Source organism: Miniopterus natalensis, chromosome 1 (genome assembly GCF_054644295.1).
Source record: "Miniopterus natalensis isolate mMinNat1 chromosome 1, mMinNat1.hap1, whole genome shotgun sequence".
In the NCBI taxonomy this organism is placed as follows: Eukaryota; Metazoa; Chordata; class Mammalia; order Chiroptera; family Miniopteridae; genus Miniopterus; species Miniopterus natalensis.
The window spans coordinates 101,894,470-101,965,404 of record NC_142081.1 but is presented as its reverse complement, the minus strand read 5'-3'; the positions used below and the strand labels follow the sequence as shown (position 1 = coordinate 101,965,404).

At 49.9% G+C, this 70,935-nt stretch overlaps 1 protein-coding gene across 9 annotated transcripts; it reads right to left on the bottom strand.

The window, feature by feature from the left end:
- Nucleotides 1-19,803: 19,803 nt before the first annotated feature.
- Nucleotides 19,804-63,947, bottom strand: TLE3 (TLE family member 3, transcriptional corepressor). Of its 9 annotated transcripts, none has more exons than XM_087824741.1 (20): nucleotides 63,337-63,947; nucleotides 62,678-62,778; nucleotides 62,116-62,179; nucleotides 61,111-61,155; nucleotides 45,576-45,638; nucleotides 43,918-44,022; nucleotides 35,445-35,649; nucleotides 33,928-33,944; nucleotides 30,336-30,455; nucleotides 29,463-29,513; nucleotides 28,705-28,857; nucleotides 28,177-28,318; nucleotides 27,454-27,653; nucleotides 26,610-26,686; nucleotides 25,596-25,845; nucleotides 24,970-25,217; nucleotides 24,368-24,515; nucleotides 23,431-23,581; nucleotides 22,490-22,566; nucleotides 19,804-21,783 (listed from the first exon to the last, which is right to left on the bottom strand). In XM_087824741.1, exons 1-20 carry the CDS (start codon nucleotides 63,358-63,360, stop codon nucleotides 21,676-21,678), a joined length of 2,349 nt encoding a protein of 782 aa, XP_087680867.1. In that variant the 5' UTR covers nucleotides 63,361-63,947; the 3' UTR covers nucleotides 19,804-21,675. The 9 variants fall into 9 exon arrangements, with proteins under 9 accessions (XP_087680867.1, XP_087680875.1, XP_087680869.1 ...); XM_087824749.1 differs by having other exon boundaries at nucleotides 27,469-27,653; XM_087824743.1 differs by having other exon boundaries at nucleotides 28,186-28,318.
- Nucleotides 63,948-70,935: the final 6,988 nt, after the last annotated feature.

The following is a 70,935-nucleotide window of genomic DNA, read 5'->3' as shown; positions in this document are numbered from 1 at the left end:
GATGTTTCACCAGAGTTATGAGGACCAAATGAGCACCAGAATCAAGAGCATTATAAAATGTAAGAATACTGCACATCTGCAAGTTTTTACTTAAAGTCATTTCTCCCCTGTTGGGGGAAGGAGAAGGCTTCTCTAGAAGGGGACTGTGCTTCTGCCCTGCCCCCACCTCCCTTCTCCCCACTGTCTAGCCAGGTCTCCTCCAGGGCCCTTCCTCCTGAACAACTAAGGTGCTTCACCTAGACTTTGAGGCCCAGCCCACTGGTGCCCAATTTCTCAACCAAGATTTCTGCTCATGTTCAGGTACAAGAGCCGCAGCCTAAAGAGCGAACCAGCTGTGCTCTACAAGTAACACCAGTAAGGGAAACTCAGGATCCTAGGCCCTGCCCCTGGCCAAGATTCAGAAATGGAGGGTCTGCTGAGGCTGACAAGACCCATGGGGATCTTTCTATTCCCCTTGAGCTTTGGTGAGTCTCCCTCTCTGTGTTCACTAATGACTTCCTATAAAGACAAATGGTTTTATTAAAATTGATATTGCACCCAGTCTGGTTTAGCTTAGTGGATAGAGCATCTGCCCATGGGCTGAAAGGTCCCAGGTTTGATTCTGGCCAATGGCACCTACCTCGATTGCAGGCTTGATCCCTGGCCCCGGTCCAGGCATGTGTGAGAGGCAACCCATCTATGAGTCTCTTTCACATCGTTGTTTCTCTCTCTCTCTCTCTCTCTCTCTCTTCCACTCTCTGAAAAGCAATGGAAAAAATATCCTTGGGTGAGAATTTAAAAATAATAATAATAAATTGATGTTAATAACTCATTTCATTTTTAGATCTTAAGAATGCACATCTATGGGTAAAATATGAGAAAATATGAAGGGAATGGTTGATGGAATAGCTAACCTGGGTCATCAAGGAATTCTAAGGTCCTAAAATTTATTACCCTCCAATAAGACAAAAGACTGCTGGTGAGTGAGCTAGGGTGTGGGACGGTCACACCTGGGGATGCAGGACTGGGCCCACAGAGCAGGCCTCTGTTTCCAGAGGAGAGCTCTAGGGGTAAGGCAGGGGCATGCCAGGCTCTGGGGGTCTCTATCTGATACCTGGCAGTCTCCTGCCTCCACCTGGCCCTGCCTAAGCTCCAGCTGGTGCGTTCTCACTGCATCGCAGCTTGACCAGCCTTTCCTGGAAGCACTGGCTGCCGCTAATAGGTGGCAGAATCAGAACGGACATGGGCAGTCAGGTCCAGGGCCTGAACTCAGCCACCACAGTAATGGCTTTGCTGTGTGTTCAGCACAGGTCATCACAATTAATTGTGAGCGTTGGGAACCCTCCTAACAAGCTTATTGCCCTATTTCACATGTGAGAAGTTAAGCCACTAAAGAAGTAATAACTAACATTTATTGATTAGTAGTAGCCAGGAACTGTTCTAAGTACTTTTCTGGTTTTAATTAACTTGGTCCTCACACTATTATGATCCCTATTTTACAAAGGAGCAAACTGAGGCACCAAGAAGCTAAGAACTTTTCCCAAGGTCCCCCAAGTGATAACTGGCAAAGGTGCCATTTGAACCTGGGCAGTGTGACTGTAGAGGCTGTGTTCATAACCACTCCACTCCACTGCCCACAAGTGTGGGAAGCTCACAGATAAAGGGCTGAGGCTCAAGGCCAGATCTGTCGTCACCTGTGCCTGAGCATGGCTACTCCCGGCTCTGCCCTGTCTAAGGGGCCTTTTGAGAGTCTAAGCAGAACCCTAGCCTCTGGCTCACCAGCTGCCCTCCTTTCTGGTCAACTCTTTCTTCCAAACAGGCTAGAGTGAAGCCCCCTGTCCTCCAGGGCTTCTCCATCTGCCTTGCTTATCTCCCCTCCAAGCCTTCCGGTCAGATGCGAACCTCTGTTAGGTGCCTGATTAGCCAAGCCTCTGGCCACCTACCCTTCATTTTGGGGAACCTCTGGGTCCTTTTCATGCATGCTCATGGTAGAGTTAGGCCTCTCTTTCTTGGGCTGGATTTGCACTCTGCCTTCTATAATCAGGGGCCCTTGTCCATCGGGGCCCAGTTCTTCTCTTCTGAAGCTTCTGGGCCACTTTTCATGGACCCATGCCCAATTCCCTTCACCTTCCAGTTTCTCCTCAAGGGTCACCATCATGGTGTCCTGGGCTCCCCGCCCCATTGAGTGAGACTGTCAGTGGCACCAGCCTGGCTGGGAGAGGCTATGTGGGATGGCAGCTATCTCAGCTGTCTGCTGGGCCTGGGCCTGCACAGCTGGGCCCAGGTGGGACCCACCCAGAGTGGCACAGCAGCTCAGCTGAGTGCTGCCGGCCCAGGGTGTCTGGCAGGTCCAAGCGAGACGAGCTTCCCAGCATCCTCCAGAGGCTGCACAAAGGGCTGGACAAGCCACACACTTGGGATCACACTCAGGCCCCTGGGAGCTGTGCACTGCCTCTCTATGCAATTCTTTTTAAGAGAAAAGGTTTCTAGCTGAGTGTCCACTCTTATAAAAGGCAGCTCCGCAGCATCATGGCCCTAGGTGGGAAGGAAGCACAGGGCTGAGAGCCAGGGTGAGGCATAGAAGAAGGGCCGAGTTCAGGCCTGGAAGACAGACCTCGGTTCACCAACAACATGAGTGACTGGGGGCCAGTTTGGGGTGGCCACACACCTTGGCAAAGTAACAGTTCCTCATCCTCACACGGTCAGCACTTGGCTATTCAAAAAGCACATTTTTACATAAGCTTTTTTCAAACCTCATAACCCAGGGAAGTAGGTCTATTTAGATCCATTTCACAAATGAAAATACTAAGGACCAGAGAGACTGAGTCCTCCAATGTCACCAGCATATTAGGGGCAGAGCCAGGGGTAGAGCCAGTTAGGCCAAGCCCAGCGCTCTGCCCACTGCGCTGCCGCCTGTACCACCAGGGAGAAGGCGTGGTCAGCAGCCCAACCCATATGGGAAAAACGCTTCAGGCCAGGACCATGTGGCTAAGTCACAAGTGGTTAGGATTCTCCTGGGCCAGTTAAAAGCCTTCATCCCTAGAGGAAGTTCCTGGTGCCAAAAGGGAGATAAGTCCCCTGGGGGTGGGAACTAAGGGAGGACAGGTAGGTTTCCAAAGAGCAACCAATGCCCCAGCCCTGGAGAAAGCAGTGGAGCCCCCGGAGGGCAGGCCCAGGCTGGGATGGAAGCGGTGACTGCCAGCACTTCGCAGGGATCTGTGCAGGCCCCACTTAGAAGCAGCTGCAGAGCATTTTCTGGGTGGTCACCAGTGGCTCATTAGCTGCCTGCACATTGTGGGAGTGACTTAGTCTCCCAGAGCCCCACAGCCAGGAAACCCCTCCCCTTCAACTCAAAGGGATTGCCAGTGTGGCCTAGGTGGACAAGCCCAGCAGCGGGCAGCGTGCTTGCGTGGGGGTGCTTGTGAGTGATTCACTGGGAGAGTACAGCTGTCATGGGAGCCCTGAGGTGTGTCTAGGATCCGGGCCTGCGGATGTTTCTAGAGGACAGGGGCTGCATGTGTCTTGCTCACCCCTGCACCATCGCCTAGCTGCATGGCCCGGGGCAAGTTACTTACTTCTCTGTGCTTTGGATTCCTCTCTGTAAAATGAAGCTAGTACTGGGGTTGTGGGAAGGGTCTGAGGAGACAGTGAAAGGACCATCTATGCTGGTGTCCCTTGTGCCCCCAGAGCATCTGGAAACATGAGGGCTGGCACCTGGGCTTCTCCTGTCTTACCAGCCATCAGGAGAAGGGACTTTTGATCCTAGAAACCAGAACCATCATCAAAGGAGGTTAAAGGAGCAGGAAAACATGAAACCTGGGGAATGTTGTTTACTGAGAACACTTCACGAAAGTAATCATTGTTTTCTCCTAGAAGCAGTTCTTCAAAGGGCACTTGAAATACCTTACCAAGAAATGCTCCGAGAAAAACAATCACTGCGACTTGCTTAAGGGCCGCCTCAGACAAGGAGACTCACAGACCTTCTCCATTCAGATCCAGAGAGGTGAGGGTGGGTCCAAGGCCAAGGGCTGGGCCAACTCCTCCTGCAGAGCTTGGCTTAAAACCCAGCATGTGAGGCCTGAAGCACGGATTTGTGAATGGATCTTAGTATGCTGGTGTAGAAAAGGACCATAATCTGTCAAAAAGAAAAGAAACAGCATAGAAGCATAGTGCTTAGCATGCACTAAGTCTCTATAGATGTCAGCTATAATAATTATTTATATGTTATAAATATTATTTCTTTATAAATATATAATAATGTTACCACTCTAAAAAATGAAAGACACTACCTGGAAGAGTGGAAGAAGCAATCGGGTGCCACCCAAAGTCATCATTTTGAACAAGCTCAGAGGAAATCTGTCAAGATGAGACTTGCCAAAGTTATACAGAAAGTCAGGGATGGAGCTGGGAAAAGCTCCCAGCTCCTGGCTTCCAAGGTCCTGTCATCAAACTCCAGCCCTCCCCCCTCATGGCCCTGACAGAGCCATGGCCCAGTAGAGGGACCAGCAGCCCCCAGCCTGGCCTATGCTGTCCCTGGGCAGGGGTGGCTCCTGTCAGTTGCACCAGCCCTTTCCTCTGCTCTCACTCAGGGAGGTCCACCCACATCAGCTCAGTGATAAGAGCCAGGAGAGACCAGAACCACACCAGCTGCCCACCTGCCCTGCTGAGAAGGACCCTGAGATGGCCAGAACCAGCAGAGCACTCCTGGGAAGTCTTCCTTCACCCTTCACACATTGGTGGGGGGCAGCAACTTACCTAGGGCTCCCAGTTCCGAAGGGGCAGCAGCTGGCAGGACCATGTTAATCAGGGAGGTTCCCTGGTCCCAAGAGTCCCCACGGGGTCTCAGAGGCTGCTCTACCTGAAGAGCCCTGCCCAGCACTCACACTCTCTGGATGAACACTAGCATTTTGGAATGAGAAAGAATTTTAAAGTTCTGGAGCCAATTTTGCTTACTCTTGTGCACCAGGGGGCTGGGGACAGTGTGTAGAGGGGTGGGGGGAGGGGAGGGGTTAGAATCCATTCATTTTATTTACACACTTAGCAGAGGCACACAGACTCAGACACTAGGTTTGAAACAGGGCAGCCCCTTTACTAGCTGCTTGAGCTTGGGAGGTCCTTTCAGCTTTCTGAGCCTCAGTTGCCTCCTCTGTACAATGGGGACCATTGGATGCTACCTCCTGGAGTTGCTGGTAGGGGGAAGTGGGGCTCAGCTGATGACACTACACTTAGCACAGACGTCAGCCACAGGGATGGGGGGGGTAGAGGGTGTGGCAGTAGCTGTAAATATTCACCTGGTGAAAAAGTCTGAAAATATTCACCAAAATGTTAGTAGGCAGGGGAGGTTATCACTAAGGGGCAGGATTTCAGCCCCTCCAATTTAATTTCTTCTTTCCTTTTCTTCCCATGTTCCTGAATTCATTGTCGTTTCAAAATGATGAAGTGAAGAGGAAACCAGGGCCGCTGGGGTGGGTGGCGGCCTCAGTGCTGGAGACCAAAGCCCAGGGCAAGGTGTGTGTGTGGGGGGGGGGGGGCGATGCACCCCCCAGGGGGTGAAGACCCCCCTAAGCCCAGAGAGGCGGCTGCACCTTGCTTGCTCTGGTTGCGCCTGGCGCAGACAATGCGAGCACACAATCATTCATTATAACTCAATTACAGTGATTAAAGCTGGTGGCACGCAGAGGCAGGAGGGAGTGTTGCCAACAAAATTTACACTCCGTGTCATCAACGAGAGATAACAGCAGCTGACGCTGCTGCGTGCCTCCCCTGCCATCTGCTCAGCACGAGGCCACCTGAGGGGTCGGCTAATGGAGGACCAGGCAGCAGAGAGCTGCTGCAACAGGGCCCCCGGGCTGGGGCTGCAAAGAGCCCAGCGCGGGCTGGGGAGATGCGCCTGCGCCCCTCTCTACAGACAAGGCTGCCCAGAAACCCAACATCTGGGAGGGGGGTGGGGAAGCCACAGCACCACTGTTCTCAGGCTGTGCCAATGAAGGCAGAGGATGGGACTCTAAGATCTGGTTTTCACCTCCATGTTCCAGATGGGGAAACTGAGGCACAGACACCAGAGGATCACACACAGGAAGCCTGGGGCAGAGCCTAACCTCACACCTGCTCTAGTTCCACTGAGGGCATGTAGAGAGGGAGGCTGGGGAGTCAGGGACCACTGAACCGCCTGGAGATGGAGGGGCGGGGCCGAGGCCTGAGATTCTAGGGGCACAGAATGAGTCAAGGGCGGTTACAGGAGGGCCTTGGGGGCAATGTGGGGAATACTAGGCACAGGGCAGGGTTACTGGGGGAGTGAGGGTTCAGGAGATGGTCATTGATCCACAGGCATCAGATCTAGACATGGTGGGTTTTGGGCAGGGTGGCCAAGAGGGACTAGGGGGAAGAGACTGAGGCAGAGTCCGTGGCTGGGGTCTGCACCACTGTGAGGCAGAGGGATGGGGCAGATGGAGCTGCCTTTCAAAGGGCAGTAATGACTCCAGTCTCCCCAGAACACCAGGCCCCCATCTTTGTCAGCCACAGGATATGGGACACCTGTGCATAGGACCAGCTGATGTGTTTGTCCCCCATCTTGAAGAGCTTCCCTTGTGAGCCCTTTTTGATTGGTAGTGGGGGGGGGGGGAGAAGGGGCTTAGGTTCACCCGGCACATTTTTCAGTCTTTGCCAAGCTCTGAAGCCAGTCACCATGGCAGTGTTCATACTGCTTGCTGCCCCCCCTTAAAGCTCTGCCCAAGGCCACAGTTAGAGCTCGCTTCCTAATGCCCAAATTCTACTACAAGCCTCTTTTGCAAAACCGTCAGTGGCTCCTTGGTTCCCCTAGGATACATCTGACCCCCAGGTGCTCTCACGTGAGCCTTATGTCTTACCTTGCCACCAGGGCCTTTGCACATGCTGACTGGGCACATGCAGACTGAAGCACTAGCCCTCCTCCTTTATCTTCCTCATCCCACGTTGCCTTCAGAGCCCAGCTTAAGCATTCTTCCTCAAAGAAGCCATCCCAACCTCCAGGCCAGGTGGGCACCTGTTCTCTGGGCTCCCATCTTAGTTCCCTGGGCGCACTGGCCAAGGGATATTAGGGTCATCTGGAGCAGGTCTGTCCCCCACCTCCAATCCTGGCCACAATATAAGGACAAGGGCTAGGCCCTCTTCATCTCTGAAGTCTCAGGGTTAACTGGTAGATGCTGAATGTGGGTGGCTGGCCCAGACAGGAGCTGACAAAATGACTGCTCAAGAGCACCTGCCTAGGAGAGCACAGAACCAAGCCCACAGGTGGGGGCAGAGATCAGGGTCCTCAGTGAAAAGTAAGGGAGGGAAGGTGAAGGGACAAGGGCCACCCTCCCAGCTGGGCCTCTCCCACATCCATCAGGGCCCCTCAGTCCATGCCCAGCCGGCCCACTGCGCACTCCTCCCCTCCTGCTCCCAGACAGGCCAGATGGGGCAGGTTTGATGACCCAGAGTGGGCCTTGGAGCTCTGACTGCTGAGGCCGGAGTGTGGGAACACGGGGCTGCTGCCTTCTCTCTACTGCGCATCACACCTCAGGCCATCCACAGATCGGCTGTAACCACTGGGGACACCTGGATACAGGTACCAGAGCGAGGCCCAGGCAGGACCACACTGCCTTGCCCAAGAAGCACAGTCCCTGGAATTCCCCAAGAAGAACTGAAAGAGGAAGCTGAGGAGAGGTGCTGGGGGCCTGGGGCAGGGTGGGGGAGTCTGCGATGCAAAAGAAACTGGGTTTTAGTTTCAATCTTGACTCATAGTTGTATGAACTTATTCACTCTTTCACTCTGGCAATGTAGCTAGGGACACAGGGGACCAAGGCTGACAGCGTGCCTACTCCATAGAACTCCATTGCAAGTCACCTGTGCTCTCTGGGCCTCAGTTCACCCATCTGTAATGGGGGTGTTGGACTGGATCTGGACAGAGTAGGAAAGTTATTCCTGTTACACTTCTCAGTCATTGTGATAAGCTCAAGGAGGAATTTCAAGTGGGTGTGATGGGTCCTCAGCTCCTCCCAGACACTGCCACATCTCCCTTTTTTTTTTAAACAAAAAGGGAGTAAGGAAACTAGAGGCACAGCCTGCCAGGTGTTTTCATTGCAGTTATTAGCATAGATATTTTTTAAGGTGTGTAATATTCATTTACACACCTTAATAATACAAAGTTTTCTTTTTAAATACTTGCACTTAGGCTTTAAAAATGATTTTTTAAAGAAAAACTATTATGAACTCAAAGGTGGAAAGGTTTAGAAAACCAGGGGAGCTCGGCCGGGTGTGGCTCAGCAGTTGAGCATCGATCTAGGATCCAGGCGATCTGGGTTCGATTCCCGGTCAGGGCACGTGCCTGGGTTGCGGGCTAGGCAGCCGATCAATGACTCTCTCGTCATTGATGTTTCTCTCTCTCTCTCTCCCTCCTTTCCTCTCTCTGAGATCAATAAAGATATGTTTTAAAAAAAAAGAAAAAGAAAACCAGGGGAAGTATCACTGGATGATAATTTACAAATGACACAATTCTTTGAGCCTTGGCTCCAGGGACTGCTGTGTGGGAAGGGTAGCTCTGCTCATGTTGCGGGCAGGACTCAGAGGCCTGACAGTCATGGCTCCTGCAGGTTATGCAGGGTGCCCCCTCATAAAAAGGTGAGTCAACTGGTAAAGACTGGGGACTCCCCAGGGACTAGGGAGTATGTCCCCAAACAAGCTTGAATGCAAATTACTTTGACTGACAGTCAAACTGACCTATATGGTGCGGGCACAGCAGTTGACAGCAGTGCTCCAGGCAGAGGGGCAGCCTCTCTGTGTTCCCAAAAATGACTCAGGCCTGTGGGGTTCCTCCCCTTCTCTTTCTTCCTCACTCTGCAAGCCTGCCCTCCTGCAGCTCCTTCTGGGGAGATACTAGGGGGCTCCAGGAGTAGCTCCCAGCCCCAGCTCAAGGGATCTGCAAAACCTCCAGCCATCCAGGAGCAGCAAACTAGCTCAACACTACAGAGGGGAAGGCAACTCAGGGACCAGTGTGTCTAAAATGCCTTTCCTGCCCTAGCTGGTTTGACTCAGTGGTTAGAGTGTCTGCCTGAGGACTGAAGGGTCCTGGGTTCAATTCAGGCCAAGGGCATGCACCTTGGTTGCAGGCTCAATCCCCAGCCCTGGTCAGGGCGCGTGCAGGAGGCAATAAATTAATGTCTCTCTCACACTGATGTTTCTATCTCTCTCTCCCTTCCGCTCTCTCTGAAAAGCAGTGGAAAAAATATTCTCGAGTGAGGATTTAAAAAAATAATAAAATAAAATGCTTTTCCTTTTCCCAATCTACAACTGCTATTCATCCTTAAACACCCAGGACAAATGTGATGTCCTCTGCAAGGCCTTCGTGGATACCTTCCCTTCCGACCCTTCTTAAAAGTGCCTGATTTTCCTCCTCAGGACCCACACAGCATGCTGTTCAGACCACTATTTATTTATTTATTTACTTACTTACTTATTGATTTTATTGGTTTTAGAGAGGGAGGGAGAGAGAGAGAAACAGTGATGTGAGAGACACACACTGATCTGTTGCCTCCCGCATGCACCCTGACCAGGGATTTAACCTGAAACCTAGCTATGTGCCCTGACAGGGAATTGACTCTGTGACCTTCCAGTGCATGGGCTGATGCTCCAGCCAGCTGAGCCACACCACCAGGGCCAGACCACTCTTTATTAATAACATTGTTTTACAATTGTTCTAACTCTTCAAGTTTGTTTTCCCTATTAATGAATGCATTGTTTGAGGGCATTGATCATTCATCTCTCTATGCCATGTTCCTGGTCTCCAACACTGGGTAACTTCTGTCTGAATCTACTGAATTAATAGGTGGGTGGGTGAGTGGATGGCTAGCTTTTAGATTCCATTCACTCTACTTCTCTAAGAAGAGGAAACTTTTCATTGAAAACATCATTCTTTCAGGGATTCAATAACTATTTACTAAGCACCTATCAAGTGTCAGGTACTCTGTTAGGAATCTGGAATACAGAGTGAACCAAACTTGATCTCTGCCTTCATGAAGTTCAGTTAAGCTGGAGAACGAGGCAAGCAGTAATGGATAACAACTAGGGAAGGATTTTAACTTCACCATCGCGTAGATGTAAACCACTCAGAATTTAATTTCCTTCGGAAAAAAAATTAAAATAGAAGATCAATGAGGTTAAGTAGAAACCTGCAACCCTGAATTTGAACTAGAAATGTCAATAGATCTCATTATGTGTTTTATCTTTAACAAACATATAAACATACAGACACACACACACACACACACACACACATTTCTTAGCTCTGCTACTAAAAGGATCTAAAAACATTGACCAGTCCATTAGCATCAAGCACCCCTAGCCTCCATCCAGAGTGTGGTCTCTAAATACCACTTTCCACTAAAAGGAACTAAGACTCCTTAGAGAAGTGACTGATTCCAGATCTAGGATAGAAAATGTACAAGGTGAGCCAGAACATTGTCTTATATCACAAGGCAACGACGCTATAAAAGGCTACCAGAGTCGTGTGAAAAAGACTCAGGAGGCAGCTTCAAGAGGTCTCCTAAAGTAGGACGACTTGAAAAGTAATAACAATAACTTCTCTTGACTGAAACATAGCACATAGTTTAAATCCACATGTTCAAAATAATACTTAAAAATTAGTCAGCCCTGCTGGTGTGACTCAGCGGTTGAGCATCAGTCTGATTCAGGAGGTCATGGCTCGGTTCCCGGTCAGGGCACATGCCCGGGTTTCGGGCTCAGTCCCCAGCCGGGGGCGTGCAGGAGGCAGCTGGTCAATGACTTTCATCATTAGTGTTTCTAGTTCTCTCTCCCCCTCCCTTCCTCTCTCTGAAAATCAATAAAAACATATAAAAATTTTAAAAAAAAAAATTAGTCAGCCTTTGAGGGTACTAAGAAACTAACTTATTACTCTGAAAGCTAGCAAAAGAAGCAAATGAATAACGCATTTATTCTGCATTTAAACTAAACTTCAAGGTAACCAAATGGTTGATGAGGGGCAGTTTCTCTTTATAGCAGTATTCAAGCAAATAGATGAAGGAGTAATTGATTAAAATATCACCATTTTGTAGCCCCTGATCAATTTATGAATCTAGACAGTAATCATCAGTGCTGCTAACATACATGAGGAGAAACATCTGGGTAGTATGTGTTTTCTGATGGGTCAGTGAAGGATTCTTGCCTCCTCTCTTCCCACAACTAATCAAGCTCTAGGATCTAACCACAATTTAGCAATTAGCAAAATTCAGACTGTGAGAAGCTCTAAGGACAAATAATTTTGTTTCTTCAAGAATTAAATGTGTGTGTGTGTGTGTGTGTGAGAGAGAGAGAGAGAGAGGGAGAGAAGGAGGAAGAAAAGGAGGAATCTAAAAGATAGATCAGTTATAGTTGATTTGTGTGAACCTTATTTGGATTCTAATTTAAATAAACACATTTTAAAAAATACTATGAGACAATTAAGGAAGTCGAAATACAGATTGGTTATTTGATGACATTGGAGATTGTTGTTAATTTTTTAGGTGGGTTAGTAGTATTATGGTTATATTTTTTAATTTATTTTTTTAATTACAGTTGACATACAATATTATATTGGTTTCAGGTGTACAACATAGTGATTAGACATTTATATCCCTTACAAAGTGATCACCCCATAAGTCTCATATCCATCTGACACTATACATAGTTATTACAATATTATTGGCTATATTTTCTTTGCTGTATATTTTTGAAATAGATTTTACCTGTTGGAGATATTGAAATACTTACTAATTAAATGATGAGATGTCTGGGATTTGCTGCATACTACTCCATTGATGGTGGCTGGGTAGAAATAGGCCAGTGAAAGTAAAACAAGATTAGCCGAGTTGCTAACTGTTGAAGCTGGCTGATAGGCACATGGAGATTCATTATGATGTTCTCTCTGCTTGGTATCTATTTAGCATGTTTTATAATGAAAAGCTAAACAAATTTAATCCTTGTTGTCTCTGACTGAAAGTGGCCCCTGCACACCTACGAAATCTTTAGAATCACAAAATATCTAGGCTGGAGACTACACAAAAATTGCTCATCCAGCCTTCAAGCATCACTCCACAGATGAGAAGATAGAGGACTAGACAGGTCCAGTGACTTAGTTAAGATGACGCAGTGAGCTGGGGGCTTTGCTCCTGTGCCATTGCACATGTGTACCACCCCCCAACCCCAGCCCTGTCCCCTGCCATGCCCCAAACTCTCCTTTAAATCACCAGAAACTCTGGTAGGGATGATTTCTTATCAAGTCCTGATTTTTGTGACTTTTTCTCTATTTAATCTTCAATTATGAAATATATCAAACATGCAGAAAAGAACAGACAATAATATGACACTACTAAAGCCACCACACAGGTTTTTAAAACTGTGAACATTTTAATATTATCTTTAAATATAAAGGTAATACAATGTGATGGGTACACCTGAACTCTCACCCGAGCCTTGTTTCCAGTCCTTCCCTCCCCACAGATAGCCATTATCCTAGTCAAGTGCTGTGTCTTTCCATTCATGTTTATATATATACATACATACATACACATACACATATCCTCAAATTTATAACTTTAATGTGAATTTGGATTTACATTTTACATAAATAGTGTCGTATCATGTATTTCCTTTTGCAACTTGCTCTTTTCATATAACATTGTGTTTCTGAGATGTATCCAAGTTGATAAGTTAAGATCTAGCTCATGCATTTTAATGCCTATATGCAATTTCATTATATGAAAATGCATAGATTTTTCTTTACCCATTCCCCCATAATAGGCTATTTCCAGTTATTTTTGCTACTTCAAACAATGGGGCAATGAGAATCTCCATGTACATCTCTGTGTGCTTGTGTAAGAGTTTCTCTAGTGTATGTACCTGGAAGTAGTCATCAGGCCATAGGGATGTGTTGCTTCCACTTGACTATCAGCAAATGCTCCACAAAGTGGGTGACTCAGTTATGCCCCCACAAAGCAGTGTTTGACATACTAGTCATGCCCAGCCCTCATGGAAGCTTCATTTTCTTAAACTAAAAAATTTGCCAATCCAATGGGAACAAGTTGTACTATCTCACTTGGTTTTTAATTTGCATTTCCCTGGTAACTAGTGAGGTGTGGCATTTTTTACATGTTTACTGGCCATTCTTCTCCTGTGAGTCACCTGCTTCTGTCCTCTACCCATTTTTCCTGGGTTGTTTGCTTTCACATACTGATTTGGAAGAATTCATCACATAATCCAGATACCACTGTTTGTCAGTAGCAGGTACTGCATTCATAGGTTCCACGTTGTGTAGCTTTATGGCATCTCTAGCTGTACAGGTGTTTCCAATTTTAATGTAGTCCAGTTGATCTCTTTTAATTTTTTAATTAAAGCTTTTGTTTTCTGTGTTGCATTCAATAACTGTTTCCCTCCTCAGACTACTAAGGTTATTCTCTCCAATATTTTATTCTGAAAGTTTAAAGACTTTAATTCTACTAGAATTTATTTTTGTGTAATGTGTGAGGTAGAGATTTATTCCCTGCGCCGCCCCACCCCTCTCCTAAAGATGGCCCATTGTCCAAAATTATTTGCTGAACAATGCTTTTCTTCACTGACACAAGATGCCATCTAGCTCACAGTCAGGTTCTCCTCTCTCTAGAGGTCTGTGTATGGATTCCATTCTGTCCCATTGGTCTTTCTGTCTGTACATGTACCAAGAGCACTTTCCTGGTGACTGTGGCTTTGCACTACATCTTGGTAACTAGAGGAAAGTCCTCCTTTCTTATTCTTCTTCAAAGTTATATTTGCTCTTCTTGGTCCTTTACTCTTCAGATGAATTTAGGTACTAGCTTATCAAATTACATAGAAAACATCCTATTTGGATTTTGCTTAACATTATAATTTAGACTGGTGGAAAAGACAGTTTTTAAAATGAAATTGAATTTTCTTATCAATGAATATAGTATAGCTTATGATCTATATAGGTCTTCTAAAAATTATTTCCTTCAATAAAATTTTATCTTTTTCTCCACAAAGTTCTTGTGTAGGTTTACTTAGATTTATTCGTAGGTAATTTTTGTTGCTATTGTAAATGCATTTTATCTCTTTATATTACATTTTCTTTATTGCTCATGAATAGGAGTGCTTTTGATTAATAAATGTTGATCTTAAATCCAGCAACTAAACTTTTGTTTACAACTTTCTTTCATTTTATTTGTTTATTTTCAAGGATACTTTTTCCATTGATTTTTTTTTTTTTTTTTTTTAGAAGAGTGGAACAGAGAGACACGGAGAGAGAGAGAGAGAGGAACATTGATGTGAGAGAGACACATCAATTAGTTGTCTCCCGCATGCTGCACAACTGGGGCCAGGGATTAAACCTGCAACCCAGGTACGTGCCCATGACTGGGAATTGAACCCATGACATTTTGGTGCATGGGCCTATGCTCTGACCACTGAGAAACACTGGCCAGAGCTCAACTTTCTTTCATTTTAATCATTGTACATTGTTTATTCTTTTACTTTGTTCTATTGCGCTGGCTAGAGCCTCTAGCACTATGTTAAACAGAAGCAGTAATAAGTATTCTTGTTTTTTTGCTGACTTTAAAACAGTGCTTCTAAAATTTAACCTTGATCTATTACTAGGCCCATAGTCTGGTTTAGCTACCCATTGTCGGACAGTTTTCTTTTATTCCTAGTTTGGTACTTTAAGAAAAGTCGCGAATGAGTATTAAATTTTGTAAAGTGCCATACCTGCTTCATTTGATTTGTATAAACTAAGTGGTCCAGGTTTGCTGGAAAATAATTTGTGCTCTTCAATAGTTGGTTGTAGGATTCTATGTCTTCTACATCCTTTTAAATTTCTTTTAGTTCAATCTATCAATTTCTGTTAGTGGTATGTTAAAACCTCCCATCCCTCCTTGTAATTCTGTCAAGCTTTGCTTTATGTAGTTTTCAATATTGTTCTGAGCTTGGGAGTTCCTCACTCTGCCTTTAAAGTCTTTTATTTATGACATTAGATTCTCTTTATTTCAGGGTAGACTAGGAAAATTGTTTGTTTTGTTCAACATGTCTGTCTGTCCACATGGTTAAAGGGAATTGGAGATTCCAGACCTGTTTTTTTCAAGTTTTGTAACCTATTGTCAGCAAACACTTGCACAGGGCAGCTCTCATTGGTGATATTCAGGAGATAGGCCACATTCCCATCCCACTCTTTCATCCGGCCTCAGCAGTCCAGGATGTCCCAAGGGCCCACTCCTGAGCCATCATCAGCTGTGCCCTGCAATCTGCCTAGGAGGTTCACTCAGGGTCAGGGTGGGTACACGGTGGAGTTGTCTGGGCAATGACAGAGGTTCCCTAATGGACATGAGGAAAGCCTGAGCTGATCAGGGTGCACTCCTGTCCCTTGACTTTCCCTCCTATGCTCTTCATCTCAAGATCACTGATCTCCTCCACCTGTGGAATCAGTTCTTTCCAAACTTCTGAGCCAGTCCTAATGATCATCCAGTCCACCATTCATTTAGCCAGCCAGCCAACATGCCAGCAGCAATGTCATACAAATGCTATAAACTGTATGACCTTGGGCTAGTTGAGCTTCAGTTCCCTCATCTATAAAATGAGCACAATAGCATTGACCTCATAGGACAGTTGAGTATGGAATTAGACAATGTTTATGAAGCACTGACATATACTAAGCACTCTATTAATATTACCTATTATCTTCATCACACACTCACTGATCCATTCAACTAACACCACCTACTGTGTGCTAAGTCCTGGAGATATAAGACACAGTCCCTGTTCTCGGAGCTCCCTATCTGGTGGGAGAGTTAAGTGGGCATCAGATGAAAGGATGATGTAATTAAATAGTCACAATTCACCATGTTTAGTTTGTGCTGTAGAGAGCTGGCCAAGGAGAGCTGTGCTCTGTGAGCACAAAGGACACACACCCAACTCAGACTAGAGGAGCTGGGGACTGGGGCAGAGACAGCTTCCCGGAAGCGGCGACACTGAAGGTGAATCCTTAAGTATGAGCAGGGGTTCAAAGAAGGATGCAGGGCATTCCTGGCTGAAACCTAAAAGAGAGGTGTTTTTTTTAGGGCATTGGTGTGTGGACTGGTGTGCGCAGTGAAGCAAGAAGAGGTGAGGACCTACTCTAGAGGTGCAGGGCTCGGGCCTGGGGAAAAGCTAAGGAGTGTAGATACTGCTGTGCAGAGGGCCAATGAGGAGCTCCAAGCAGTGATGAGGGCAGGTGTGCAGTGTATGAAGGTGCTGCTTGAGTGGACTGGAGCTTGGATGGGTGTACCACCAAGATGGGACTGACCGTGTACAACAAACCAGTGCATAGATCCCCAGGTTTTTGAACATAATAGTGCCGGGGACTTAGAGGCCTGAGAGGTCATCACAAGCATTCTCTTGGCCCCTGAATTGCAGCCCACCCCCTCCATCTCCTCCCATCTTCATGCCTCTCCTGGCTCTGGCTAGAGCCCTGGTCTCTGCCCAGGTCCCCCCTCCTGAGTTTCACTATCCTGTTCAGTGCAGAATCCTAGCCTGGCTCCTGCACTGGAGGAGACTGGCCAGGGAAAGGCACCAGGAACTGGGACTTGAGCAAGCTGGACTGGAGCTAGAACAGGGAAGGAGTAAGAACCACACAGGGGAGGGGCAGGAGAGTAGTACAGGGAGGGTTCTTTTTTCTTACCAAGGTGTAAGCACATGCTTTTCCTTCTGCCCAGAACACTTTCCCCCATCTCCCTTTGGCTCAGCAGCTCTTCCTTCTTCAGATCTGTTTAGCTCACACCTTCCAGAAACCCTCGCTCACTCTCCCTGCCCCAGCTAATGTCTCAGCTATGTGCTGGGACATCATGTGGTTTATGCCATTACATGCCTTATGGAGTGGTAACTGCCAGTTGGTGTGACTGTCCCTCCCTGCTGGTGAGAGCTCTGTGAGGGCAGGCATTGTGTCTCATCGATCTTTGCCTTCCAGCAGCCAGGCCCAAGGCAGGCACATTAGATTTTCACTTCTTAGATGTCAGGTGGGTAGGACGGCTAGATAGATGGGTAGTCGCACAGATGGGTGATGGATGTGTGGATGGATGGATGGATGGATGCATGGGCAAGATGGGTGGGTGAGTTCTAGGATATTCTGGAAGCATGAGGCTGGTTTCCATGACTTTTTTGGCATCTCCCTTCCATGAAGAACTTCACCAGTGCTGTTGGAGAAGGGGCAGGCGGCCTCATCCCCTGGATTCTAATCCTCCAAACACCATGCAGTCCTGTCCACTGGGCAGCTCCCTCCTACCCTGCCCCACTCCAGAGTATGATTTGTAATCTCAGCTCAGGCTATGTGACTTATGGTAAGTCACCTGCTCTTTCTGGGCCTAATCATCCCATTATAAAGTTAGGGGCTCAATATAGATATCTCTTCAAATCTAAAAGGCCCAATTTTGGTGTAATGTTTAAAAATACTTCATGGGTACCAGAATAGAGTACATTTTATATTACACACACACACACACACACACACACACACACACACACACACACAAATCAAATGGTGTCTAACCATGCAAATAAAAAGTTGATTGCATTTGTTTGCTGTGCTTTATATTAAATAATAGTGCAGTTTCAAATATACCCTTGAAAAAAATTTACACTCCATCATCATGGGATATTGGATGGCCAGTCCCTAACATTTAGCATTCTCACTAAAGACCGTTCTACCAGCACCCGCAGCTCTGTACCTCCATACTTTCCCATAGACCCTATAAGTTAGGAGAGTCACTGCCTGTGCTGGGGTTGGGGCTGACTAGGGAGGGCAACCAGGATGGATGGGCAATGACAAGTCAGCAGAGATGGCCTGGTCAGCTGTTGCGAGGACTGACCTGGACATTTATACACATATTCTGACATGAACTAAAACCATGAAAGCTGCCTTCTGACACCTATACCCTCTACATTTGTTTCATCGGATCTCCTTGCTTGGAGGAAAGGCAGCACAAAGAGCTGCAGTCATTTCCTTTCTCTGGGCTTCAGTTATGAGCATCTGGATGCCCCACTCACCTAAGAACTAGAAGGATCTCTCAGACTAGTAGAAACTCATGGTTCACTAGGACTGCCCAGAGCCCATAAAGTCCTGGGTGCTGCCCTCCAGGGAAACTAGCCTAGCGAGACAGACAGACAAGCAAACAGGTGTGGTGCAAATACTGATTATATGAGCCTGGGTTTTGCATGAAAGAGAAAGAATTGTTAGGGGGTAACTTAAAAAGGCTAGACAAACGGAACCAAGGCCTTTGGCCATATGGGATGGGGGGACCTAGGGGTAGGAGGATTAAGGATTGCACTGGATAGTTTACCATGAGTGGGCCCCTCCCCATAGGCTTAGTGTGGAGGAATCAAGGATCCTTAAAATGCAGATCTGATTCTGCAGGACTGAGATTCTGGGTCTCTAACAAGCTGAATGGAAAGCACAGGAGGGAGTGGTGCGTGGAACAAGGCAGCCAGGAGGCAGCCTGAGAATCAGGGTGAAGGCCTGGGGAGCTCCTATGACAATGGCAGTGAGAACAGGCCCGAGGCGAGGCACCAGCAGGAAGCTGAAGGATGTCCCCAACACCACTTGCACAAGTCAAATACAGGGGCTGTGGTCTCTCTCCCCACCCTCAACTGAGCTTCTTGGCAGAGACTGAATCCCGGTCATCTCCCCGTCCCAGACTGTGCCCAGGAAATCTTGGTAGAAGGGCCTTTCAGAGAACACCTTGTCTTCCAAGAAATGGGAATAAAATTGGCCTTCACTCTCAGTAGGACAAGCATTGGCTGATAGAGGTTTTCCTCTTTCACCCACTGGGGCCCGCAAGCTCCAACCCTATCTTGGCACCAGTGGGCAACTGTCAGGCAAGTCCTGGGTATACACAGAATTTTCTGGCTAGAGCCTGCCATATGGCCCTCTGCTGCGATATGTGGACTTAGACAAACAAGAAGCGTGGCCCAAAGAGGTGCCGTTTTATTAAAATGTCAATCAATAGCGCTGTAAGCTGAGTTGCAGCCGAGCTTCTCCAAAAGCCCGAGGGACATCCTCTCTCCAGCTGAATGACCAAGTGCAGTCCAGCTGTCCTTTCTAGGCTTAGAATTAAGAATTAGAATTTTCACTCCCTTTAAAAAAATTTTCATTCTTGTATGAAATGACAGCAGGCAATTGTTTGTGCTGATGTATGACTGACAGAATAAGCAGTTGAAAACCTTTAGTCCACAGTTCTGGGAACCTTCTCTGATAGGGGCATGAAATCCAAGAGCATGGGAATCACCCAAACCTGCCCTGCATCCCTGGGGACACTGACCAGCACTCCTGTCTTACCACTTCTGCAAAACCCTCCTAAGCCTTCAAAACACACCTTGGTGACCTAGGGATTGAAGGTTCCCCCCACCCTCCCAAAAACATTTAAATTTGTTAAGCCTTAAAAAAAAAGATCCAGGTTTTCAGAGCCAGACGTTGACGGACACTTTGCAATTTCACTTGTAGTTCACATTTTTTCCGCTTTTGCAAGGGGAGCTGTGTAAGACTTGGGTGTAACTCACTGTAGCCTTCCCCCAGGAATTCTGTCCTGCCACCTGCCGGGGGGAATCAGCTCCCACCGCCACTCCCTGGGGCTTAGACTGGCAAGGCGCAGTGATGTAGGATGAAAATACTCCCACTTACCATCCAGTCCAGGACTTTGAAATGAAAAGGGCTCATGTATACGGATGACAAAGGCTCTCTTCTGACAAAATGGAGGTGTTCATGGAGGGGGAGGGGAGCAATTAAAACACAACAATCAAGCCAACCTTTAAATAGTAACTTTTAAAAATATAAAAACAGCTCATTACAATGACTTTTCATTTTTTTTTTTCTTCAGGAATCAACTTCTACCCTCACCCTCCCTTGTGGCTACAGCCTTAACAACAGTGACAGATGAACATCTGAGACTGGGGGGGAGGGGGGGGCAAGACCCTAGCCAGCCTTTGCCCCAGCCTTTCCCCCAACCTCAGAAAGGTACAGGGCACCTGGCCAGTCTCGGTGGCCTGGACATCAAGTCAGGGGTGATGCTGGCCCAGGAGCAAGATCAGTGAAAATGGGTGGTTTTTCACAGGAGCCCCTCCTTCCTTCTCACCAGACAGAATCATACATTATAAAATAAGCCATAAAAATGCAGTATAAAAATTATCTTCCGTATGCTACATCCAAGGAGAGCTTACCACCAGGACTCAAATGGCCTTTAGCTTTTCCTTAAAAGAAGAAAAAAAGAAAGAAAGACCAAAAGGGAAAAAGAATCCCAACTCCTCAGAACATTTTGGCACCAAAAAGTGGTACCTGGGAGACAATATTCTACTTGTAAAGTGTTTGGGCTCAAAAGAAAGCTGCAAGAAGTCACCACAGTGTGCCAGGATATCAGTGCCCCTACCCCCACCTCCTAGTGTCCTCTGCCCCCGCAGCCCTCTTGCGGGGCAGGGATAACCCTTTCAGACTCAATCCTGTAGATTAAATACTTTCCCTTGGGGGCAGGGGGAATCACAGGCTTGAAAGGAGAGAAGACATTTTATAAAAGGACATCACTTCTAATTCTTTCTTAAAAAAAAAAGAAGAAAAAAAAGCACCCTCATCATCACTATTTTTCTCTGGTAGCTCCCTGAGCTGAGTTGCTATGCTTTCCTCTAACTTTCTGTCCTTTTTAGTTTTTGTCCACAGAGTAAGGGCTAGAGAGGGAGTTCCTCCGAACTCCATTTCTCAACATGACTGACTGTGCACCAAAGAAAGATGCACCAAAGACAGACGGAGGCAAGGCGGGGAGAGTGAGTGAGCAAGAGTCAGAGCCCTGAGAGGGTGACAGAGGGCAAGAGGCAGACAGAGCGCAGGAGGCCAGAGAAAAACCTGACCATTGCAGCTGCTCTCAGCCCAGGCTGGCCCCCAACGGAAGCACTGTCTGTCGGCCTGCGTGGTGTCATCTTGACCCTTCTCGGACAATTCCAGGTCCACCTGGAGGCACACTCATTCCAAGGGTACGATTGTTCAGTCTGATTACCAGCTGCAGCTCCCTTTCTCCACCCCAGGATTTCTCTCCCCATTCCTCCCCCTCCCTGACTCCCTTCCAGGCAGGAACTTGTGTTAAAAAAAACAAAAACAAAACACAGAATACCACCACCATGAGTGGATTACAAATACAGCAGGCGAAATACAGGGCTAGCATTTCTGGTGAGCAGGAGCTCCCCCTGACCAGTCCGAGATAGGAGTCTGTTATTTACATTTTTCACAGATCTTGTGCACCGCACAAGCGGGAAAATAAGGTCCCCAGCCCTGGCACAGGTATGTGGTCCACTCCAGTGTCCCCGACCCAGGGCAAGGGACAGGTCAAAAGAAAAGGGAAGACAGATTTATGAGGGTGTCTGTGGGGAACTGGAGCCATGAGCCTCCAAATAAATCTATTAGTAGCATCTGCCAGGCCGGTGAAGGGGCAGAGGAGAGGAATCCATCGGAGTCTGTGAGACACATCAATGAGGGCCCCCGGGGCGGCACACGCCGGCGCCCTCCCAGCCTGCCACAGCACAGCCCGGAACGCTTGGCTGCTCCAGGGCCTCGCCAGCCGGGGCCCTGCACAGGATCTCCCTGTCACAGTTGAGTCTGTTTCTCCCAGAGTTTGACAGCCCTGTTAGAGTCCTTGTTTAGTAGATGACCTCATAAACCGTGGCCTTCTTGTCACCAGAGCCTGTTACAATATATTTGTCATCCGCCGAAATGTCACAACTCAAGACAGACGAGGATTCCTTAGACTAGAGAAGGAGAGACAGAAAGATGCAGGAAGGAAAAAAAGACAGGAGTCACTTTCGCTCCGCATCACTTCAGTGCTCTGAATTAAATATACTCCCTGCCCCCCCCCCCCAGGCTCCACCCTGAAATGCACACAGCATGGCCTTCAAACACAGCCCAGGAGGCGCTTTTAGTTAGAGATGCCCCTTCCACAGGCTTGTCCACAAGAAGCCCACTGCAGGGCCCACAGCACTCTTGGATGTCAGGCCACAGATCTTGAAGAATCAGAAAAAGCCTCCTCCCTCTCCCACCTCTTTCTGGACCTTTTCCTCCTGCCCCACCTCTGAAATGCTGAGATGAAATACGACCTTACTTGAGTATCAGGTAACACTGTTCTGAAAAGAGCTGCCCTGTGTGCTACACTCCTCACTGCCTCTGAGTGCTCCGCATACAGGCCAGAGCCAAGAGCACGTTTTCTCTCCTCTTGGCTCTAGAAATCCTACAAGAGCCCCTGCCTAAAAACCCTCACCCTGAGGGGTCAGATGTCATTAGCAGCAGAGAGTACCATACTGATGGGCCCAAGTCCTTGCTTCTGGAGACCCTGATGGGAAGGAGCTGGAAGAACCAGGGCAGGTACTGCTTTGCCCCCCACCTTCCCCACCCCCATCACCATAGCCCGACCCTGACTCTGGGCAGAACCGAGAGGGGCACTTGGATAACAGGTGGTACCTGGAATATGCTGGCTCCGTACGGTGTCCTCCAAGCATTGAGAAGGTTATCTTTCCCAGTGCTCACAAACCACTTGCCTGCAGGGGAGAGGCAAAGCGGGTCAGGCTGTGACCTGCTGCCCTCTAAAGTAAGACCTACCCCAGATGTGGCGGCTGCCATGGAAACGAGGTGTGGACTGCTAACCAGTGCTTAGCCGACTCTCTGCTTTCAAGGGGCAGACACATAACAGACACATGGACACCCAGAGAATGCCTTTCTCTGCAATCAAGGTGGAGGAGTGGGCAGGGCTGGCGGGAAAAGGTAGGGTTTGCACTTAATCACAGCAATTACACTTCCCCAAAACATTTTTTTTAAAAGCACAAAGGTCAACCGATCCTTCTCATCTGTTGGAAGATAGCAGGAAGTGCTGGAAAAGGCAAAGCCTTGAGTCTGCAGACCCAGCTGAGGACAGAGGTCAGTGGACACCCTTATTCTGCCAGGGAACTGCCAGCATTAACACTCTGTGCTTCCCAAAGCCATGTGGTGGGTGCCATGCCATCCATTCCCAGGCCACAGAGGAAGACCCGTGGGAGAGAGGATGAGATGTGTCCCAGGCTGCACAACTAGTCAGTGGAGCAGCAGACATTCAAATCCAGGGCTCTCAGCCATCAAAGCCTGTAGTTTTAACTGCCCGTAAGAATTGCCTAGAGGAACCTGCCTGCAGGGCTTGGGAGCACTGTTCGTTGGCCCCAGGCCAGCAGCAACTGGCTCTGGCCTGGCATCAAGAAAGCTCAGTACCCTGTGGCAGTATCTGCATCTGAGGGACAAGGATGGGGGGAACACAGGTCGGGGTCAGGAGGCCTGGCTCACATCAGGGCTCTGCTCCTACTGTAAGCTTTGGGCCCCTCATCTGTACATAGAGGGCAGGCCAGGCTGCCGGGGCCCTGCTCCCCTGGGCTCACCGCAGTAGGCGAACTTGAGGGAGAGCACACAGCTCTCGTGCAGGTGCAGCTGGTACTTGTCCGGCTTGGTGTGGTGCAGCACCTCCACATTGCTGCTTTCCATGCCCACGGCCAGCCACTCCCCAGTGGGGCAGTAACCCAGCGAGAAGATCTGCAGAGGAGGGGGCAGATGAGCTCAGTCTCCTCTACCCTCCAGATCCTACCACTCCTTCCCATCACCTCCCCACCTACCCTTTGCAAAGCCAAGCCTTCCTCTCCCTCAGCCCAATAGCTCAGGGGTGCCAGATGTCACTTTTCAATCCCATTCTATAGGTCAGGAAGTTGAGGCTCAGAGAGGTTGCTGACTCTAGACAGCAAGTAGGAGAGCTAGGATTCAAACTCAAGAGGTGGCACAGATTTTTTGCTTTCAAAAAGTTACTCTCTGCGACTTCCGCCTTTCCTTAAGAAAAAAGTGAGCAAATAAAACACTGAAATATTAAATATGTATGACTAAAATATTAAAATGAGTAATAAAAATAACAACAAAAAACCCTAATACCTAGCATTTACAGAATGGCTAAGGTTTTTAGAGGGACCATTTCAGGTGCTCACACCAGACTAGCTACTCTTATTCCCATCCCAGAAATGGGAAAACTGAGGCAAAAGTACTCAACAGTGGGGGAGCTGGGAATTAAATCTAAGCAATTGGGTCAAGTGTGTCCAATTCCAAGGCCTTATGGATTCTATTTCATTGCTGCTTCCTAGATGGCTGAGGTTGGTGTCAAATCCATTTGCAATGACCACCTGTAAGGACCCCTTTGTCCCCTAACCCAGCCCACTGGGCTCTGGGAGGGAATATGCTGCTCGGAGGGGAGGGGAGGGGAGGGGAGGGGAGGGGAGGGGAGGGGAGGGGAGGGGAGGGGAGGGGAGGGGAGGGGAGGGGATCTCAGCTGCTCACCTGGGAGGTAAAGTCATGCTGTTGCAGCTGCCGGCCCTCCCGCAGGTCCCAAGAGCGCACGGTGTTGTCCAGTCCCCCAGTCCACAGCTTGGTGCCATCGTGGGAGATGTCTATGCAGCTGGCCCCATCTGTGTGGCCCTGGAACTGCCTATGAAAGCCAAGCAGGGAGGAGGGGTGAGCCCAGGGCACCACTGAATACCAAGCTGGCAGCCTCTGAGCAGAAGAGGAAACTGAGGCCCAGAAGGGGGTACACAATTGTGTCCATGGTCTCTTAGTGAGCGTGCAGTAGAGCCAGGTCTAGCCCCTCTCCCACTTCCACTCAAGGGTCATGTCCAGGGGCAGGTGCGTAACAAAGGAACCTCCCTAGGTGGACACGCTGTATCTCTTCAATGTGCATTCTTAACCCCTCTCCTTACCCCACACACACATCTGGGGCTGAGGTCATACACAAGCTGTATGGTAATGTGACATACAAGGATGGCCAAGGTATACTGAGAGCCAACTCTGAGCCAGCCCTGCTGCTGCTGCACCATGTCTCACTCTGAGGAGGGTACTGAGACACAGGGCTAGGTGACTTGCAAAGGTCCCTCCCACAGCAGCACCTGACGAGCGTCTGGTTGTGCAGGTCCCACACGGCAATGTTTCCATCGCTGCAGCAGGAAAAGCAGACTTTGGCATCAGGGCTGATGGCCAAGGCATAGCAGGCAGGGGCAGAGGACGTCAGCTCGGCCTTGATGCGAGGTGTGGGTGAGGCCAGGTCCCAGATGGTGAGTGTGCTGGCCTCACCGCCCACGATGAGTGTGCGCCCATCAGGGAGCAGCTTGCAGGAGCGGATATAGTTGTCCCTATTCTGTAGGAAGAAAAGGCATTGTTGAGCATTGCCCACCTGCCTTCCCAGGGGCCAGGAGAGTCACATCCAGCAACTCCAAGCACCCTGCCACCCCCACACACATCTTGCTCTTGCTCCTGGAAGCTGCCAGGTCATCTCCATTGCTCATTCACAACCATTCAATCTTTCACGCATTTTTTTACAGACCCCAGGAGGTCAGTATCATCTCTAATACTTAGACAGTAAAACTGGGAATGAGGGAGGGAGGTTAGCCAGCTTGCCCAAAGACCCAGCCAATACAGGGCTGAGCCAGGCCAAGTTGACAGGGCTCTTCCCCTGGCCCAGGCTACTCTGCTCTCCCATGCCAGCTAGAGGTGCCCACAGCCCTGGAATCCTCACCAGGCAGTCCAGCTGGGAGATAGGGCTCTTGCTGCCTGGCTGGCTGATGTCCCAGATCTTCACACAACCCTTGCCACCTGTATAGACGTGCCGCGTGGGGTTGCTGATGGTCACGGCACATACCACCTCCCCGTGGCTGAGTGTGTTGATCTGCCGGGCGTGCCTTGGGATGCCGGGGCCTGCCAGGGCGTCGTGAGGGAAGGGCACAGGCTGCATCTGCCCATCAGCACTCACATGAAAAGAGTAGGCTCTGAAAGGGGGAGAATTGTCACTTCTGCTATCCTCAGTTATCTCCTAGTTCCCCCACGTCCTGTCCTCTTCCACCAGCACCACCCGACTGGCCTCTCTGCCTCCAGCTGCCCCCTAAATCTTAAGGAACCTGGTAACCCCAACTTTCTTCGCCAGGCTCCACCAGGGTGAGGACTACTTAATATTCCAGCCTTGACTTTTGCTCCTGCTTACACATCCTTGCTCCAAACCAGGTCACTAGCCCCACCTGATCTTGGAACGGTCTCTCCCATCACCTATCTATGACATCCCTAACACACCAATTGCCCCTGGAAAGGACCCAGCAGAGTGCCACCCCAGGTGGGGGGGATCTGTTTACACGCCCAAATAAATTGTAGAGTATACATCAGAGCCAGGAGGTGAGTCGTTGTGGTCTGCCTGGTGCTTCAGGCTACTGGGGGTGTTTCAAACAGGTAGAACCCAAAGGAGCCCCCAGGCCAACAGTGCCATTTGGTCAGGAGGCCCTAACACCTGCCGTATTCCTTTTCCCAGAACCCAGTGACCATACCCTCAAGCCTCTCTCAATTCCCCTTTTAGAGGGAACCCTGGGCTGATCAGGAGTATGGACAGGCAGCCATTTCCTGTGGTTACAGCCTGGCCTATAAGAACCTCCAAAAGGCAGACTGACACCTTCTCAAGGGAGGTCCACCAGCACAGGGGATGGGGGGGGTTGTGCTCTCCCCTGACCTCCCCAAGAAGCATGCAGGAAGTACAGCCAGAGCTTACGGTTTTCCACCAGGAATGGAGGCGAGGCTTGAGGGCAGGCCTGTGGCCCGCATCGGGGGGTGAGGGTCAAAACCAACCTGTAAGGTAAGACAAGGCAAGCCCTTAGTGAGGAAGATACTATATGCCATCCCCCGCCTCCTCCTCTACTTCCTGGGTCCTGCCTGCATAGTTCTGCTTCTTCAGAACCTGGGAGACAGACAAGCAGAGCAGAGCCCACTGTTTCAGAGGAAACACAGGCCCAGGAGGGCCAAGTGCCTTGCCTAGGATAATGCAGGGATGGGGTGACAGTCCAGACCTCTCAACTCTGAACCAGTATCCACCTCCCCCGCTGGCCCTGCTCCACTAAGCAGTGGCTTCCGCCCCACTATCATCCCTCCAGTGTCCCAGCAGGCCTGCCATGTAGAGGACTCCAGGTATAGGAGGTAGACAGAAACTGTCTCCTGAAAAAAGACACTTCTCTCTACCAACCCAATCCAAACTTCTCATAAACACTAACAGATAGCCCCATTCGCCAAACCCCTGCTCCCTAGAAGTCACCTGACTCATTTTGGGATCCCATCCCCATGGAGTCCGGAAAGACAGGGATCTGCCCCACCTTCCAGACAGAAAGGGGCGGCCAGGGAGGTTACATCACGTGAGGTAACATGGCAACTGATGGGCAAGCAGGGGTGGGCCTGGCTCTGCTGATCCCCAAGTGTGTTGTTTTCTTATTTCTAATGAGCACTTTCCTCCAAAGGCAGCTAGCTGCCTTGTTGTGAGACCTTTTCGGTATACAGGAAGTGCCCCCTAACCAGCTCCCCACTCCTTGCCAGTCCCCCAAAAAGGAGCCAAAAAGTCTACGTACAGCTCCAAAGCTCACCATTGGTGATCGGCCATAGGCGGCAGCGGCGGCCGCAGCGGCAGCACTCATCTGGGGAGGGATGTTGTGGAGGCCGGCGTAGGCACTGGGGCTGGTGAGGGACCCATTCATCTCGTGGTGGCTCATCATAGCAAAGGGCGCTGCGTAGGAGCTGGTGATGGAGATGGGCGTGCGCAGGGCCGAAGCTGCAAGGAGGAGGGCATCAGTGGGAAGTGGCAATCAAGGGGAATGGGCTCCACCCCTCCTTCCAGACAGACAGCAGGCCGCCAGGCCACACAGCAGCAATCCTCCCAGCATTCTAAAGCTGCCTGCTGCAGGCAGTCCTCTCAGAAACCCCCCTAACAGGGATCCCCATCTCTGTAGCTTAAGAAGATTAAAGCTGAGAGATGTGCCCACCTTTTTTTATAGAGCAGGTCACAGAAGCCCAGAGAAGGCGGTTCAGAGCCTCAGAACAGAGGCAGGAACAAACCGTGGGTGTCCTGACCTCTCTGAAGCTCCTTGCAAATGCCTAGCCCAGCAGTGGCCCCGGGAAGTCTTAACATCAGTGTTGAAACACCAGTCTGTTTCCTCCTGAAACCTGACTGTGAAGTCCCTCAAAGGCAGACCCTGGGGGGGCCTCAGCTCCGACACACTCCCCAGGGCTCTGGCCCCTCTGTGCAGCTCCAGCCCTCCCCTCGACCACAGGTGTCCCAGCCCTGTCGTGCCTACCCATTATACCTATCGGGTCCATGCCTGGAGGTTTTCCTGGCATTGACCGGAGCCCTGGGGTCGTGCTGGTGCCTGGAGTTGGAGCATCATTCCTCGGGGTTGGTGTGTTGGACTTGAGCCCAGGAGTGGAGGATTTGTCATTCTGAACAGGAAAGACACAGAGACCAAGGGGAACCATGAAGCTCTCTATCCCAAGTGCTGGTCATGACATGAAGCATAGGGGCAGCCCCCCACCAGAGTTTTGAATCTTTTGCCCAACAGCCACTCAATTCTTGCCCAACCTTGTTTAGCAGAGACCATGGTGACAGTTCCCACTCTGTAGATGCAGCAACCAAGGCTTAGAAACATTAACTAGCTAGGACAGGCCAAGAAGTAAAGCCAGCATTTGAACCTGGACCAAACCCCAACCCATGTCCATTTTACTCCACCCCTCTGCCCTCCAGTCAGTACCACTCTAGCTCCAGTCTCTTCCAGAACGTTTTCCCTCCACCCCCATCCTCTGCAGCACCAAGGGCAGACCCCACATACATGACCAAGGTCTTTGGTCTTGGAGGAAGGTGTGCTGCTGGAAGAGGCCACTGAGGCAGGGCTGGTGGGGGCATCCTTTTTCAGGCCACGGGCTTTGTCCAGCCCATTTTCAGGAGGGGAGTGTGCTGGGCTGACCCGGGGTGTTGCTGGGTCCTAAAAACACAAGTGAGGCAGAACTGTACTCAAAGCAACAACCAGCCTAGATTCTTTCTTGCTCTGGAATGTGAAGGGAAAGGGCATGGGTGACAGAGACTGGGGATCCCAAAGTGGGGTAACTAGTTCTAATGATCCAGTCTGACCAACCCAAAATCACACACAGTTCAGGACTCAAATCTGGTGGCTGGGCTTCTTAGCCTTCGGTAGATCTGTTCTAGCTCCACTTTCCCTGCTGAGGCTGACCCAAGGGGCTCACAACCCCTACCTCCAGGCCCCAGGGTGGTGAGCAGAATATAACTGACCTGGAGGAACACGAGGAATGGGTGCTGGCCCCACTCTGGGATCTCTGGGGGTCTCTCTGTGGGAACCTGTCTTAGTAACCCCTCAGTGCCCATGAATGCCCAGCCACCCTACAGCAAAGCCCTGCCCTGCTCCTCCCCACCAGCCTGATGCCCCAACTTCAGAAGCCTCATCACCCTGCTCAGGTTGCCAATACGTTAGCACAGCAGTTGAGACACAAGAGCTCCCACCCACCCAGGGGAGGAACACTCTCAAACCCCCAAGCCGAGAGACACCCTGCAATCTGGACCTGCCCTTCTTACCTCATTGGAAACATCCACCACTAGATCATCACTCTTGTCCCCATCACTGTCCTGCAAGGGAGAGAAAAGCCAATAAGAGGCCACGCCCTCCCCACCAGACCATCCCACCCTGCTTCCACCAGCCAGGATCTGAACCCAGGCCAAACCTCGAGGTCTACCAAAGGCGGCCCTCCTCCTCACTATTTCCTAGCCCAGTCCCCCAACTCTGGGGATCACTCTGCCCTGACACCCATTGGCAGCCTGAAACCTGGCCTATTATATTTCTAAGCCCCTTTAACTTGTCCCTCTGGAACCAGACACTGCTTTCTGGTGGGTTTATATCTGCCATCATTTACAAGGAAGTGAACTAGTCTCACTTCACCATTTCCACACACTGTGTGGGAGGGAAGATGACCCACAATGCCCAGAAATGCAGCTGAGGCTTCGGCTGTGCAACATGTCCAAAATCACAGAGCAGCCAAGTGGCTGAACAGGGCTTGGCACAAGACCCACACGAGGTCCCACAGAGCAGCACCCTTCTATCACAGCTCTCACCTCTGCGCACTGTACAGCCTGCAGAGCAGAAACCATGACCAAGCTGTAGGGTCCAGGGACGGGGCACCAGGGATGCTTCCTATAGCAGACTAGGCGCTCCAGGAGGGCTATGATGGCGGCCGGGGTTGTTGGCCTGCCCGTGGGAGGTGCCCTCTGTTCTCCCGACTCCTCCCTGCTCCACCTCCCTAGGTCACCACCAATCCTTGGTGGGACCCCTTCTCCTGCCCTTGACTCCACCTATGTCTTTCTGACTCACCCACAACTCAGGTCCTGTGGTTTTCCACACCCCAGCCTGCTCAACACAAACCCCAGCGGTGCCCACCACGCTCTCAGACATACGTATCGGCTCAGGCTGTCCTTTTCCTCGGCCTTCCGCTTCTTGGCTTCCATGCTGTAGTCTGCAGAGCCCCGGTGCTTCTCACTGGCTCGCAGGCTTTCTGAGGGTGACACGGAGTTGTTCTGGAAACAGGAAGGAAATTCAGTGTGATCATTTCATGCACACAGTCATAGCTAAGTGTGGTAACTCAGGAAGTCCGTGGAGGTGTCCTTTGTGTCCTACAGGTAGAGGCTGTATCGGTGCCTCTCCAGGAAAGCTTTCATGACTCCACAGACTAGGTTTCCTGAGACAGGCTCTGGGAGCATAATTCTCTTTTGTAGCAAAGTCGCTACTATTAAGTAACCTTGCAATGAGCCCTGTGCCTTCTGGCCTATGGGACTGCACACTCCATAAGGGTAGCAGTCACACCTGCCTCCTTCACCCCATCTCGTGCCCGTCACACGTATTTGTTCCAAGAAGGAATAAGCAAAATTTGCAGAGTCTTAAAAGATGGATCTGAGCCAACAAACTGGGACCACGTACAATACTTCATCTGCTGACCCCGACAGCAATGGCAACTGCCAAGAGGCTTTCTAAGTGGAGGTGCAACTTTAGAGAAATACCAGGATTATAAAGAGACAGAAAATGCAACATCGTCTTCCTCCGAGATGAGAAAAGGAGTAAGGTAGGTGGCAATCCTCCCTGTTCCTCTGTCACAATGAGAAAGAGGTCGGGAAGTGTGCCCAAGGCCCACCAGCAGGAGGTAACATGAAGGAAAGCCAAGTTCCCCAGGCCTGGACCTAATGAGCTCTCCCTTCAAATATAATGCAAGTAAGGATGAGAGCACTTTGGAACTCAGAGCCTGGGGAGAGCGAAGATGGGCTTACACCTGAGGCAGCAGAGCCTCACAGGCAGCCTGGGAACCATTTGTCCCAAAGGTGAAAGACACACCTGCAGAGGAGGACCCGTGGGCTCACCGTGGGCTCACCATGGTGTCAGTGACCAGGAATGGTACTATGTGGCTGTCAGCACCAGGCTGGGAAGTAGGGAGGGGCACCTGACAGCAAACCTCTGTACCCAGAGGATAAAGTCAGAACCAATGCCCCACCCCGCAGGGGGCTGGTGCAGTTTACTCAGGTTTAAGAGCCAATCCCTAACCTTCCCTCACTGTCTCACCACGCACCCATTCTGAGTGCCCACCATGCATTGGGGTGGGGGGAGTGGGGTACTCAGGATGGAGGAAGAAGCAGGCACAGCCCTGCCCTCCAGGAGCTTCCAGTCTAGCCGGAGGGAAGGGAAAGGCCAGGCCATCAACATCTCCATGCAGTGCAGACGTGTGTGACAAGAACACGTGTGGATGCAGAGGGATGTCTGTTCACAAGAGGGTATCAAAAGGCAGGTGGAATGAGCTTGCACCTCTGTCTCCCCACTTTCCTGGGGGGTATTACAGGCTTTTGGGGAAATGGTGAGGGAACCAGCTGCAGAACTTAATTTCCTTTGCTAAGCCGGTTTCTGGGCATCCCTTCCCTGCCAAATTTCTGCCTGAAGCAAATTAAAATGGCAGAGTTATCAAGCCTTGAAGAAAAAAATGGAGGTTATAATGGAACTGCAGTTCAACCTTCCTCACAGCCGTGCGAGAGCGGCGTCGATGTGCACACGGCTGCAATTCAATTAGCTGCTGCAAGCCTGGCAGAAAAATCACCGTCATTTTATTTCTCTTCCTCTGACGGTGGCCACCCTGTGCTAAGCAGAAATGCTTCCAGGCCCAGTCCTCACAGGCGGGCAGGGAGGAGGGGGCGTGTGGCAGCTCGTGTTTCTCCTTGCGACCCAGAGCACAGCTCGGAGAACAGCGAGCTCTTTCTTCTCATGCAGTCAGGCTGAAAACCCTTGCTGCTACCGGAGAGTCATGTCAGGCATTTAGCGGCATCGATCCAGCCCGCCTCTGGCTGGCAGGCGGCCAAAAAACTAAGTATTTTTTATTGCTTCGGCTAGGCAAGGAAATATGAATGAAGCTACCTCTAATTGGACTCCAGACTAACCCCTCTGGGACAGCTTCCAGCCCGTCCAGCCGTCCCCCCTCCTACCCCGACACAGCCCTGTCCTTCCGGCAATGGGCCACATCTGTTGACAACCTGGTTTCCAAAGGGCTGATTACTTCAGTCTACACCCCCTCTGACACCATCCTCATATGCACACAGCCCAGGATGGCATCCTGACTCATTCCTACTGGACTATCCAGGGGCCCAAGCCTGCCCCCCTGCTCTGTGAGTCTGATGTGCATGGATATGGGCGAGCGACACAGAGTGAAGAGTTTAGCTCCTGGGGGTTCCCCATAGGTATATTTTAGCAGAAAGCTTTCATAAACTGGGGCACAGAGCCAAGAGAAAATAGCAATGAGGATGAGGACCATGTGAAGACAGGAAGGGTGTTGGGCATCAATGACCCGTTTCACTCCACAGCAGGTCCATTAACCAGGTCATGTCTGGGAACTTGGGCTCTGCTGGGGGGGGCGGGGGGGGCGTGTCTTCCTTACTAAGCAGAGAGGCTGTCTGGGCAGGAAGATGCTCCTGTGAGAGATAAAGAAACTGAAGCTGGGAGAGGCCAAGAGAACCATGCAATGTCCCATGAAGCAGGACCAGACCTAAGCCTTGAGACGTCCAGTCTAGGTCTTCTCCTAGAGGCAAGCCACCTCTCCAAAAATGCAACTTTCTGAGGACCAACACTAAAGCCATCAAAATGGATTTTCAGCTTCAGTTATTCCTTTCATATGTACCTAGCCACTCCAGGGCCCCCATGTGAACCTGGATTTATGAGACGCAGGCAAGTCCAAAGGGGACATAAGCATTGTTGCTCAGGGGAGGTTCATAAAGTCAGCCTGGGCAGTGGCTGCAAAGGGGAGGTGAGTCGGGATGGTTAGTTAACTGCCTGACCTTCCAAGTCCTACTTAACACAAGGTAATAACCAAAGCCATCCTAGCAGATTAGATGGCCCCAGATACAAGGACAGCAATGAGGAATAAAATAGCTTTGCTAATCGCTGGAGGATTTTTTTTATCCAGACTCCACTGTGCTTATTCAGAAGGCTTATTCACTTGAAACAGAACCTCTGAGCCTCCGTGTGATCAGAAAGATTTACAACTAATCTCAGATCTGGCAGACACACAGGCAGCCTGGCCTTAATGCTCACTTCCTAGCACTTTCTTAAACCCAGAACAGGGAGAAACCTCAGGTGTTTAGAGGAAATGAGGATGCAGGACCATATGGGGGCAGCCAATCCAGGGGTTGGGGAAGTACCCCCGCCCAGGACATGGGACAACCTGGGTTCAGCCCAGACTCTGCAGACCCCCTGGGAGGACCCAGGGCCAGCCAGCTGACCTCTCTGGTTAATCACCTCTCCTCTAAAGGGAATGAGAGCACATTTAGCTGGAGCTCTTCACTTGACAAATGATGGACCAAAAGTCTGGAGAGATGAAGGCTTCCCCAACTGAAGGTAACACTCAACAGGTGACAAGTCCTATTCCATGACAATACTCCTACCCCTACCACCCAAACCCACGTGGCCCCCTCCTCCCAGTACCCCAAGCACACCCAATAGTTCCAGAGTGTTGACACTTACCGCGCTGGATTCTCTCTCTGGGGACCGAAGGCAAGGACAGGAGGAGGGTTAGCACCCCAAGACAAAAAGACAAAAAAGAAAGAAAAAGGTCAGTCCCAACGTTTTCAAACGAGCAGCAGGCCTGGCTTCACTGTGGGTCAGCCAAGGCAGGACATTAGGGAACCTTTTTCAATTAATTGCCCCAATTCTAACACTTTCCCGGGTCGCCAATCATGGGTGGGGCAGCCTGTGGTCTGGCACTCCCAGACATGCCAAGAAGGACACCAAGACTACTGGTCAGCAATTTTTAAGCCATAAGCTTGGGAAGGATCATGCTATGTAAAATATCCAGAGGATGTGGGATTGAGAACATTGTTAAAAAAAAAAAAAAAAATACAGTGGTGTTTGTTGTTTAATTAACACCATTCTGTTTCTTTGCCAGAAGCTGAAGCCTCTAATTATTTGCCCAGTTGGGCACTAGCACCCAAACTCTCCTGCCTGATGTGCGGAGGCCCTCTTCCTCTGCAGAGAGTACCATCCTACTGTGGGGAGAGAAATGTCAGTCTTTGGTTCCTACGGCCTGGTACCACCCTGGGGTCCCGGCCAGAGCAGAATGATTACACTCCAGGCCCCCAGTGCCCAAGAGTGTGGTGCCCAGGGAGCTGGGAAGGTGTTGGCCATGTGCCCTAGCAAATATCTAAGGGAAAATCAAATCATCAGGCTGAATACTTTAAACATACACAATATTATATGTCAATTATATCTTGATAAAGCTAGGAAAAAACACCTAAGGGCAGCGCACACAAGGTGGTTGTTTTTGGAAAGGCTCTTCCAGGAAGCTAGGCCCTTCCCTTTCCCAATCGAACTGAGTCCTCCTGAGGGCCTACTCTGTGCAGCTTCCTGCATCCTCACAGTAAGGGCCTCATTCCAAGTCTTTTCAAGCACCTCCCTGCAATAGTGTGGTGGCTACCTCTGCTTAAAGACAGTCAACTTACAAGCCTTTATGTGACTGCTATGTGCCTTTTCCAAGGCACCTGTGTTGGTGAGACACACATACTAAATTCAACCCCCAGGAATCTGGCCCCTGTTCTCAGAGGACTAATGGTCTTGGTGAGGACAAAGCACTTTCCAAGAGTAGGATACAAGAAGACAGTAACAAAAGGCTCAGTTTTGGGACTCTATCTCCTAAACTCTTATGGGAATTTGAAAAAGATCCCAGCCCGGCCAGGAAGGCATCCTGGAGAGTGGGCTAGGCATAGTGTCGCTAGGAAGTAGGGTGGGTGCTCTGGGATGAATGGACAACGTGTCTTTCAGGGCAGAGAATCTTGGGTGCACATCAGGGACTAGGGGGATTGGCATGGGGCTCTGGTTTCCATACACTAGAAATTCAAGAGATGGCTTCAAATCTTTTGCTAACTCCTGATCCTAGGGTAACAGCAGTTGCTGTGTCCACTTACAGTGGGGCCAGAGGACCTTTCCCCCAGCCCAGCCCTGCCCTCTGGCCCCAGCACCAGCCTAGCCCCAGCCCCAGGCCGCACCTCTGTGGTCCAGCTCATGGTGGTTCTTCTCGTCCTTCACCGTCATGTGGGCCTGGCTGCCCAGGGCTCCGAGTGCCAGCAGCCCCGAGCTGCTTCCTGTCACTGGGGGGATCCCTGGAGGCTGGAGGCCTGATGGGTGGGGTGGCAACTGGACCGGGGGGCCATGCGTGGCATGGGAGAGGTGCTGCGCCTGGAGCTGCTGTTGCTGCAATGAAGTTGGTGGTGAGCACAGCTGAGCAGAAAAGGGCAGGGGAAGCCAAAGGCCATCCCTCTTGCTCCTTCATGTGGTAGCAAGGGGGAAAAGGCCCCCCCAAACCATTGTCTTTGTCCCCAGCTCAGTCCACACGCTGTATTGCTGAAGGAAGTCTGTTAATGGACTGCAATTTAGATACAAGATTTATGTCTTCAAACATTCCACCTGTCCCCCCACCCAACTCAGGATAGAATTTCTCCACACATGTTTAAAAGTCCAAGATAAATAAAGCATGCATTTAAAGTCACCAGGGCTCCCTCTCAGTGGAGGGAATCCACTTCTAAGCTCCCGGCAGTTCACGTTTGCTCATGCTTACATGCTTTCAACATTAGCAGCCAGCATCCTCCATCCTAAGCCCGTATCCTGGGGAAGGCTCCCTAATGCCAAGAACTCTAGGCCTGCCTTAGAGAGCTAGGCTGGCTACAGCAACCAAGTGCCAAGATCAAGAGGAGGTTGGGGCCGGTGAAATGAGAGCTAATGTCACTGGACATCAGAGTAGTGAATAGGGTAACAATTAGAGCAGAGTCGTCCCTGGCTGGATATCTAAGTGGTTAGAGCATTATACCGCTCCACCAAGGTTTCGGGTTTGATCCCGGGTCAGGGCACATACAAGAATCAACCAATGAATGCATAAATAAGTGGAACAACAAATTGATGTCTCTCTCTTTCTCAAATCAATTAAAAAAAAAAAAAAGGTGGAGTTTTAGAACCAGTGCAGGATTCAAACCCCAGCTCTGGCACTTACTAGCCCTGTAACCTCAGGCAGGTTACTCATTAAGTGATCTCATAACAGTAGCTAACATTTACCAGGGCTTACAATGCCTCCCCTCTGTTCTAAAACCTTGACCTGATTAACTCAGTATTATCAACAATAGCAATGATAACAGTCCCTAATCAAGGATTCTGGCCCCCCCCCCCCCCAACACCATACCCCTGCCAAACTCTAGCCTCAGGGTCCTCTGTTTCTCTAGCCACCCCCCGGCCCAAGGGACTGGCTTGGGCCGCCTTAGGTCTCTCCCCAGCCAGGACAAAATGCCCTTTATCTTAACATTCCTAATACTTCGATCCCTATGGCTGGGGCCTTGGATATGCTGATCTAACTGTGCATACATCTTTCAACTAGCACAGAAATTAATTCACATTAATGAATGCCTGTGCATTTCCAAATATTATCTCTGACCCTTCCAAACACCTGGCAAAGGAGGGGTTGTGCCCATTTTATAGATGGCAAACTGACACTTGGGGGAGATGGAGGGGGTAGCCAATAACTAGCAGTCCCATCTCTAGTATGTGGGATCTGGGCTCAAATCAATCAACCACCAATCTCATCCAAAGAATATCCCTAAGGAGGCCCCCAAAGCAAGAAAAGTTCTTGGGGGTGGGGGGCAAAGAGTAAAAGTCTGACAAGCTTGCCTGTCAATTTTAATTGTGGCTTTTGGACCACTGCTGACCCATGGCAGAACAGAGTAAAGGCCCATAGTTCTGGTTGGAGGTGAGGCTCCAAAAGGCAGTATCTGAGGTTCAGAAGTTACAGACTCTGCTCTCCCACAACTAAGCTGTCAACTGCCAACCTGGCCCACCCCAAAGTTAATGGCAACCATAGCTACCACTGCACTCCTGGCCCAGAAGGCTCGTTTCTCAGCTCGGGGTAAAAGGCGGGGACCTGTGACCAAGGCCTGGGATGTCTGTTGCTGGGCAGTTTATAGAAGCTGCTGGTGGGCACTGGTCCCAGTGCATCCTGACCCCAGATCTGCCCCAAGACGCCCAAGCAGGAACCAAGCCCAGGGACTCAGGACCTGGAGTCATAGAAACCCAGGGCAAAGATCCAACGCACCAGCCAGGACTGTGGTTTTTCTGTGACTGGAGCTTAGAGCCGAGCTCCCCCAACTTTCTTTATCAAGAAAATGTAACTTTTATATCTTATTACAGAAGTAATACATGCTCAGTATCATTAAATATCGCAAATAAGTAGAGATTTAAATTTTTTTCTAAAAATCTTACCCTTCAATCCCACTCCCTAGAAGATCCACTGCACATCTGTCTAGATTTTCCTTCATGGAAATCCACAAATGTTAAATGTATTTCTATACAAATGGGCTCTTGTTAACTTTACTGCTATACAATTGGATTTTAATTTAGAGTGTTATGAACAAATCAACATTTCCTTTTTAATGGCTGCACAGTATTCACTGGTGTGGTTGGACCATTCAAGTTTATCTAGATGCTCAGTTTTAAAATGAATCTCTGCTGGGGGTCCTGTGGTTTTAGACCAATTGCTGGTAGGCCCTCCAATTCTACTAGGGTTAACTATTTAGTAAAATCCCAGAAAGCAAGAATGAAGGTACTTAATCTACTCTTTACCGTGTATGGCCAATAAGATCACTGGAAGGAGACGAGAAAGAGGACGGGAGGATGGCTTCACAGAAGTAGTTTTGCTGGCTGGGAACAAGGCTAACTCCTCCATTAATAATTCTGTTTCTACAGAAACAGCTTATTGAACATTCGTATCCATGGGAAGACTCAGTTGAATAATTCCAAACACCCTGATTCTTACCTTACCAGGTAAGGTCTGCCCTCTGACTCAACTTTCTAGGCTCATCTTTCAAATGCCACCTCCTCTAGAAGCCTCCCATCATCCTGGTTAGTTTCTCCCTTCTAAGAGTTCTAACAGCTCAGACTTGGAGTCAGAAAGGCTAAGGTGGACATCCATCTCTCCTCTACCAGCTGAGACCTTAGATGAATCTGTGGACCTCTCTGGGCCTCAGTTTCCTCATCTGTAAAATGGGAATCATAACGCAGCCCATTTCTTTGGGTTGTGCAAGGATCACATGCTTTACTACACGTAAAGGCAAAATAGGTGCTCAATTAACATTAGCAAAAACTATGACTGGACTGCAAATATAAGCATTTCTTTCATCTTTACATGATGCTTGGTAACCTGTGGGTTCCAGAAAAGCAGAGACCTTGTTTTATCCATCCCAGCAGCTCAAGCATGGTGCTTGGCATGCTTGCTGGGAATAGGTAAACATGGAGAAAGAGGCTGGGAAGTCAGCAGAGTGGCTCTGTCCAAAAGTGACCATCCACCTCCCAGAACCGTGCCTCCCCTCCAAGGCTCACTTAGATGCAGCAAGAACAGTTATTTGGGACAAGGAGCATTAGTGCGGCTTCCTGCTCCCCTGAAACATGAATTGGTAAACCAGCATCAGAAACTTGGAAAACAGTGATTTGCAAAGCTGTTGTGCTTCCAAGACTGAGGGGTAGTTTCAGCCATTAGCGTGTCAAGCGCAAGTGTCTTCTTTACAATGGAGGAAAGGAAACTTCCACGGAGCCATGTACTTTTCATTGTCAAGAACAAGAGCACTCCCTGCCCAGCCAGGTCTCCTCTGAGCAGTGTGAAGGCACAGTCAGGAGTGGCTCAACAGGATCCAGGAAACAGGAACGGAAGAGCCTCCGAGGCTTCCTTCTCAGGGTGGGGGCAGATGCCTGGACAGGCTGGGAGTGGGTCTGCTAACAATGGTCTTTATTACAACAGATAGTGAAACAAAGTTTTCTCCCTAGTGGGGCAGAGGGAGCGAGCTGGCAATCTGAGCATCTCATCACCCTGTGTCATAGCCCAGCCCCTGTGCGTGCAGGCAGGCAGGCAGGCAGGGCACGGCCCTCCCCAGTCTGCATCTCTAGCCCCTGTGACATCTTCCTCTTCAGAGGACAATGTGCTAAAACACAGTAACATCTGAGAGAAAGAGTGGTCGTGTTTTCAACTAGGGAAAAATGGAACTAGTACACAGTCAGAGGAGAGGCCTGAGCTGATCACTTTGCAGCAACCTGCCTCCAGTTTCTACTATTACTTCTAATTCCGGGACTTCTCTATCCATGATGTGAAAGGAAGTCAACCATCCCCCCTCCACCTCCAACCACGGAAGAGGGGCTAGGACACTGGGCCCAAGCCCACCCATGAATGCTCTCTCTTCTCCCCCCTTTAATATCTCACACCAGAACACAAGCATATCCAAGGTGTCCTATTGGGCATTCGTGTGTCCCCATCCTCCACACATGTGCCAAGTGCCTGTGTCCTGGACTCAGGAGGTATGGGCACTTACAGGCAAGGCTACCAGAAAGACGGTTTGTAGAGTATATGTATCTGGATTATGCACATCATGCCCTATGCTTTTGTGAGTTAATTTAATGCTTCACTCCTCAGCTTCACAATTTGAGCTAAACTTACTGAAGTTCTCTAAGCATTTCCAGAGCCAAGACCCACCAAGGATGTCCACCAAAGGAAGCACAGTCCTCACTGTATAAAATGAATACTTCTTGCCCTCCAAGGAGAGGGAGAGCAGCCCAGGCCTCCGCTATTTCCTTGGCTTCTCATGGCTGGTAGGCCCATAGCTGGTGGGGATCACAATAACTCTTCAGATCCCCAGTACAGAGATGGGGTCAGGCTCAGAGAGGCTAAGGGACTCTGACAGGAGCAACCAGAGCCAGGACTCAATCCCAGCATTACTACTCTCCACCATGGCCGCCTGGCTGAAAGAAACGATGCATTCTAAGGCCCACTCTCCACTATCCCTTTCCCTCATGTAAAATTCAATCAACTGAATCCAGCTCATTGACACCATGGAGTGAATGCAAGAACCTCAGGTATGGCTTCACCACTCTAGTTTGTGACAATATAGATACAACCTCCCTTCCTCCTCCTCACCTCCCACTTAAAAAAAAGTCAACACTTCATAACACCTCTTCCACTAATAACTTCCAAGGCAATGCAAATCAAATTGTCAGTGGGCAAGTGGGGTGAGAGCCTCTCCACCTTCCAGATCCAATGGCCTTGGGCCACGTAAAAAAGAGCTTGTCAATGGTAGATAAAACATCAGCTCACAGTCTTTAATGTATCTGAGGACACCTTCTGCAAGTTGCTACCAAGGGACAAAATTTCCCCACTCATGCTCAGGAATCTTGACCCTCCAAGGACCCCGCCTCCCCCCAATAATTTGGATTCAAGAATAAAGGACATGTAATAGTAAAGGGTCTGCAGTAACTGGGTCCTGCCAGGCCAGGACTAGCAGAGACATCTTCAGACCTGTCTTCCCTAGATGAATACTTGAGTTCCCTGTGGCCCCACAGGGGAGTGGGTGGGCTAGGCCAGCAAGCCTGAGCTCCCTTGACCTGCCTCCATTTCCTCTCCTCTCACACCAATCTGACGCTGGACCCTGGCCCTTCTCACCAGGAAGGAGGAACCCTAGAAGTACCTCAATCCACGCCGTAAGTATGCTGCTAACTACAGGCATGCCCACGCCAGACATACCCAACTTATCTTTCATCTCTCTCTGAGCTGTGCCAAGACATGGCCCCAGAATCCTTTAACTCCATGCCCAAGAGAGCCCTAAACAATTGACTGAAGCAGGCACATCATATGAAACATGCCTAGCTCTTCTCCATCTTTTCCCAAATGGGGAAACTGAGGCCTGGAGGGATGAAGCAACTTGCTCAAAGCCCTCCTAATTCCCAGACCAGAGGGCAGGGCTACTTCCCCCTCTAGAGGGGCTGATCCAACAGCACCATGAGCAATATCCCTAGTCCCTAAGAGGCTCCTAGGCCTTTCTCTTCACTGCCCTTTACGGCTGGGGATAAGACATCTACCCTTTTGCCACCAGCCCACGGCCCTCTGCCCGCCACCATCCTTCTCCACCTCACTTTCTGAAGTGAGCTTAGTTAGCTGCAAGCTCGCTTTCCCCTCTCCTCCCTGTCTCGCTGGTGTGCAGACAAGCCTGGCTCCCAGTGCAGCAGGCCTCAGCTGTCCGTAATTCCTGCCTTGTGAGGCTCCGTCAGGCGCAGCGATTAGACGGCTGCCTGCTTAATGACAGGGCGACGGCTGCATTCACTCAGAGCTGCAGAAGCAATTACCTTGAAAATGGGGGTCACAGGCCCCACTCATTGGCTTTAATTGAATTCCAATATCTGCCTGGAGCTGCCTTGACCTAACTTGTAGCTTCCTAAATACTACTTAAAGGAAGTGGAGCTAATCTACCCCAATTTCACTCTTTTTTTAGAACTTAAAAAAAATTTTTTCATAAGAGGATTTTAATTCCAAAGAGGGAGACAGAGGGGGAGAGGGGAGGGGAGGGCTCATCCTAGAAAGGGGATGGAGATGAGGAAAGGAGCTGGAAGAGGAGGAATTTCAGGACAGAACTCACAATGTGCTTGCCACCTTCTACCATTGTCAGCAGCCATGACAGGTACTGGTCACTGAGATAAGGACACAGGATGGGGGGCTGAGCCCTGGGCCGGGAGACGGCCCCTGGGCCTCTGCCTGACTTTGCTCCTGAACAGTGTGTGACCGTCTATGAATCACTTTTCCTCTCTGAAAAACAAGGGCCCTGGCTAGACAGAGTTGTGGCTCTCCCCCAGGAGCCATTCTGCCCCTCACAGGAAGGCACTTGGCAATGTCTAGAGACAGTGCTGGGTATCACAATATGTGTGGGGCTGCTACTGGCATCCAGTGGGTAGAGACCAGGACTGCTGCTGGACACCCTACAAATGCACAGCCCACCCACAAAGCACCTGGCCCCAACACTGGGTTAGGTGATCCTAAGACTTCAAACTTTATATTATGATACCTCCCCTGGGGGTGCTGCCTCCCAAAACTCAACGGCTAAAAACACTACTTGCTCACGGTTCCCTTTCTGGGTTCCCCTCTGCCCCTCCCACATAACACATGAGGGTATGCTCCTTCTCCGTCAATGTTACCAGGACCAATGTAACACTTTATGTCCTCCCCAGCAGCATACAGGAGCCGCCATGAAGCTCACACCAGAGTACAGGACCACATAACCATCATGGGTCCCAATGGCGTGGTGGAGGGTTGGGACCCACATGCGTTTCTGTCACTCTGACCTCGGCCTCCGGGCATTCCTGGCCCAGAGGGATAAGCTGCTACACCCCCCCCCCCCCCCCCGCTTCCTTTTACAAATGCAGAAACTGAGGCCAGAGGAAGAGATGAGCCTGCCCAAGGTCACAGGGGAAGAGCCAAAACTAGAACACAAGTCTCCAGTTTCTGTCCCAAAATGAAAAGCCAAGGGTCACCATCTACTCCATCAAGCAGAAAAGTTGGGGGCCTGCAGTTCCACCTTGAAATCATAACCTCACATTAAAAAAAAATGAAGGCCAACCAGACTGTCAGGGCTGAAGGGCCCTCAGCCAACCAGTTCACAGTTTCCCAAGCCTGATTATGCTTCAGAATGATCTGGAAAACTTCAGAAAAAGACTCCCAGCCCAACCTCCAGACCTTCGGAAAAGAACTCTGTGGAGAATCCCTTGGAATCTATATTGTTCCAGAGACCCCTTGGGTACCCTGACCCAGCTGTCTGTGGATGAGAAGCAGTGATCTCACCCACCCCCTGCATTTTATCACTTTAGGGACAAAAGGTGAACAGGTACACCCCAAGGGTAAGAACCTTGACCAAAGTCACACTGAAAAGCTATTTTTTCTCAGATGCTTACCTTAAACATCCTTAGTCTCAACCAAAGTATCAAGCAAGAGAAAGACGCTATTTGCATCCAAGAAATACACTAAAGATTCAAGCCAGGTAGAAGTTGGGGAAAGATCTGGCTTCCTCCTTTCACTGAGGGGTCAAACCAGAAGTGGGCCTCGGAAAGAGCTCTGGGATATTTTTTCCTATTTCCTTGACCTAGAAGGTCAGGATGGCCTAAGTTCCCCAACTGGACTTCACAAGGGCCTGTGAGGATCACTCAGCCAGGCAGCTGAGTGCATGGGACAGCAAGGCCCAACCCCAAATTCCATAGCACACTTCACCTCAACAGTACAGAGACAGTTCTGATCCCAGGTGGCCAAAGAAAGGCAGACCTTTGCCAGGGAGGGGGCACAGGGCAGACAGGCCCTTGGGGTGGAATGAGGAGGCTAGGGACCCCCATCTGTCAGCCTGGCCTTGAAAGTGGTCTCAGGGCCCATTCCCCTCACTGGTAGGGACACCAAAAGTTGAGGGAGGACAGGGATGATAAGGGTAGAGGTAGATTTGAGACATGCCTTTAATTCAGGGACTGGGAAGCAATCAGGGACTCAATGGGGAGAAAGCCCCAAATGGATCCAAGCCCATGAAATGCTTTGGGAGCCAGAGTCCTGGGGTCGCCATTCTTTGAGGCCAACTAAGATCAAAATCAATCTCTGATTATGATAAATGAGAGGAATAAAAGGGCTATACACACGGTGAGAGGCAGATTGGGGAGTCCACGTACCCCGATGATGGCATTCAGCTCCGTCATGGTGACCTGCTTGGCACGTTCCACAGCCTGCGCCACCTGTTGCTGGTGCTAGAGGAAACAGGGCAAGGGTTAACTGTGGCCACTTAAGACAGGCAGTCACCAAACCCCAGCAGAAGGCAGAGGAGGTCCACTACACTGGCATAGGACACAGGTGGGATGGGGACAGGGCATTTTTACATTTTCCTTTCAATCCTTTTCAATGAGCATGTATTACTTTTGTAATCAAAACTTCCCATAAATTGTTTTAAATTAAAACATAAATGAACCAAAAGATGGATATTAGTCAACGGCCTCCCCTCCAGCACACATACAAAAAAACTTCCTTCCATGCATTTGAATAGGAGCTAGACATCAGATGACATTACTGAATGATTATTAATGTTCTAAATGCAGTAACGGCATTGGAGTCACGCAGGGGCCTGTCCACACTGTTAGGAGACGCAGCTGGAGCACTGAGTGGTGAGCTGTCAGGATGTGCGCAGCTGACATTCAAAGGGTTTAGAAGAAAAGTATGTGTACCTGAATATAGTCAAACCTGTTATCTATCTAAATAGAGAGAAAACAAAAATGTATGTCTAGATAGAAAGAGAAAGAAAAGTGGCAGAATGAACACAAACGTAAACAATGAGTCGACACTGGGTATGAAGATGTGTCCATGTTACCTTCGTCAGCTGCAGCAAATGCACCACTCGGGTGGAGGCAGCTACGGGAAATCTCTGTACTTTCCACTCAGTTTTGCTATGAACCTAAACTACTCTAAAAAAAGAGTCTTTTTAAAAAAATCATTTTTCGCTGCATTCATTCCCTTCAGCACTGAGGTAGCACTAGCTTCATATGCAGCTATCTTCCCTACTGGGCTGCAAACTCAGAGGACATCGCTATATCTTGTTTTTAAAGGAAGTCAATAATTTACTGGTCACTACTCTCAGACCCAGGACTCCAGGAGTGAGCTGAGAAGGGCCCAACCACGGAGGGGCGTGGAGGGCAGGGCCTGCCTCAGTTGGAGTAAGCTCTGCTGGATGGAAACAGGCCTCTCAGGCAGCCCACCTGTCCGCCCTGCACCAAGGAGCCTCCTGGGAAACAGGAGCCTCTTCCTCAGATGGGGGCCCCTTACAAAACGGCCTAGAAGGTGATGTGACCGATAAGGCACGCCTTTGGAGAGTACACTGTCCTGAATGGTGGGGTTCCCTTTAGGTACTGGTTCCCTTCACAGGGTCTGTGTGTTGGCACTGACTGGCCAGGTTTCCTTGCTTCTAGACGGTTCCAGGTGTGGAAGTTGGGGCACAGTGAAGCAGAGGGTGAACTGGATGTGGCATGGGGGGCACAAAGGCACCCACTGTCCACTGCTACCTCAGTGGCAGGCCAGAACCCTCCTCCCTGATCTCAGGCAGTAGCAGAGAATCAGTCCTACCAGAAGAATAAACACATTGTCCCTCTGATGTGGCTCCTGGCCCCTGAACCAGCTGGAGAAGACTGTAAAACCCCAGGTTGTCAACTTCAACTTCAGTCATGTGAGTGAATAGGGGCTGGGGCTCTGGTGACACCTAGCCAGCCAGTAGGCTACTTTGGAAAGAAAAGGAGGACACACCAAAAGGTCTTACCTCTTGTGACAGGAAAGGCATGATCTGTGCTAAAATTGTGTTCAGTCTCTTCGCAATCTCTGTCTGCAAAAGAAGAGAGACCTCATGAAGCTCAGGCAAATAAATCAAGGCACTGAGTGTCAGACAAGTCAAAGTGCCAACTCCCCCAAACCACAGACCCTCCGGCTGGCTCCATCTTTTCCACCCTCAGGAGCCTCTTTGCTAAATCACAGCAGGAAGAAATCTTCCAACTCCCTTCAACCAGGCTGCCTACATTTTGGGGAGCTCCAATTTCCTATCAGAGGTGGTCTATCTGTTTGGGTCAGAATCTGTTTGTCTCCTCTGGATGGAAGCCCTAATGAAAAACAAAGCAATACAAAACAAGAATGACCCCTCACACACACCCCACACACCCCAGTAACACCTATTACAATAGGGAAACACAATACAGTGAGGAACAGACTGCTATGCCCAGTGATCTGAATGGTAACAGGAAGACAGGCTCTCAAACAAATCAGGAGGTAGCGGAAGTCTCCAGGGGGCATGTGCCAAAGGGTCCCCTGGGGCCAGCTTCACAAAAGGTGATATGTGGCTTACAGGGTCTCCTGCACCCCCACTTTTCACTGCAGCCTTTCCCTTATATGTGCTGCCCAACCTGAAATTCCACCATTAACACTGCATTTTTTAGGATAAAGCATTGCCTTTCCTAGAAGCAGCTCAGGAGGTAACTCTTTAGATCCCTAAGGCTTCACTGAAGTTGACTGTAGAAAGGATGATTACTTCTCTGTCCCACCCTCTAACACTCCAGATAAGATCACATTTAGAATAATATCAACTGGTTTGGCCACCCATGTGCTATGTGAACCCCACATTAGTTAAAAGAGAGTGGTGCTAAATGGTTAACTGAGCCCAGATGGGAAGGCCTACAGGCCTAAACCTAATAACTGACAAGTCTCACAATTGCTTTTCTTATCTCATTCTAAATCCTGAGGCCACCAGGACTGAGGTCCCAGAGCTGGCGTCAAAGCTCTCATCAGCACACAGCAATCTTCCAGAGACAAAACCATGACAACAGCCTTTAAAAATCTGTGATCATCTGCATGTCAAATGATTCTGGATGAGAAATCCTTGTGCACTTAAAATAAAAACAATGCTGTCTGCCAGCTTACAAACAGACCCTAGACCTCTGGACCTCCGGAGAATTACTGGGGCCAATACCCCCAATCCGGCCACTAAGGAGAACGCCTGTGGTTTGTGAATGGACAGGCCATCCACTAGGAACTGACAGGCTTTTGCAGCCCTGTGTGCTGGGGCTGCTGGCCACAGTGGCAGGCTCCAACACAGGAATCTGCTCACTACATCAGGGTCTCCAGGGTGGGGACCAGAGACTGCTACTCTTTCCTGGAACAATTCTCAGGAACAGAGTCAGGGTTTGTCACTGCGGGCATTTGGGGTGGAACAATTCTTTGTTGGGAAGAGCTGTCCCTTGCATCCCAGAGCAATTGAGTATCAATAATGGTCCCTACTTCCAAATTTCCAGAGGGGTGGGGGCGTATCATGGGACCCATAGCCACATTGGCACATTTGAGGCACACTCCAGCAAGGACATTTATACCAGGGCTCCTCAACCTCAGTGCTACTAACATTTGTATACTTCTTTGCAGTGTGTGTGTGTGTGGGGGGGGGGGGGGTTCTGTGCATTGTAGGGTTTTTAGCAGCATCCCTGGCCTCCATCCGCTAGATACCTGTCATTCATATTGCAAGCAACCTGGGAAGACTACTAAGTAATTATTGTATAAATTATTAATCTAGGTAAGTGGGAAGAGTCAACTCCAAAATAGGGTTCTTTCTCATTTCTGTTCACTTTTTCCTCCCCCAAATCAACTGATAGGAGGGAAGGAGAATGAAGTATGAAAGTCAGGGTTGTATATGGCAGGAGTTCTAGAAACAATCAGCTAGTCTGCATCTCAGTCCAAAGTTTATGGAAACATGAGTCTCTCAAATGTCACATTCATGTGCCAAATAAGAATAGAAGATACATTAAAAACAAACAAAAATAAACTAGGTTCACTGCTTAGGAAGCTCATTGGTCCAAGGCCTCTTACCTCAAATAACTAGAATAACAGTGCCTAGCACATAGTAGGTGCTCAATAAATGTTTAGCCAGTAGAATCTTGCCGGCCTCTCTGCATTTATTTTTCATAGTGGAGTGTTCCCCTGGCCATTGACCTGGGCCTGCCCCGGTGTGGACAGCATCTGCAGGAGGGGCCGTGGTGGATGAACTGTTGACATACTACTGGGAAGTGGGGTAGGCAGCAGCCAAGCCCTTTGCCAACAGGGTAAAGGCCAGATGCACCACAAGCCACCCCAGTGCGTCTCTGGCTGTGGCCCCTCCCCACAGCCAGCAAGGCAGGCAGCAGGTTCTGAAGCTTCCCACTCACTCTGGCCTTCTCAGCAGCTACAACTCTCACAATCTCTGGGGTAGGTGGTTATGAAAAGAGTTCCCAGCTATTACCTACTTCCTCCAGCAGATAGGCCAAGTGTCAGGGTCTTGGTAGTTACAGGACAAAGTAGCTGACCTTCTCCTTCCCCACACCCATTAGCAAACACGCAGTCACAGACTTCCCCTGTGTGGGATCTTCACTCGGGGCCTGGTTGGAGCCTAGCATCCTCTCATTATGAGGAAAAGGGATCTGCCAAGATTTCAGGCTACCAGGTGACCGTGCAGCATCATCAGAGCAAGTTCCCTCTCGGACTCACCGTTCCACCCCTCTGAAAGCCGTTTCTGCCTCCTTCACCAGCCTCCCAACACCACAAACAGGGCCATCGAAACAGCTCCACACAGTTATGGAATGTTCTGGAGGCCTGGGTTCGGCATTGAGGCTCTGTCCGGCGCTTGACCTCGATGCCCTCACTGTGTGGCAGTTAGAACTCTGGTACTCCACAAGACAAGACTGCACAGGGCTGGGGCGGGCAGAGGAGAGGGGGTGGTCTTACACTTTGAGAGCTTTTATAGTAAACCTTCACTTCTCTGTTCTTAGGTCTGGGTTTTTTCTGGGCTGGGGAGAGCTGGGGGTGGAAAAGTATGCAAACCACATCACTCCTGGCTGTAACTGTGCCATCACCTACAACATGTTAGGAGCATTCCCTTCCTGGTCTCACTAAAAAGTGGAAGCAGGGACTGAGACTTGCCTGTCTCTGCACAGGCCACCCAACACTGAGAACAGCTCAGGATACTGGTAAGTCAAAGAATGAACGGGAATACTGTTCACTAAATGATTTTTTTCATGACTTGGTTTTTGTGGGGGTTTTTTGAGGATGGTGATAGCAAGAGGGAAAGCTACTGGAAAGAGAAAGTGGGCTGGACAGAACCACTCTTAATAAACGATAATAATAATGGCTGATATCGGCTGCCCCAGCTCTTCTAAGTGTTTTATGTGTGTAAGCTCACAATCACCCTACCAGGAAGGTGCTTATTAAAATCTCCATTTTTCAAATGGAGAAACTGACATTCAGCAATTAAGCAACTTCACTAAATGACTTCCTACCAAGAGCCAAATTTCCACATTTTGAAAGAGCTTAGAAAAGAATTTTTGAAAGAAAAACTACCATCAGGGTTAATAATCGGCAGCATTTCTGATTAGAGCAGCTGTTAAAACAGAATTTTATCCAACTCAAACAACAGTTCCAAGAAGGGAAGAAAACAAAATCGAGATGTGTGACTTCAACAATCGGGACAGTCACCAACCGCAAACTAGAAGGAGATTGTCGACTGCAAAACTCCTTTTGGCAGCTCAGGGCACTGTTATCACTAAGGCCGCCCTCCATCCTTCCCTCCATCTCAGTCCCGCCAAACCACCGCCTGTGAGCCAGAGCCTCAGACATGAAGCTGAGAGGAGGGGTGCCTGTGGCAGAAAGACTGCTTCCTTTGGAAAAAGGTGTTTGGGGAGCCTGATGCTGCCTTTGAAAGTTTCTTTTCAAGTGTGGTTCAAAAACAGCTCTGCTGGTAGGAAAACAGTGTTGCTCAGAAGGAACTAATCTACTAGACACAGGCACTTCAGAGAAACGTGCACGGAGAACCTGCAAAATTCTGAATCTGAGCTCCCAACTGGGAGCTTGGAGTAACATCTGCCCTGTCTCTGTCGAGATTGTTAGACAAATAAATGAGGGGAACAAGATAGTGGGGGGCAAGTGTAATTTCCCAAAGAACAATCTGCTCAACATGCCTTAGGAGCTCCCATTTGCCCCATCATCTCCTCATTAAAGCAGGACCTCTAAGCATCTTGCTGTAAACTGAGGGTACTTGAGCATTCTAAAAGTATATTTTTCTCTCCCAGCATGCTAGCATCCACTTTGCTGCTGTTTACAATGCCTGGGCCTTTGACCCAGGACACTAAATTAAGGGAGATGGAATCTGCTAGTGGTCCTCACTCCCAGCAACCTGTTACCCCTGGCCTCACCACCCAGCCAGGCTTTGGCTTTTTTTTTTTAATTTAGTTGATTGCTCAAGGCACCGCTGATAGCCACTTCCATTAGAGGTCTCTCCACTATTTAGTTTTATACTACCAGTCAGCTCTTGAGAATGCACACTTCTTTTTAACCTCAGCTGAATAGAAACAAGGAGAGAGAAACCTGCCACTTTAAAGAACATGTTATGACCCAAAGCCACACAGAAATTACCTGACCTCTATTCCCAGCTCTGTCTCCATCTAGCTGTGTGGCTTTGGGCAAATCACTTCCCTCCGTTGGGCTTCAATTTTGTTGTCTGCAAAATGGAGGATGAACTAGATAACTTATAAGATCCAGAAGTCACAATTTAAATAGTTTAGAATACTAAACATTCCTGAATTACTCTGTGACATGTCACTTCCTCTGTAAAGTTCAGTAAGACAAGTGCACGCATGACATGAGTTTGAAGGACGAGCAAAGCAGCAAGCCACCTTGACATGTGGATGGTTGGTACGTGGTGGGCTATGCTGCGGCTCGGTCCCAAGAACCATTCTTCATAGCAAGGAACCGTTCAAATGTGACCATCAGCAAAGCTGCACACAACTGTCAGAGCACTGATGTCCTAGATCTGTATGTGTCAAGCCACTGGCTGGGTTCTCTGATTCACAAGGAAAGACTGGTTGTGAGCTGAAGGCAGCCAGGCAAAGATTCAACATGTATCATATAGTGGGAAGTAACAGCAATTCCCATGTCTCAAGACAGCGAAGGGGCTGCCACAAGGCTCCTGGTTCACTTCTACAACAAGGATCCTTTCCTGGGACAATCGAGGTGGTGTGTTATGAATCCAGAGACCTATTTATGGATGTGTGTGAGAAAAATAAGATGAGGAAGAGCTACCTGTCTACATGAAAGAGTTACACTCCCAAGCCATGTGGAAATGGTGGTTTCCAACTCAGCTCTGGGTGGCATGCCATGTGGCATCTGGAAAGACATGTCCAGTGTCTGGACCTCAGGTCACTCTTCTTCAAGCATGTATGTTTGGTGTGGAGACACAGTCCGCTCTGGGGTTCTTGAATTTGAATCAGCTTTAATCTGACTCAAGTCCTGGGGTGTTCAAAGTGAGTCTGCTTCATCTTGAATTAAAATCACAGGGGCACAGGGAGGTTGAGGGGTTATGCAAAAGAAGGAGGCTCCAGCAGCCAGGTGCCACAATCACCCAGCAATCAAATAGTGGAAGATTCCAGAACAATGTTTTGGGCAACTTTAACTTAAAATATCCCACTGCATTTCTTAGGCAATTTTAAATTGATAGGCCCTCAATTACTGGACTACAAGATGATATTCCTTGCCAGGCAGTTTCTCCTCAGACCAAGCTAGAATAAAGCAGGTGGGTATTTCATCACTGGTGGGAGGGAAGTCCCGGGACAGGGAGGGGTGAGACCTCCAACACATGCTGGCATGGCATCCCCAGGCCTCACTCCATCCATGCCACAGGCTCTAGGGGAAAGCAGTGCCAGGGTGTCTTTAAGAAGGGGGCATATAAATGATCCACTTAGCAGCTGAGGGAGATAATGACCCCTGTTCCTGGAGGGGCTGAGGAGGTTTACATCACAGATCACTCAATGATAGGTGAGCCTCTTTAAAGGCCCTTTTAGCACTGACATATTGATCAAATTATATATAACTACAACACCATTAAGTATTTATGCTTCCGAAGAAGGCTGCTGAATTCTTCATGCTGGAAGGGCTTTGTACAAGAAAAGGCCCAGTCCTGGTGTGACCCTGAAGACCTGTCTCCCATGGGAGGGAATGGGATGCTGGCTAGCACCAGACTCCAGGTCCTTCACACAGGGTAAGGGTAGCAGTGAGGACACAACACACTCACTCCTGCCCAGCTAGAACAGAGTCCGGGTGCTGAGTACGTGACATCGCCCCTCCACAATGCTTCCCTGAAAGGAATTTGCTTTCTCTTTCTCTCCCTACCAGAAATCTCAGATGTTTTCGGCCAAACCTAGGGGATAAGGGAATTGGGAATAGTAAGGCTGAGTGAGGAGGTGGGGGATGGTGAGGATAGATAAAGATTCTAGGCCACTGACCTTAGAAAGAGTTGACAATGCAAAATCCTGCATTCCAGTCTCAGGTATGTCCTGTACTTGGGCCTCAGTTTCCGTTACACAAAGGAGGCAGATTTGGGTCCAATATAATAATCTCAAAAATGAAATAAGTGCTGTACACAAGTGAGTGCCCTATCCTCAGGAACATGGGCTAGACACAACTCCAAGGGAAGGACCTGGGCCTAGATGACAGCCAAGTCCCTCCCTGGTTCTAAGACTCAGACTTTCATTTCTCAGTCTCTCAGTTTCCATCCACCAAGCTTCCTGTTAACAAGATCCAATAATCTTTACATATTTGTTCACTTTAATTTCTTGGTTCCCAAACACATTAAATTCTGCTTGCCTCCCACCCCCACTCTGGGAGAGTGCCCTCAAAGAACTTGCTTGTGCAGAAAGAACAGGGGAAGCCTTTTCAGATTACACCTTCCCCTCAACACTGCCCATTCATCCCAGGCACTGCCACTCCCCACACCCTCCTCCTCAGAAAACCCCCTCCCCCTCCCCCACCTTCCCAGATTCCATTGGCCAACTCCCACAAGCAGGAAAAATTCTCCGTTCATCCCTTGGGGTTGCCATGGCAAACCCCCACCTAATCCCCCACCTAATCCCCCATGGAACATTATGCAAATCTCCCCTTGCTCCTAAACAGGCAGTAAAAGTCATATTACCCCTGCAGAGGCAGCTCCTTAAATTTTGGGGGTCTCCCCAAGAGGGTAATGCTGCAAATGAAACACTGGCCATGACTTTAAAAGGACAGGGGCTCTCTAGGAAATCTGGGTGGCAAGGAAGTGAAAATGAGGTATAGGGGGAGGGGACAGACTGTGGGTAGAAACACAGCTCCATTTTTTCCACCTACCACCAAGTTCACAACCAAAGAGCATGTATGTCTGTTCCTTAAAGGGTCAGAGGGTCCTGTCATCCCAAATAAGAATGGCAGGAGTGGTGGCATTTCATAGGCCATCAAAATAAAAATCAGTTATTAGAAACTTGTTTATATGATCAGCTTCCTCTCAAACCCACCTCCTCCCAAACCACCATCCTAAGGGGCTAGGATGTTTTCAGAATCTAAAACAAAACAAAACAACAGTTGAAGAGCTGTGAACAATGGTTATCAAGGATTTAGAAGGGCAATGAGATAAGGCCTCCAGGCCTAAATAGACACCCAAGGCTTGACAAGCACAGTTTACTAATTCACCTCCAAGCCACTGACCTTGCTTCCTGCTACTCAGTTCCTTCCTGTAATTCAAATTCAGTGTGCTTACCATGTGTCCCCATTCCTTATTCCCCCACATCTGTCTTATCATCTCTCCTCTGAGCTCTTTTCTCACCTCCCCCTTTCTTACCCTCACACTTAAACTATCCATAATGTGAGATGAAAAAAAATGCTTTAGCTATATTAAACACACTTTTAAAAAAAGGTTTATGCACATTTCTTTATACAAACAACTTTTACAGCTGACAGGCCTCTCTCAGAAACCTGAGAAAGCAAGCCTTCTTTCCTTCCCAGAAAGTTCATAATGCTATACAGGATTAGGGAGAACCCCAACCTGGAACATAATCCTACTCGAGTATCCCACAAAATGCACACTGCACATGCAAGTACAGGGTCAAGCAGCATGCAGGGCTCATGGGCCTCAGTGAACACCAAAGGTCCTGCTCCTCAGGGCACTCACAGCCTTGTCAATCCACTCCTCTCCTCACCCCACCAGCCCCAACTTAAGAAAACAGCCCTCCAGGGCCCTGGAAGTATGCAGGTCATCTTCACACCCCAGGCCTATCCCACCCGGCTCTGTGCTCTGATGCTTTCATTCTGGTGTTTGCTTGCACCAGACCCAAATGCCTATTATCTTAGGTTCTCAAGATGAAAATGTCTAATCTGTTTTATAAATAATCAAATGCTACTTAGGGTTATTTTATTATAACCAATAATATCTGGAAGATCCAAATTTCCAAACTCTTTATCCTCAACAAAGGCCTCCTTCCTAAGATTATTTGGTAGTGGTGGCAGCTGCCCACAACCCCCAACCCCATTCTTTGTCACTCACATGATGGGTAAATAAAGGACAGCCTAAGTAAGACACACAAGCCAAGCCCATCACTGCTCCTAGCCTTTGGCAGAACAGCCAGCCTCTAAAAGAACAGGGCGATGGCCACAACCAGACTCCAGACTCTAGACCCAACAGGGCTTGCCTGGCTTCTCAGTCCCACTCCTGGTCTTTCCCAATGCTGGTAACGTGGCTCTTTCTATACCCTTCAAAGGATGCAACTGGGTAAGGGGAGCTTTGGTGACACTGGGTTAAGGGAGCCTCTTCCAAAAGGTTGTTGCATCTTCAAAGTAATCAAGTTGACTCGGGTGAGGGGAGGGAGGTAATTGTTCTCAGGCAAAATCTTCAGGACTGAGTAAATGGGACCCCTGGGTAACTCCCTAAGCTTGGATGAGCCTCCACTTGAGAATATAAACTCTTCCCCACCCACCCTCACATTTCACAAGAGGCCTCCGCACAATAACAGCCGCCTAGAATCTGATTTGAAAGGGGCTTAGCGGTTCCTGGTCAGACTCTCCAAAGGGAGGACCCATCCCCCACAACCCCCACAAAGGTGGCCTCAGTCTAAGCATTCAGTGACAGCTAGGAAGCCAGCCTGCCAACTGTGCTGTGCTGACTATGCAACTTCCTTAGCAAACAAAAGAACTCAAAATCAATGTTGGTGAGAAGCGCCAGGTCCTAAGGACCCTCAGGTGGGGGGGAGGGGGGGCTGGCCCCTGGGATTTGCTGTCTGCAAGGGGTGACTCAAAGCAACAAACCCAGGGAATCATCCTTATTTATGTGAAGGCAGGAAACGTCCCCTTCCCAAAGTTTCTCCTAGCCCCAACTTAAGGAGGAACATTTACTTTGAAAGCCAAGAGAAAGAAAAGAAATAGCCAATGGAGAAAGGCAAAGAAAGAAAGGAAGAAAGCATCTTGGCTGTGAGTCTCAGAGAGCATTTGTTGAAAACAAGATATTGTCCCTTTAAGCATATAAAAACAAGGCCCTTGAGCACGCAGTTCTCACTCTGGTACACAATTATGGGTGCTTTCAGCTGTCTAGCACTACTTCAAGTGCGCTCTTAAACCAGACTGTCAATGGCATGTTGAAAGCTATTTTGCTGGCTGCTATCATTAATAGCAAAGTGGAGAGCTGGGCTGATGAGAATTAAATATGGGGGAGGGGGCGGGTCACAACCAGTCATTACAGAATTACCCATATGAGGAAGGAGACAATGCCACATTAGGAAATAAAGTTCAACCCAGCATATTCCGGTAGGGGTGCAGAAAGGGGAGGCTGCAGACACACAGAGCATCCCCCACCCCCACCCCAGGCAGATGGACTCGAGCCAGCCTTGGAGAGCCATATGGGGACGCAGGAGCCACAGAGTCGAGAGTGTGTGAGCAGGAGTCCTTGGAGATCCCTGCTGCAAAATGTCACCACCTCGCCTCACTCCCCAAGTGGAACCCCCCCAACACCACTCCGAAGACTTGTGGACTTGTGGCTTCCGGAACACAGTCACTGCCTTTCCACGCACTGTTGCCACTGCTGTAGGAGTCTCCAATGCTGGCTTCTGCCTAATAAGCCCCTGCCCTCCCTCTTAAGATACAGCTCGAGTAACAGCCCTCGGGTGCAGTCTTCTACCAGACTCCACTTTCCCAGGAAGAATAAGCTGTTCTGTTCCGTCCTGAGTGCTCCTCCTGTGTCACTCAGCCATATTAGCACTGACCTCACTGCATTGCAATGATTTATTTAGATGCCTGACTCCCCAGTGGAAGGAAGGGTGTCTCATTCACCAGCCCCAGCCCACACCCAGCACATCCCAGGTCCCTAATCACCGTTTTGGGAATGAAGCCAACCCCCTTATTTGACTGATGAAGAAACTGGATGCTGAGCTGTGGGAGGAAGCCTGCAGAGCCAGAGGCGAGCCCACAATTAAAACCCCACTTCCTAATCACAGGGCTCAGGGAATCAGAATTCTACCCTCTGACTAAAGGGAAAAAAACGTGTTTACTAAGAACCTACTATATGCAAAGTGCACATAAGTGTAAAAGACCCCAGCAGAGGGCCTTCCTCCACTACTACAAAAATGAGATAATGAAGTGTGAGAAAGGACATCACCAATGCCAGATCCCAGGGACCCCACTGAGATCGGCCTTGATCACCTTTTTTGTTCTTGGTATCCCAAGACTTTATACAGCAAATGGGACAGAAAAACATTTTCCTTTGCAGGAAGAAAAAGTGAATTCATTCCTTGACTGACTCACTCTAACAAAATGGAAATGAAGGGCCTCTGACACACACTATACCCTATAGGAGGTAAGGAGGAAGGAATCTAGAGAGAGAAAGAGCTTGTGCAATCTGGAACCTCCTGCTCTGGAGAGTCCTTGGAAGGAGTCTTAAATTATGAGCCAGGTTCCCTCCCAAGCACAGTTTTCTTGATGGGTAAAGACAAGGGAGCATTTGTCCATCTCCCAGGTCATTTAGTGATCAAATGTATGATAAGAAAAAGACCCAGAGAAGCACCACACCCCCACTCTGTACATCAGCAGCAGCAAAGAATAGGAGCCAGAGAAGGCCAGCAGTCTTGAAAGGGCGGCGGTCTTCTCCTGGGTGAACAGGACAAAGTGAAGAGAGCTTTGAGATCAGCAGAGCCCAAAGCTGAGTAAGGCAGGGACCCAGGACAGTGACAAGAGCTGCATGACTAAAGGAGATTGTTCCAGGGAAGAGTGGCAAGGCAGGAAAGGTCAGATGGAAACCAGGAAACCAAGTTGCAGAGGGGTTCTTAAATGCCAGCACTCTGGCCAAAAATGATACTGTTATTTCTTCTTAGCTCTACACAAATAGACTGCCCTCATATAAGGACCTGTGTCCTCTTCAACTTTGAGAGTGGTGCCACCTTCTCCCTACCAAGACAGACTCTACTCCTGGGCAGGGTCTTTGTAATCTCGCCACCTGCTGGCTCCCTCTGGCCACCCACACCTTCAAAATCGGCACAGAACTTCAAGCCTGGAACCTAGATATTTTCTAGCCCAAGCCCCTTATTACTTATGTGAGAGGACCCAGAGAGGGGAGGTGACAAATGGAGATTTCCTCTCTCTCCTTCAGCTCTGTGTTCATGGCCACCACCATGGCTTTCCGTATCCTTGAGTAAAAAGTTCACAGGTTTTACTGCTTTACCTCACCCATGAATCTTACCTCTGGGATCTTCACTACTTGTACATTCCGTGTAATATTGGGACCTCAAATCATTAGTTGTGCAAATAGCTGGCAATTCAGAAGAGGACTGTGGGCAGAGGGTTCAGCCTATATGGTTATACAACCCAAAGTGGGGTACTTTGGACTTTGGTGTAACCAGGTTTGTAGCCTTAGCCTCTTGAGATAACAGCATAGAAAGAAGCAATAGTAATTAAAGGCACAGAGTGCTATTAGTTAGTACATGAGCACTCTTCATTTCTCGAGTCTTGTTGAAGAGGCCTGGGGTTGGGAGGAAAAGCTGCAGTGACAGCTCTACTGCTAACAAGGCACTGGCCCACTAGGGATGCATCAGCTCCCCTACTGGGCCTCAGTTTTCTCATTTGTAACTTGAAAGGTTTGGATGAAATGCCACAGGGTTCTCCCAGTTCCAGCATGGCAAAAGGAAACTTAGAGGAAGAGTTGTTCAGTTTCTAGAAAAAGGTGACTGTACAGCATTGGCATGAGGCTGCCCCCAAATCAAAACACAAGTCCTCTTTCAAACCCTCAGTGCTCACCAATGGAGGTACAAAGTGGCCTGACCCAGTGTCTCACAGTGCCAGGGCCTCAAACCCAAAGGCACAACAGTTGATCTGAGGCCCTTGTTTCTAAGTGACTTGGTGATCTGTGGCTGACACTGCAAAGCCTGTGCAGGAGCAAGATGGAAACTGATGAGCTGGTCAGTCATCCTCCCCTCCCTGGCCTCGCTGAATCACCCCTGACATTATGTCTGCAAGCAAGGGCCTGGAGGAGGTGAGTGACCTCTTCGGGCCAGGCCCGTGATTCTGTAATCTTCGCTTTACCATAATTAGGAACGGAGGCAGAAGAGTGGGAGGAGAAACCATTTATTACTTCTCTGGGGTTTGACAGCTTGGAAAAAGAAAGACAGGGAGACAGAGAAACAGCCAGGGGAGAAGCCAGCCACAGTGAGTTTAACCTCTCAGTAAAATAAAAATGGGCTGGTCGCACCTCATCAGCTGCCCTCTGTCAATACAGGGCCCATTTGGCAGAACCTGTGGTTCCCATGGTGGTGCTGGTAAGAGGATGTATGTGAGAGCAGGCTGAGGACTGCCACACTTCCCAAGGTGCTAGCTCAGATCATCTATTATATAAAAAAGTGCAGACAGTCCCCACCCCCAGCCGTGAGCTTAAAGATGAAGAATCCAGCCTGTTTGTTCCAGGCAGATGTAATCACACGAACAGTCAGGTCTAGAGGGCAGGACACTGCATGAATAATTCAAGCTCTCCAGTCACTTGATTGTGTGTGCAGATAAAACACCAGTCAACCGCTAAACAGGTCAGCTGATAAACTTGTTTGCTCAGGCCTAACCACCATCTACCGAATGCACCCAAGACCCACACTACAATTAGTGGCTGGGTTTTCTTCTGCAGAAAGCTCGCAAGCCCAGGGAGTGGCCAGCCCCATTAGGTCAGGGTTACACTTCTCTGCAGAGGTTTCTTCACCTCCTTGTCTCTTTGTTCCTACACAGCCACATGGTGATTTCAGCCAACTCAGAGACTGCCATAAACCTGCAAAGGTACAGCATTCAGAGCAAACAATCATGCTGGGAAGCAAATGGGAACTGAGGCTGGAAGGCAAAGGTGAAACAAGGAGGGTGAAGCACCTAGGTTGGGAATTCACAGGCCCATATTTTTTTGTATTTGAGTCCCAGCTCTGTCTTCTTGGCACCCCTGAAGCCTCCATTTCCTCACCTATAAAAAGGGGACAGAGAATATATCTGCCTCTGGCAGCTGACAGGATTAAATGAGGCAATGTAGCCAAATCTCAGGCATTCTCCCCCTAAGAACCCTATTTGGGGAATGGCCAGAAGCCCCAGATGCACACAGCTGCTCTTTATACAAGCCCCACCACTAAATGCGTTAAGATGGTTAACTCTTCCTGAGTTCAGTGTCCTCAGGACTCTGGGAACAGCTTTGCTCTGTCAGCCAAGGTGGATTTTCTGTGCCAAAGAACCATCCATTCACACACATGGGGAGGAACACCACCCATTCAGACCTCAACATGCAACAACATATTACACCTTAATTATGAAGCTCTTAGAATAACTGCTGCTATAAATTTTAAACCTGGGTGCAATTACCCTCTTTAAACACACCCAAGATACTAAGCACTGAGGGGGGGAAAAAGAGGAGGTAGAGAAAGGCAGGAGGTGGCACCTTGCATAACACCCCAAGGTCCATGAACACCTGGGACCCCAGTTCCACTTCATGCAATCTTATCACACAAGTCAGAACCAGTCAGTTCCACCTCAAGTTGGGAAGAATCACTCTCCTAGGAAAACCATTTTTACATACAAGGTGGTATCTGTTTATTATTTCTGTGGGCCAAGAAGTAAAAACCTGGCAGCCTTCATGTGCCTTCCTAAAAAGCTAATCCCTCAGGAAGCCACAAGCTGGCTTCCCACATTGCTCAGTAAACTCAGGACCCTTTCTGGCTGCCCTTCACCCAACACTGGGGGCTCCCTCCAGAAGGGGGAAGGAAACTACAGATTCACAAGGCTCTATACAAGCCACTGGAGCAGGCAGGAATCTCAGAGCATTCCAGGAGTCACCTGCCCTTCTCACCTGCCCTGGGTCCTGCTCGCTGAAAGAGCAAAACTGAAACCTTGTAAACGACTGTTAATTTACAGCAGAAAATCCATTCAAGTCACGGTCACCAAAGGCTAGCATGAGTCAACAGCCTTCTGAGATTTCAAGAACACCAATTGTTAAAAAGAACAACAGGCCTGTGCCATTTATACGTGCTTGCCAACACTAATCGCTGGCCAAGCCAAATTATAGGCAGCCTCTCCTCAGAACACAAATACACAAACAGGCCTCTCCCACAGCCCAGCCTAGCACCAGGGACTACTTACTGATATGCACCTAGATAAAGGGTGTTTGTATTTGCTTAGTTTGAGGTATACTGTTATTAGAAGAGTGACAATATGAGGTAGTTTACATATCCATCAAGCAGCACCACACTAGCTAAACTGGTTTGACTTCAGGATTTCAAAGGTGAGCTCAACTCCAAGCCATCTCAATAGTCCTGGCCAGGCTGCCCCTGGGCAAGTTACTTCACCTCTCCTGCTCACCTTCCTTCTCTGTAAAATGGGAACGAGGCTGCTTTCAAATTAAAAAAGAGAAGAGAAAGCTCCCTCATAAAGAGCATTAGGGTTTTATTTCATTCCAGTTATATTTTTAAGCAGTTAGTGACTTGTTCCCTTTAAGTTTTGACAGCTCAGCTTGGCTTTTAAGACTTTTGAAGTTAAATCTTATCAAGGCAGAACATCACATTTTTGCACACACATACACACACCCCTCCTGTATTTCCTCTTGAGAATTTTACATTAAAACAGATAAAAGCAGCCAGCCACCTCTGGGTTTCAGGAGTTCTAAAACGGATCCTGAAGGTAGAACTTTCCCTTTGCTCCTTTATCCTCCACCAAGATCCAAGACCAGGACAAATTTCACAAGATTGAAAGTTCAACATCCAAGAAATTAGCAAAGCTTCAGACCCTGCATTTCAAGGACCGGATCCATTCATTCTTCAAGGAGAAGTAGAAGGAAGAGAAAAACTAGGCTCATTTTCAAACAGAGGGGCCGTAAGAAACCATGTATTATATAAGTTATTAAAATTTTGACATATATACATATGTGCATATGTACATACACACACATATACACATGCACATGTACATATACACACACACATATAAAAGAGAAAAGCACTTACCTGCTTGTGCATTTCAATGTTCAAGCCATAGGACATCTCATAGTACTAAAAGTGAAAAGAACTACCATTAACAAACAGAAATCTCTCCATTTCCCTAAATCAGCTTTTGGGAAGGTTTTGGTCAAATCATACTTTCCTGACACATTTTTGCTAAAGAAGTTTAAATCAAACCCCAAAGCCAATAATAAAGTGGTTTAAGGGCTGAACATCAGCAAGTGCTGTTCTCAACAGAACATTATATATACAGTATTCAGAGAAGCTGGGCCCTCCCTTCCACAAGCACCGCATGCCATATATCCTGTTTATACAAGGTTCGGGTTCAACAGGGAATTGTGTGTACACTGGGACCCTCTTGTCCTCTGAGAGTTATTTAGCAATGTGTCGAAGGCCTCTTATGTGGAAAGCAGTGTAGGGAGGCGCTTAAGTGCCTTCCATGCCCTCACAGAAGGATGATGTAAACTCGCTGGAACAGACACTGGGAAAAGGAGAGGATGGCCATCTACTGCCCCAGGGCTGATAAGATCCTCAGTTGGGAAATCCCAACTGAGAGGGCAGTGGAGGTTCTTCCTCTACTCTCAGAAATGTCTGGGGAAGGAAAGGGGTAGGAGGGAGGGCTTATGACCCACTGTGGCTATATCCCTGGGCAGTAAAGTTTCCAAACACTTCCAAGAAGGCTATAAGGGAGATTTTTATCCAACCCTTGATGTGGGGTCCTGTCCTACTCACCAAGATAGGGCAACCAGCACTCTAGGAAACCTTCAAAACATGAAGGGCACAAAGGTAGCGCAGAAGTGCTGGGCCTAGGGTTTGCGGTTCTCTTTCTGCCTGTCCTCTCACCCACTCTCCTCTCCAAGTGGCCGGCTGAAGGAGGTTGGGAAAGCTCAGAAGGCACACTCACCCGCTCCCAGGGCTGCCCTGCAGCGGGCCCTGGGGGGAATGGGCTCCACTATGTCTGTGGGCCTGTCCGCCCTCCCAGCCACCCGCCCAGCCCTCGCAGCCTCTCACCATCACATAATGGCGTTGCATCTCCGTCTTTTCGTTCGCCAGCTTGTCATACTCCACTTTGAGGCTGGAAGGACAGGAGCAGCCAGCTCAGGCTTGGGGCCTGCACAGCCTCCCCGAGGCCCCATGGGAGGGCCTCTGAGAGCCACGTTTCCACTTCCCTGACGCCCCCCAGGTTACCCCATTACTCCGCAGCCTCGGGCGGAGGGGGAGTGAAACAACTAAAACTTCCAGCGGCCGAGTGAGGCGACTGCTACGGGCCACGGGGAGGCAGGTCCCTGACGCTGCCTCTCGACCTCCAGAAGCCAGAGCAAGCCGGCCGAGAATCCTACCCTCACCCTGGGAACCCCACGGGCACCCCGAGGGCGGTGCGGGAGGCCCGGTAGCTGGGGGCAGCGAAGGGTTAAGGCAACGCACTTGGAAAGGGGAAACAAAAGGCAGAGGCCCCGGCCGCCCGCAGCCCTGAGGTCTGAGTCCCCACTGCCCCCGCGGGGTGGAGGGAGCAGGAGCCGCAGCAGGAATGCCCCCTCCCCGCCAGCCCCTGGGCAGCCCCCACAGGACTTACCTGTGATATTGAGCTTGCAGAAACTGGAATTCGTCTTTGATCCTGTCACAAGACTCAGCCACCGTGAATTTAAATCCCGGCTGCCCGGGCTGATGGGGAGCCTGGAGTCCGCGAGGCGAAGACAGGGAAGGGGGAGGGGAGAGGGGAGTCAGATGGGGCTCCAAGCGGCTAGCGCCCCCCGGCGGCTGCCCCCGGCTTCCCCCACCCCGTCCCCACTCCACCAGAGAGGCCACCCTCACAGACCCGAACCTTCCCAGCAAGTTTCTCAGTTCCTAGATGGGGCGGGGGGGCGGGGGGGCGTCCCAATCCCTTCCGATTGGCTGCAGGGCTCCCATCCCTTTAACGAAGAAGTCCCCCATTCCCAAGTAAGATGGGGGCTGGGAGACACGCGGCTGAGTTGGGAGACTTAGGCGAGGAAGCAGGGAACAGCGTGAAAACAAACAGGTCTGGGGGAACACAGGCAACCCCCCCAAGACACTCAGGCGGAAGGAGCCTAGTCTCTCAACGGTGCGCCCCTCATCCCCTTTGTGTGAGCGCGCGCGCGCGCGCACACACACATCCCAGAAAGGTAGCAACAAGCAAAATGGAGGTGCCAGATAAAGTGCCTCGTTTACCCTGCCATGATAGATGCTTAAATAAACCGAGTTGCAGTTACTCACCGGATGTCTGCCTTGCGGATACATGGCAGGGAGGGGTCGTGATTCCGAGAGCGTGGAAACGCCGAGAGCCCGGGCCGGGGAGGTGCGGGGGAGGGGGGAGCCAAACCCCAGCGGGGGGCGGCCGGCAAACCGAGAGCTCGCCCCCGGCCCCCCCAGCTCGCTCTCGCAGCGAAATCCCAGAGTCGGGCGCCCACCCAAGCGGAGACAAAGAGCCGCGGAGCTGGCGGCAAAGTCGTCGGCGGGCGCCGAGGTCGGGCGGCAGGCGCGGGCTTTGTGAGCCTAGGACTCGGCGGGCTGTGGCCGGCCGCCTTCTCCCGGCTGCGTGGAGCGCGTCAGAACCAGGGGCTGCGTGGACATCGTCTCCTCCCCAGCAGGTCCGGCGCGGGGTCCCGGGGCCAGGGCCCCTCCAGGGGAGAGAGCGGGCCCCCTCCAATCACTGAGGTGGGAGGGGGACACGCTGGGGCAGCCCCAACATCCGTGGGGCGCAGGTCCGAACCCACAGGCAGCTGTCCGCGAGAAGAGGAAGAAGGCTGACTCCGAGGTGGCGGCTAGGGGCCGCAGGAGCGCCGGAGGGTGAGGGCGGGAGCCAGGCGCGGGCGCTCCGTCGCCCCCCCCCCCCCCCCCCCCCGAGAGGAGAGCTGCTGTTCCGTCTGCTACAGCTGCTACCGCCGCCGCCAGCCCTTCCCAGGGCCGAGAAGGAAACTCCGGCTCAGTGGGTGCAAATCAGCAGCCGATCTGGCATCCTAACTCCAGCGACACAGGAAGCCTCCGCAAAAGGGTCCTCGCTGTTCCCAGCTCAAGCGCCGCGTCTCCAGAGACGAGCGCTCCGCGCCGCAACAACCGCCTCGGAGCGCGCAGGCAGGAGAACGCAGGAGGAGAGACGCAGCCGGAGACCCAGGAGCTCTGCGGCTTCCTTCCTTCCCCTCGGCTCGGCTCGCCGCTCGGCACCAAGACAAACCTCCTAAACACACACCCAACGTACAAATACACACACACACCAAAAAGTGCCCCGGACCTGCGGATACCACACACAGACAGGCGAGGGGCGACCAGCACGAGGTCTGAACTGCCGCGAGAGCAGTTCCAAATAGGGACTGAAAAGTAACAAAATAATGTGGCAGCTTCGCCCCGCGCTGGCCAATGGGAGCGCAGGGCCCCCACGTGGGGCCACCTGACTCGGCCTGCGACTGGACGCCGGCGGGCGCGACGTCACAATGCCCTCTTGTGTCTAAAACTATGCATGAAAAGTAGCAATCAGGCCCTACCCGCTGGTGACTTTAGCTTGGGAGTGAAAAACAGCGCTCCTCAGATCAGGAATTAACCGAAAGACATATAATAAATAGATATATATTATAGCCCTGGACTGCTAGAGTTTTTTCACCTTTTTTTCTCCCACGATCTACTAGCAAATAATTATTTGGCGGGAGGAGGAAAGAGAAGACAGGAATAACAACAAAAAGAAAAAAGACAAGCTGTACAGTCCTCAAAACCTGTGGCTGGTGTAATGTATCAGTTTATTCTGCAGTGGCGGCAAACGATTCCTCCCTTTAATCTCATTAGGTCTGCAGAGCAGCCCAATTAGATACTATAAAACAAACAAAATCACTTTGTCACTTTAATGTTTTCACTTCACAAGATTTAGGACGAAGAAAATGGTGGCTCCCAAAGTTGCCTTCCAACTTAGCTAGGAACTGAGGGTGTCCCTTTTCTTTACTCCTCTTGCGCCCCCACCCCCACCCCTCCGTGGCCCCCAGCTATTCTTTGTTCACTCGTCCGTCTTTTCGGAAAACCAAATAAACACTTCTTTGATGTGCAGCGGATGCCTGCGAAGAGAAGTCCGGTGAACTCTCGCTTGGCGGGCAGCGCAGAAGGCAGGGCCCGACTGCCCGCGGATAACTAGCTCAGTTCGCGGTGTCTCCACTCGGGGTTCTTTCCCGGTGGGAACAGTGACGCCCTGGCCGCAGTTCCTCACCGCACGCCGAGGCCAGGGGAGCAGAGTAGAGAATGAGGTGGCGGCCTTGCCCGGGCCCGGGAGCTCCGAGTTCCGACCGGGTTTACTCAGCCTGTCCCGCCAGCGACACTGCGTCGCGGAGGGCCTGCGGAGGGGCGCGCGTGCAACCCTGCGGGTGTCTCAGCCGCCAGCTTCCACGCCCCGGGAGACGCAGACGCTCACCCGCCCCCGCACGCTACTCGAGGACTCCCCGCGCGGTTGCACAGACCACTCAAATCCCGGGCCAATTTGCCCACAAACCCACGGCCTAGCTCTCCTGCGCTCGGGGTTACGTCAGGGCGCACAGGCCGCGGGGAAGGGGCTCCCGAGCAGCTTCGGCCGCCTCAACCTCAGACTTCGCGTGGGCGGACCCAGGTGGCCCCCAGGTCCCGCTCTAGCAGCTGGGCCAACTCGCACGCACCCGGGGCCAGTGGCCGGCGCGCGAGAGCCGGCCGCGCGCCCCCGGATCTATATTTTCCCCTCATTAGGAGCCAAGTTTGCTTGTGCATCTTAATGAGGGGCTGCTAGCTAGCCGGCGCTACGAGGCTGGTGCGCAGGGAGTTACACGTGAGCGCCCGCCTCGGAGCTCAATTTCCCCGCGCCCGGAGCTTCGGCCGCCCACCCCTAACCGCGGCTCCTCTCTTCATTTATTTATTTTCCTAAATAAAAACATAAGTCGTGTACGGCGCGCACGGAAGGGGAGGGGAGGGGAGAAGCCCCGCTCGACAGATGTGAGAATCTGGCCGCAGCATTCATTAGACACAAAATGGCTCCTCTTTGGAGCTTTCTTTTCCCCTCCCCCTCCTCTGCCCTCCCCCTTACGTCACGGGTGGGCGCACCCGCTTCTTACCCGCCCCGCCCCTTTCTCGCTCCTGAGCCCACGTGGGGGCCGCCAGCCCCGCCCTCAAGCAAGGCAGGAAAAACCAATCAGAGGCCGCTAAGGGAAGTCTCCGTTACTGATTGGTGAAGCTTCCGGGAGCTGTCAGTCCGCGCCAAGGCTGTCAGTCAAAACCACGCGGGGTAGGGGAGCGCTGACAAATGCGGAGGCTTCTGAGCCTCCCGCTTGCAAATAGTGCTTGGAATGGCTGCTTAATTAGCTTTGAATGGCTTTTCCTTCCAGCTCAAACAATCTGTCACTACCATGTGGTATAAAGGAGCCATGCATAAAAAAGTAAGCAGAGGCTAAATATCAATTTGATTTTGTGTATCAAAGGAATATTTTATTTTTCTCCCTAGTAATGAAACGTATCAATTTAAATAATAAAAGGTAAAAAAAACACACACACAAACCAAAAAAAAGAGAGAGAGAGAGAGAGAGAACAGAAAAACACTCAAACTCCACGGTTCCCCGACTCCTGCACACGCCTGAAACAGGTAATTTCTAGGGCTCCGCTTGCAAGGAAGAAGCCTGAAAATCGCTCCCCCCTCCCCCGCTTAAACTTGCATTAAGTGTTTTGTTGTCCAGAAGTCTAGAAGGGGTGCTGGGGGAGGGGTGGCCTATAAAAGGGGTGGGGCGAGGAGGGGGAGAACTTTAAAGCTATCTCTTTGAAGCCTCTAATCCAAGCGGAGGGGGTTTTAAGACCCCATAAACTGGGGATCCCACAGCAGGTCTCGATTTGGGAGCCGAGGAAAGGGGGAGAGTGGGTATGCGTTTCGCCCGGATTTATTAAGCACAATGCCTCCAAGATGCCAGAACTCGGCGCCTCGTCGGGCCTCCCTCTCTTGGTCTCACTCTGGACTGGCTACGATGGCGCCCGCCGGCCGTGGGCCTACGAGCTCAGGCCCCAGGCCGGCTCTACGCGGACTGTGGACAGAAGAGCACAGCAGATCTGTCTCGCGTTCGTGCGTCGCTCCAACCCGACGTCCGTAGTCATGGGGACCCCACGAGCCGGGGCGCTCATGCAGGGTAGACTCCCGTCGAGTCCACCTGTGAGCCTCAGCGCCAGCGCCTGGTCGGGCACCTCAGTGGAGCCAGCGGCAGCGTGTGATGGATGTGGCCTGGCAGTTAGGAATGAGAAATGCGCCGGAGTGCTTATTATGTACAAGGCAGGGCACTGCTACCCGGGCGAGAACTCTATCCTCACCTCTCTCCCGAGGGAAGTGGCCTGGCTGGTAGCCTCATTTTATAGAGTAAAAAAGGCCGGGAAAGCTCAGTAGTTTGCCCCAAGCTGGGTAGAAGTGTTAGGATTCGAATCCAGGACAGTCTATTGGACAGCCAACCTCAGCTCCCCCTTTGCTTGCTCGAGCTGGATCCACGCCAACATTTGCTGAAGGAAAGGCACTTATTCATGAATTCGTATTCATTCATTCATTCATTCACAGTCCTTTTTGTAGGATCACAGGCCCAGCTGCCCGCAGCTGGCTACCAGTCGCTCAGCATCCAGCGTCAATTCCAGCTCTCTGGAGCTAGCTGCCTGAGCCCAGAGCCCGAGGAGGAGCGGGGAGGTAACTAACTAGGCCAGCATCCCTTTAAGCTCACCACCACGTTAACCCCACTCCCATGCCACCCCACAAATCAGGGGAAAAAAAAAAAAGGAGAAAAATAAATTTCTTTTATGCTTGAGAAAGAGAAAAGAAAATAAAAAACATGTATACAACACCCTGTCCAAAGCGCTTGACAATTATTTTTAAAGAAGGAGGGGAGCGGAGAGGAAGAGTTCAAACGTCTCTGTCTCCAGTTCTAATTGGAAACGTTTCAACTGTTTATGTTACAAGAAGTGTCAGGGTCATTTGCTACCGGAGAGCTGACTTTTCATTGGCTGCTTAATTGAGTACCTCGGAGTCCACCCCACGTGGGAGAGGAATTCCTGGCACAATAAAAAAAAAAAAAAAAAAAAAAGTCACCAGGGTAAGATAGAAAATCTGGCCTGGATTTTCAGAAGAAGGCTTCCAGGCCCTCTTTTGGGGTGCAGGGTGGTTGGTGGGCAGCTGTTTGCCAGCCCCAAAAGCTGCTCCTCTGCTTCTCTAAAAATCATTGTCAAACACTTTAAATTAATGTTAATAAATGTTTTCTTTCTTTCTCAGGAATTAAAGCGTCTGGCTCAGGTCAGTCACCAAGCTGTGGCCTCCTATTTGAGGAACTAATCCCAGAGCCTTGGGTGGGAGTTGCATCCCTTCCCTTACAGCCTCTTCTGGCTTTGGTTTTTTGGAGGTCTCTGGGAGGGGCTGCCCAAAGAGAAGGGAAATCTCCCTTGCCCACCCCCTTTGGTTGACTCTGTAAGACTCAGGTGATTGTTGGCCTTTGACTCCATTGCTAGGGCAGTTCTGTCCCCCCACCTTCATCTCACCTCCACTACCCACCAGTCATCCGAGGCCTTCCTCCTCGAGCAAGCACCTCACCAGAGAGGAAAGGGAATTTTTATTTACTGAACCAACTCTTACATAGTGCTTACTCTGTGCCAGACACTGTTCTAAGCACTCAACAGATGTTATCGCACTTAGTCCTCTCACAGAATGAAGTGAGTGCTATCAGTATCATCCCTGTTTTATAGGGGGAGCAATTCACATGCAGCGCTGCAATGACTTGCCCAAGGTCACTTCAGTGGCTGATAGAATTGAACCCAGGCAATTTGGCTCCAGAGTCTTTAGCACCACACCCCACTCTTTACAAGCTTGACTTTCCTGAAAATGCAGACCAGGATTTCAGGACAGACCACAGGACATTGGAGGACCCCAGGAAATCCCAAAGGGATCCCCCTATAGAGCTCATCCTAGAACCACCTCATTTTAGGGAAGGCTCTGAGAGGTCACAGGACCTCTCAGGGTCCCCCAACCTCTTTTCCAGTTCTCTGGCTGGTCTAAGCTGTGTGACCTTGGAGGACTTATTTAATCTTGCTAAGCCTCTATTGCCTCATCTGTAAAGTGGAGATAACAATCCAGTCCACCTCAGAGGATTGTTCTGAGGAACGATGAAGATAACACATGTGATGTATTTAGCACAGAACCTAGCACATTAAGTGATCAAGAACAGTTAGCTTTGGTGGCTATGATGATGATATGGAACCATCCAGTGAGTCAACTCCTTGTACATTTTCTGGGCGCTTACAGAAAAAGGAAGGTCTAATGTCTCAGCCTTGGGGGGAATAAACCAGGCAGTAGCTCCAAACTTATTGTACATATTCATAACTAAACCCAGCTGGGAACACCCAGCTCCCCTCCCCTGATCTGCTGACTAGCAAGGTCCTCCTGAATTCCTCAGGCCTTCTCCTCCCTTCTGGAATTCCCATTCTTTATCATGGTCCTCAGATGACCTTGGCCTTCCCTACTGCCCAAAGACCCCTGAGGTGTGTGGGGAGTGGTGAGGAAAGAATGAGGGGGTAATTCAAGGACTTGTCCTGAGGAAATGGGGGTGGAGGACTGAGGCAGAGGCAGAGAAATCAGACTGGTAGTGGAGCCCGTAGCATTTCGGAGAAGACAAGCCACAGCAATAAAGTATATGAGTATAAAGTAGTTTGGCTCTGAAGGAGAACAGAAATTGTGAAGGGAGCTTCTTGGAGGATTTCCTGGAAGGACAGAGCTTGAATTCAGCCCAGAAGGATGGACAGAAGTTTCAGTGGGCAGTGGGGCCAGGATGAGCAAAAACTTCTAACAGAAACCTTTTCCTCCCCCTCATCCTGCTTCCTTGGATTCTTTCTGTGTTTTGCCATCTGACAAGTCGTCTTTGATCCCTAAGGAAGGGAGCTAAGAGCTTGCTTCCCTCACCCTCAATTCCATTTCAGGCTCCAATGAAATCTGCCTCTGAAGGGCTCTTAAAGGTCAGAAGAGAGGAATCCACTCATCAATACTGTGTGGCAGACACAGCTTGGGCATTAGAAGGACTGAGGATCTGCAAGAAACTCTCAGGTTGTTGGTTTCCATATCTCAGTTACTTGTTCACTTAGTCTGCTCTATGTAAGACTGCTTTGAAGCTACCAAAATCTAAGGGAAGTCCTTGCCTTTGGGACATACATAAGGCCAGGCATCTGATTCCAGCCTTTGTGTAGGCCTAAGAGCTAAACAGAGTCTATGCAGGGAAGCAGTATTGGGTAGAAAAGGGCGAGGGTTGACAATCCTGGAAGCTGCCTGTAGAGGGTAGCCCTTGGTGTGGCCAAGTAGAGGAAGGGGGAAAGTTCCAGATAGGGCCCAGGTGCCCAACCAGGACACTCTAGAGAACACTGGGGATGGTTTGATATGTCTGGTAGCCCAACTGGCAGAGGAAGCCACCACCTCTCTCCAGAAAGCTAAGGAAGCCAGGCAGTGGTTTATACTGAGGCCCTCGTATCCACCTGGGACTTTGTGGGGGGACAGGTATGCAGAGGAGGCACAGAATGTGTTTGTTCACCTATCTTTAGCAGAAGCGTAAGACTGGAAACATTCTCCTGACTGACACACCATCCAAAGCCAAGCTGAACTGCACCCCACAGCTCCTGAGGTGCCCTTTACTGACCTCTATTGACTAATGGTGCAGGGTTTCCATGCCTCATGTCAAACCCCGTAAATATTTATTGAAGTGATTGGTTGTCCTAATTAAGAGATTTGTGCCCTTTCTTTCTTTCCTTTTTAAGAATTCAAAGCAGAGGCTTAGGAGATTATGAAATATTTTGCTGGTATTAATGCATCCAACTTCACAA

Bases quoted from the DNA above. Each gene is read 5' to 3' on its own strand.
- TLE3 (XM_087824741.1), bottom strand. From the start codon at position 63,360: ATGTATCCGCAAGGCAGACATCCG. The intron at 28,319-28,704 runs GTATGTGGGGTC...TTTCCTGTTCAG, and splicing joins AGACCAAAGACCTTGGTCAT to AATGACAAATCCTCCACTCC. The intron at 25,846-26,609 runs GTAAGCTCTGGC...TCCCCCTTTCAG, and splicing joins TCCATTCCTGGTGGAAAACC to AGCCTACTCTTTTCATGTGA.